The sequence below is a fragment of the Callospermophilus lateralis genome, unplaced genomic scaffold (assembly GCF_048772815.1).
Source record: "Callospermophilus lateralis isolate mCalLat2 unplaced genomic scaffold, mCalLat2.hap1 Scaffold_138, whole genome shotgun sequence".
In the NCBI taxonomy this organism is placed as follows: domain Eukaryota; kingdom Metazoa; phylum Chordata; class Mammalia; order Rodentia; family Sciuridae; genus Callospermophilus; species Callospermophilus lateralis.
Genome location: NW_027512535.1, coordinates 1,504,522 through 1,576,610, shown reverse-complemented (window position 1 = coordinate 1,576,610; position 72,089 = coordinate 1,504,522).

The window sequence follows — 72,089 nt, the reverse complement described above, 5'->3', positions numbered from 1 at the left end:
AAGCTTACTTTGTCATTCCCGTCTCATGTAGTACATTATGTTGAATTATCTTCTTGAACATTAAGAGTTTCCATTGTAATTACAACTATTGAATCAAAACATGTTTTTCCAGTTTATCAAAAATATTAAAATTAATTTGAGGGAAGAATAACTGAATGATATGAATAATTTTAGTTGACTCTAATTGAAGAATGAAGAACATCAAAAAACTAATAATGTGTCATACTATTACTTGGCACATCGGTTATTGACATGTGCCCAGAAATCAAAAAATGTGTCATTAAAGGAACTAAATGTTTTATTTTTTCCATATCTTCAACAAAAAACACACGCTATACTAAGCAATTTCAATTAGTAACATATTTGCATTTTACAATGTATAATTGATGACAATTATACCAACATAATGGAATCTTTTATACTGATGGCATAATAGAATATTATTGTATAACAGCATCATTAAACAAGAAGCATCTTCAATAATATTAAATGTAATTTTGTTTGTACCATGACATGGAATACAAAAACTGTATTTTAAATCAGGAATTTAAAATAGCCTCTGGGATGAATTTGAAATATATCACTGCTTATTTCCATATTTGTAAGTAAAATCAACTTAGTATGTAGGTCTGAAAATTAGTTAAGCTACACTTTAACCTACCATATAATTTTGTTAAATAATTTATTTTAATACAGAATCGATAAAGATAAAAATATTTATCATTTCATAATATAGAACAAATTTCAGCACTAAAAGAAATATTTCTTTGTGAATAAAATAAGTCCTTTAAACTACAATGAAATTTCAAACACAGTTACTTTATTTTCATGAATATATATATATATATATATATATATATATATATATATATATATATATATATATAATTTATTTATGATTACAACTCTTTGATTTAAAGAGTTTTTTTGTACTTCAAAATATCAGCATCAATTATACCTAGAATGATTCTTACCCTTTTTTTTTCTTTTATTACTATCAGAAATATATGTACACACATATTTAAATTACACATAACAGTAATATGCATGTAATCTGTATACATATAATTTTAATATATCTCCCACAACCTGGTCCTTTTCCTTTACTCTATTGATTTCCATTTAAATTTCATGATATGCTCCCCAAACTTCCCACATATATGCACACTTCTCTTTTTCCTCTCTAGCTTCCACATATGAGAGAAAACATACAACCCAGATTTTCTGAGTTTGGCTTATTTTGCTTAACATTCTTGACTTCCATCCATTGTCCTGCAAATGATATTATTTAATTCTTCTTTATAGCTGAATTAATCTTTTCTTCATTCATTTATCTGTTGATATCATCCATTCATCTACTGATGGACAGCTAGGTTGGTGCCATGGTTTGGCTATTAGAAATTGTGCTGCTATAAACATGGGTATGCTTGTATTATTACAGTTATGCTGACTTTAATTCCTTAGGATAAATACCAAGGAGTGGTATAGCTGGATAATGTGGTGGTTCCTTTCCTCATATTCTGAGGAATTTCCATACTGATTTCCATAGTAGTTGTACTAATTGACCATTCCTCCTACACTGTAAATGTGTTCCTCTTTCTCATATCCTTTTAAGCATTTATTATTGTTTATATTCTCAATGTCTGGCATTGAAACTCAAATGAGAAGAAATATAAATGGCCAAGAAATATATAAGAAAATGTTCCACATCATTAGCAATTAGGGAAAAGCAAATTAAAACTACACTGAGTATGGGTTCTAAGTTCAGAAGTGTTAAATACAAGGAATCACACTTTTTTTTGGAATCTCTAATATGATGTTTTCATGTGAAGATTTTGAAAAGCCTGCTAAACTACTTCCTGTTCTTTCTCTATGTAGTTGTAAACCTCATTGAACAAACTTGTACTACTTCTCTGTAAGTTAATTGTTCCATTGGCATTTTCTGTAAATGCAATTTTATATAAACTCCTCAAATAACACTCTGAATATAGACACACATATTTATAGGGCTTACCTGAAAGGATTTCAGTCCAGAAAATCAGATGTAGATTATCCTCATAGTTTAAATAAATCATTTATCTATAAATTATTGTAAAATTACTGTTGTCTGTTACTAACACTTGGAAAATTTTATGTTAGAGTACGATATTTATTTTGCCTTTTACATTATACTGAAAAATCTATGAGTCTATTTTAGTTATTCATTTCCCCTCAAAAAAATTAAACAGAGTTTTGGAAGAATGCAGGATTTCCCTTATGGCAAACTTTTCCTTTCTATTTTGTTTTTAACTCTGATATTCTTTAAAAATTGTTTAAATAGATATGTTTTTGAGAAATTTACTATGTATCAAGCAATAGCCTGGAAATAAAATTTATTAAACACTTACTTGTCACTAAGATCACATTTTTCAGTGTTTGCATGTTTTATTGTCTCTACACATGAAGTCTTTAAAATTTTTACAATATAATTTTAATAACAACATTAAATTCATTTATTAGGAAGAGTGGTAAATGTCAAAATTTTTCTCTTTATTTCTAAGCCCCTAAAACTTATTTTTTTGGCAGTGATTTGGTATGTTTACATGATAAATGTATCAAAAAACAAGTGAAAAAACTAAGTTGTGAAATGAGATCATGAATATAAAAACAACAATAATAAATACAACAACATATACATTTGTGAAAAACAAAACTAGAAGAATATACGACGCAAATTCATTACTTGTGGTTAGGGAACAGGTGAATTTTACTGAAATTATGGGTAAGAAAGAAATTAAACTCTAACTTTCCTATAAATTTTTATTCCTTTCTTATGTTTAAAAAAGTATATAGTCTAATACCAATATTTATTTGTACTTACTTGTAGGAACATAGTATTATGCTTCATTGTACTTTGGGTTTCTGATGTATTTGAAAATAAAAATTAGAGTCTATATTAAATATTTATATATCTCATTGAAGAAGTCAAGTTAATTATTTTTACTATCTGAGGTTTAATTTTATAATCATCAGGGCATGCTTTCAGTATAGGAGATACATATTATCAAATGAGAAATCACAATGTTAAATGTTTTGATATGAACAACATTTTTAGCAACTACTAATGCTACATAAGGGATTGCTTGGAAAATTGAAAGTTATGTTTAGTTCCTTTCTGAACCATACTTTAATCAGAGAAAGAAAATGGTTTAGAGCATACTGTCTTGTACTGGGCACTGGAGAGAAAATTGCTATGTGTACCACACATTTAAGGGATGTGGTTTTCCATAATTTTTGGATATCTACTGATTCTTTGAATAGATAATATAAAATGCTTTAAAAACATGTGAGTACCTCTGTCAGAGAGCTATTGCTTAGTGCAAAGAACAGTCCCATATTGCCAGTTGTCCAACTACCAACTCTGTAAATGGCTGAGAGAATAAGGGAGCTACAGCCAAAATGTAATCATTATATTTTCTGAGAATTTTGAGTGGTATAAAGAGGCATCATGGCATGTGAAACCAGGCTCATAAAATGTAACTGCAGGATTTTACTAATGCAAATTAATTCTAAGTTACACTAGGAGGAGGAAGAAAAAACATGATTTAGAAAGAAATAACAGAAAAATCTTAACCGTAAAATATATTTTCAAATTATATATATATCATAAGAACACCTCAGACTCAAGAGATCTCTCTTCCAGTAAAGGTGAATTAGGTAGTTCATCTTCTCATTGAAGATAATGAAAATGCCACAAGAATTTCATGTTAAAAATACCAAAACCATAAATTATTTTTTCAACATTCCAGAAATTTTCTAGAGACATTTGCCAATGCATAAGAGGTGGCTGAAAGCTGAGCTGGGTTTTTTGAAAACTTCCAGAAAACTTCCCTAGCTCTGTTGACCAAATCTTAAAATGAAGCTACAGAGGGCCTTACACTTAAAGGCAAAGCACCCACCCCCAAAAGTATTGCTTTCTAGCTTTATGCCATGTTGGTAATTTGAAAATTCTCAAGAACTTACAAAAATTATAAGAATTCTGGGTTTCTGGTTTTCCCAAACATCTTGCAAAAGCAAGAAAACAAATAGAAACAATCACCTTTGGATAAAGGTAACACATTAATTAATCTCAAAATATCTCTTCAGGTCATTTTCTTTTTAAATTTAGCAAACTAGGATGTGATCACAGGGAGCAAAAACCAGGAAGATTCAAGAGTCCATGAGACAAAACCAAGACTATTGTGATTCTTTTGATTACCCACTAAAAGAAAATAGTAAGAGTATACTTGTTCTAAAATATCAAAGCAAAAAATTGAAGAACATTTTTTCTTTGTATCTTTTGGTGATCACAAAAAAGGTAAGTAGCCAAAGATAAAAGGAGAAGAATAGGCAAGAAAAATAGAATGTAACATGTAACTCAACATAAATAAAATATCAATAATTCCATAAGTTAAATAGATTATCCAACTTAAAACAGTCAAACTAGAAGGAAAAAAATCTATTCATATCCTTTCTAAAATTCATCAAATATATTAATAGACATAATAAGTCATTTATAAATGAACAAAATAAGAGATGACAAAAATTTTAGAAATGAAATGGAAAACATTCCTATAGGTACGCTAGGACAGTCATTAACAATGTATAAGTTATAAGCACACTTATGCTAAAATGAGAATTTGAGTGAAAACTATTTCACAATTTATAGAAATAAACACCTTTCCAGAATTCTCAAAAATAGAAATAAAATACCTTAATGTTATTATACTTATTACAGAAATTAAATGTTTTTTCCAATTTTCACACATAAAAGGTTCAAACCTAATTTTGATGATTACCCATTTCTAAATAGGTGCCAAGAAACCAGTGGTGCTTCACAAACTGTTCCATATAAAAGAAATAATGATGGAGCACTTAATTCCCCCAAACTTTGACTAAACACTACAACCTAGCAAGGAGAGGTAAGAGATGACTATTGTCCCTTTGGCCCATGCTGACCAGTTTTAATTAGAACTTGTTCTTACAAATTTTATTGATAGTGTGCTTTGCTTTTAATTTTTCCGTCTCTCTTTTTTTTAAGAAGTGTTATTTAAGATCACATTTTCTTTTTTTAAATTTATTTGTTCTTTTTATATAAACATAACAAAGAATGTACTTTGGCATATTATACATACAGGAACTATAACTTATTCTAATTAGGATTCTATTCTTGAGGTTGAACATGATGTGTAGTTACTGTGTTTGTGTATTCAAGTAAAAGGCTAAGAAAGTAAAAAAGAGAAAAAAAAAAAGAAATGACTATTGTTACGTCATTTTCAATCAAATTCCTGCATTCAAAACTATTAAGTGAAATAGAGAAAGTCTTATCTGTAAAAAATAAAATATACTCATTTCAGGCATTTGTGCCCACTTGGAGAATTCATGATTCATTTATCTTTGGACAAAATGGTAATATCTCATGATAAAGAAGGAACTTCACATTAGCTCAAAAGATTAAAAAAGAAACACTGGTTAAATATAAACTGTTCACAATAAAAAGGGAAGAAAACAGTAAAATATAAAAAAGGATATTTCCTTAATCATTTGAAAATAAAAAAAAATACCTACAAACAAATCGCAGAACACACCATTCTCAATATTTCAGTATGGAATAATATTAATATATATATATATATATATATATATATATATATATATATATATATATATATATATATATTATATACTGAAATATTATATACTGAAATATTATATACTTAATATATAAATATTAAATGTATGTGTGTGTGTGTGTGTGTGTGTGTGTATATATATATATATATATATATATATATATATATATATACCATTTTCTTCAAGATAAAGATAAAAGAGGGACTGGCATTAATTCCTGCCACTTAATTGTTTTCTGAAAGTTCTGGAGAGTTCAGTCAAGCAAAAAAAAAAATTAAAATAAAAGTTACAATTTGTGAAGAAGCATTACGGAAAATATAGCAACCTTCATTTCTTCAGGAATATATGTGTGTTCTAAGAAACTAAAAAGTTTACAAGTATTCTTATTAGAATTAATAAAATTTTTCAGCAACCTTTCTGATTGAAATATTACATGCTATATACATAGAATACCCTATTGTAGCAAATATTGATGAATTATATCTCCATGTGACATACATAGGAGTCCAATAAAACTGTTCTAGAGTTCAGAACAAAAATAATATCATTTAATGCATGTATATTTTTAGATTCAGCTAGCAGAATTATAAAAGGGGGATCAAGAAAATTAAATTCAAAGCAGTATATTGTTTAAGAAGATATACTGTCAGGCTTGAGAAGAGATGGAGTAGGAAAGAGGAGGGGATTCTCTGAACAGCAGGTATCTTGGCTGGGATCATATCATGTTGATCTCTTTATAATGTGTCATGTTAATAATTTCTGATTTATGAAACTTCTTTTACCTATGTGATTGTATAATATAAAGTTTAAAAAATAGCTTGAACTTCAGGAAGTTTGGAAAGGCAGTGGTATGAAGGTAGGCAGAAAAGCAAACCAAAAAAAAAAAAAAAAAAACTCCATCATTTCCAAGGGCTTGGTAATTAATTGTATGAAAGGTGTCCTACAAAAAGTTGCTTTCTTTGATTCCTTTTTAAAATTGTGTTTTTCTGCTGTAAGGTGCCAACAGAAAATGATCAAGTAGCATACAAGTATTATTTTGAGACTTTAAGATTCATGGTAAAATGATTTTTTTTTAAACAAACACTTTTGTACCTTAAGGAAAGAGAGCTTGAGTTAAATTTGTGTTGTCTGGGGGGGGGGAAACAAAAACAAATCTCAAACTTGATTATACTTAATTTATATATTTTCACAATGTCTGTATTTAGTTACAAGCACCTGTATTGTCTTTCAAGGAATTTTTATGACTAAACAGCGTTTGGTTTTAAAAATCAGCAAGTTTAAGCCACTGACTGTGGCTCAGTGGCAGAGCACTTGCCTACAAAGTGTTAGGCACTGGGTTTAATCCTTAGCACTACATACAAAAATAAATAAAGGCATGCTGTCCATCTGCAACTACAAAAAATGGGGGGTAAATTTAAAATATGTAGCTGTACCTATCACTTTAAAAGTAAATTTATGGTTTTTAAATCAATTTGGAAACAGTGACAACAATGCTTAATTGATTATGTATTTTGCAATTCACAATATTCTTTCAGCTCCTATACCATCATGAAAATTCCACTGGTGGATTATTAATAAAAGCATAGTTTTGCTTAAAAATAGCAAATACAGGTTTAGTTTTGCCTGGATTTGAGAGGTATGTGTGCTATAACTATACTTTAGCTTCATAAGAGTCATTAGTCTGTATTGAAAGAAGGATCAATATCCAATTCCTAGATAAAGTATCATTTTTCAAGATGTGGTAGAGGATGCCACATCCAGTTAACTTGATCTATTATAAGTTAATAAAAAATTTAATGGATGGTAACTTCAAAACATTTTTTATGATTACCACTCTCAGGTGGCTCAAGTTCCATTAACAGAATCATTTAGTTATTTGAAGTGCAGTGAACAAAGCTATTGAAATTCATGATATTTCAGTCACCCAGAAAGAAAAAGTAGGGAGTTTTCTAAACTGTGAGGATCCATGCAAAATATTATTTTCTTCCTTTAAAGTCATTTGGTAACAGTTATTTTAAATTGTACATGTTAACCAACACAGGAAGAATCTCAAAGGAAAGAGATTGCTGTATAAATAGGTCTGCAATATCCTGAATATTAGTGGTTGGCACTGACATAAAATAAGCATATTCCATATTGAGAAAGGAGTGTTATATAATGAGAACATGATGTACAGAGGTAATTTTTAAATTCTTAACCAGGAGCTAAATATTTAACATAAAAATATATCATTCATTGGCAATGCCATACAATGAGGGTTTGCTAGATCACCATGGGCATGACCTTTTATAGGAATCCAGCAAGTTCACTTGTCCTATTGCCATACAATTGATAAAACCACTATATATATTCATATTCACACATATATATATATATGTGTGAGTGTATATATACATATATATGTAATATAAACATAATATAACATACATGTACACATATATATGTTTCTGTTACACATATGAATAGTAATATATGTATTCCAACAACACAAATTTTGATTTCCAAATCATAATTCTAATTTAAAAATTGCATTCTTCATTAATTATATTGCATTCCATTAGTAGGAAACAATACTTGCAAATAAAACTGATTAAGAAACAAATTGGATTTTTATTAGAACCATCAAATTATATAAACTTCTATTGGAAATATTTATGTAACTTAAAGAATACAATTGTTCTTTGGAGTTAACTGGTATTGCAATTAATAAAAATAAAATTGCTATAGATTTCTGTATGATTACATGCATTCCAGGAGATTTTAAATTAGTCCAGATTTGTTTCATCATGTATAAATTGATTGTTTATTCATTTTCAAAGTACTTTTTGAGTATATTTTATGGGCCAGATGCTTTCCTCGATATTAGAGGTAATGTTGCAAAAAGGGCCGAGTCATCTCTCATACAGTTTATACTCTAGTGGAAAGAGGAAAAGTGAATAACTAAGATTATTCTTACAATTCCAAATACTGTGATAAATTCTTATATAATTATATGTCTACAGGTAAACTTTTTTGGATGCTGTGGTTAAGAGGTTCCTTTTCTAGATGAGACAGTTGCATGAGCAGAACCCTGTCCTTAAAGAAGCTAGTTACACCAAGGTCTGGAGAAGAGCTTTCCTGGAACAGGATAAGAGGTGTGCAAACCCTAAGCCAGGTGTTTCTGAAGACGCATCATGAGGCCAGTGTTTCTGAATCTAAAAACACTAAGAGAAGACTGTTAGAATACAAAACCTAAGAAGTTAGTATGGACCAGTTTGCAAAGAATTCTTTAGGACATGTAGCAATTTTGAATTGTATTCACAAAATAATATGAAAGCATTCAGATGATATAAGTTAAAATGCACTCATGTTTTGTATAAAGAGAATCATAGACATCAATTACAGATTATTACAGTGGTTTGGACAGAATGTATTTGCAATAACTCCAAATGCTATGATTTTTTTGTTAAAGAGCCTCTGGCAAAGTTATTTTTTTTTAATTTGGTGGGGGGAAAAATCCTCAGGAGAGAGATCAATTTGAATATTTTTTTTCTTTTAGTTCAAATAGTTAGAATAATATGTTTAATCTGTGTCATATCCATTGTTTTGACATTAGTTTTTCAGGTTGATAAAATAAAGTAAGAGATAAATCGGTGACAAGTATAGATTTGTTAAGCTTTTTTTAGAAAAAGTGATTTATGGGCTCGAGATGTAGCTCAGTGGTAGAAGAATCCATGTATATTTATGGATTCAATCCCCAGAGAAAGCACACACACACATTCAGACATACATATAACCACTAAGAACTAGTGATTTATGAAATAAATTTAAATATAAGCATAGTAGGGTTTTTTTTTTACTTATTTTAGAAACTTTCAAACATATTGAAAAATATTAAAGTTTCCCCTTTTTTTCTCTTGGTGACAGAAAAATACCAATTCTAAGTCTGAACCGATACACCTTCTGTACTGTAATTGATTAGAAAGAGCTCTTCAGATTTGTTTGAGGAAATACTGTTTCAAAAAGTATTAATAGTATGGGCCCCATGTTCTCTCATTTTAAATCAGTTGAGTCTTTAGTGAGGTAACATAGTTCATTGTACATTTATAAAAGCAAGCAAAACTTCCCATTTTTACCCTGCATTTGGCATCTTTTTTGCTTTTCAAACATCAGCTATCCAAACATATACAGTGGAATACATTTTGAGAAGGCTTATGATTTCAGTAATTAATTTAGGTATGGTTACCTTTATGATCACTGAGCTTTTGTTCTTAAAATTATACACGTATTGTGCTATACTTGTAATCTTGTTTGTAAAATATATATATATATTAGTGTCCATTTTGTACATGTGGCTTTATGTGAACTGTTTGCCACTGATTGAAGAGCATGCTTTCTGTTTATGCTCAGTAGGAGATGCAAACTACAAATTTTTCCTATTCTGTAGCAGGCATGCTATCAGCATGCTTCTATTAGTTCTTCCCAATCTAAAATGTGAAACCTGGTATGCTAAATAAATAATCAAAATACTTCTATATGGATATTCCCTGCGTGTGGTGAGCATAATGGTGTTCTGGGGCCTCCTTGATTATCTGGCTGCTGGGAAGGTTCTCCCTGTGGGCTTTGTGGACTGCCTCCTATTGGTTCAGAAAAGTTTAGATTCAGTCTTGTGTCACAACAGGGGGCTGGTTAAGGGCACCTTACTGCTTTCAAGGAAGCCATGATTACTTTTCAGAGCATTTTCTTTACTGTTTACTATGCAAATTTATACTTGCATTATCTTACTCATACCACGATTTTGTGCAATTTTATATTATCTTGAAAGACCAAACATAACAAAAATAAAACAACTACCAAAAAACCACAGCCATAATGCATAAGCAGCTCCATTTCTCCTTGGCCAAGAAATGTCATCTTGTATATTAATTAGAAACTACATGATAGGCCAAATGAAAAATCAACAAGATGATCAGCAAATAGATGAGCATTTATGAATTGTGAACTGATTGGCATTGATATTATTCTTAGGGTTCACTGAGGGAAGATGTGTGTAAGACTATCTGGCAAACATGAGATTATGTAAAAGAAAATGTTGAAAAAAGTGCTGAATTCAATTGTCACGATTTTTATGTAAGATTTTTTTTTTTTAAATAACTTGATTTTCCCCTCAAGAATATTTTCCTCTTCTTGGAAATTTATTCTTTTTTGGGATCTCCTCTATTGGATCTCAAAAAGACTTCAAACGATTTACTTCTGAAACTTTTTTTCCATCCAGTTACGTATGGAAAAATAGTATTTCATTTCATTTCATTTATTTTATTTTTATTCAGTTGTAGTTGGACCCAACACCTTTTTTAAATTTATTTTCATTTTGTGCTGAGGATTGAACTCAGTACCTCAAACTTGCTAGGCAAGTGCTCTACCACTTAGCTACACCAGCCCCGGTTTTCTTAATGTTATGTCTAGAAAAGCAGATAACAAACAGGAACAGTTATTCTAGGAATTAAGTTAGGTATTAATTGAGAACCTAGTGAGGAGCTTTTTTGGGTGTTTTGTTTTCAATTCTCCAACCATAAAAACCTTTCCTGGGCATACTGGCACTTTCTAAATGTGTTTATCCTGCTTTATTTTCTTGCATATTCAGACTTTCAGTTTTATACTAAAACACTCTTTAATTTACCCAATATAAAAAAAATCACTGATGAAAACAAAGTAACCCTTATGAACATCATTTTTTAACAAGCCCCAGATGTTCTTGAGAAGGTCTAACCATATGCTTTACCTGACTTTATTACCTCAGTCACGGGTACTGGATGCCCCTCCTCTGTGCCATGCCTTGTCTCTTTGTATTACTGCTCTTCCTGAGTGCACCTTTCAAAATTATGACATATTAATCACAGACATTAGGGATGGAAACGATCTATTCCTGTAGGTCATCTAATACCCTCCAGAGTCATGTCCTTCTTGCTGTGTTATCCAGGGCTTTCCATGGGTTATTTTAAATAACTCAAGAAACCGAGATTTCCTTTTTTATTTTTTTTAATCACACAACCAGCATTCCCTATGGAATTCATTCTGCTTTGATACTATAACCAGTTGCTAACAAGCAAACCATTTCTTGACACATGTAAAATTGCACAGGCTTGTAATACCTCTGGCACATTGTGCTCTTTAACACTGCTATTAATATGTTAACAGGTGGAAACTTATTATCATCTGACTGCTTGGAGTGTGAAATGTCTTATACTCATTTCATTTTCAATTCTTTGTAGTTTATGGTTACACTTGATTAAAAGTGGTACTGTGAACACGTCAAGTTGTTTTAATTCAAGATAAAAATGCTGAGGGCTGCATTCAGAAATATATTAGATATTGATTCTCACGTGGCCTTAGCACTCAACTAATCTGAATTCAAATGCAAAATAATTTGAAACAGTATGTGAAAAGTAGATTGAAGCATAACCAAACTGCAATAAAAATTAGTCAAAGAAATGCAGTGGAAGAGCCATAGACTAGTAACAGGAAATACTAGGAAGCAACTTAACATATTGATAGAAAATGTCTCATATACAGAATTTGAATGGATTAATGATGGGTATTGTTCTCTTTAACTTATAGCAGTGCTTGCCTGCTTTACTCTGATTTTTTTTAACTAAATGCATACTAAAGAATGAGTTTAGGGATTCTCATATAAAATAAATATCAATACAATAGATGTGCAGGATCTAAGTTTTTAGAATCACTTTTCTGGTGTCTGTTTCCACACCCAGAGATGAGAATGTAACACACAAATACCAATGGCAACAATACTTGAGAATAAATACGCTCTTTTTATTCTAAACAATTTAAAAGGGAAGATATTGGATCATAAACATTCCCTATTTTGAATACAAAGGGAAATTTGATACAGTATATAACTGTTTAAACCATGAATCTATGATGGTTTGGAATTCGGAAAAATTGTACTTCTATCCTCTTAGGTTATTCATCTGGATCTAAAAATTAAATTGACATAAGCCAGGCTATGAGGAAAAAGGCATACAAATATGTTGAACACAAGTTTTACATGGCTCAAGGGCCCTGATAAGAAAATGAAAACACAAAGAAAAGTAGTTGAACACATAAATGCTGAGTATACAAATGGCAGTAAATTGTGAAAAAAAAATACAAGACAAATGTAATGAGTACGAAAGGTTTCCAATCCTGTCTCCGGATGGGAAAGTTGCTTTCCTTTTTTCTGCTGGGATGGAAGGACACTTCCATATTGGGTTGGGAGCAGGGAGTGGTCTGCTTTCAAAGAGAAGAGAAGTGGTCAGCTTGCCCTACTTGTATCTGCTGATTTTTAAATGCCTTTAACTCACAAGTATCCTTTGACTAAAGGGCTTCTTTATGGGGTAGCATATTCTATTACCCTTCATATTATCAGTTAATCCATGTCTCCTTTCTTAGATACAAAAGATGTATTCCCAGGATCAGCTAGATTTAATCTGAATTACTTATCTTCAAATTGGAGCCTAGACCATTGGCCGAGGCAGAAGGAAACAGGTCACAGTTCACACCTGAGAGGTTCTTGTCCTCTGGAAGCTGTTATTGTTGCTACAGTGAGTGACTTCATGTCCTCTCCTAGGTCAGGCTTTCAATCTTTTTCTATGAAGATTATCTTATGCTCTCCATAGTTTCTAGCAACAGTGTGTGTGATAGAACTAGAGGCATATGTGTTGTCTTAGTGAAATGAGAAGGAAAATCTAATTTTGTTGGTTTCATTTTTGGTACCAGGGATTGAACTCAGGGGCACTCGCTCACTAAGCCACATCCCCAGCCCTATTTTGTATTTAGAGACAGGGTCTCACTGAGTTGCTTAGTGCCTTGCTTTTGCTGAGGCTGGCTTTGAACCCATGATCCTCTAGCCTTGGCCTCCTGAGCTGGATTACAGGTGTGGGCCACTGTGTGTGGCTTTGTTGGTTTCTTTACTGGTAGAAATTGAACTGCTGCCCACCAAGTCTATGCATGATTGGAAATCCCCAAATGAGAGATGTGATGACAGAAAATGGGTGGAGCTGAATGTGGAAGCAGACTGAAAGCCCAAAGTAAAAAATGACTCTTGCAATGAGTCCCTGAGTATGTCAGGACTTATGCTGTTTATTAAATGGAATTAAAGAGAAAAATATACTATCTTTTCCTATGTAGGATTAATAATCTGTCAGGATGTATTATAAAAAACTAATACATGAATAAAATGTGGGCACAACCTGAAAATATTTAATGATTTATTTTCCATGGGTGGCCATTATTAATTATTCATAGTATGGAAAAAATAAGGAAAGTGAGAAATTCACCTCACAAATTTTATTCATAACTATAAATTATAAAATTTAATTTGTTTTCTCCATTTTGTTATTTTCTTACTCTTTCTTTCTTTCTTTCTTTCTTTTTTAGTTTTCTTCACTCTAATATATAAAGAATAATAATGTTACATAATTGGTGAGGCTTTCTTGAAAATTCAAGAAGATAATAGATTTATAGTGCATAATACACATCTAGCACTTTCAGTGCCATATGAGTTACCTTATCCTTTAGACCCTATGCACACTCGAGAGTCTCCTTGTAGCTACCAAAACTATTATTGTTATTGTGGGTAATGATGATATTCATGTTGTACGCAGTGCAGTAGTTACATGAGGTTGCCCAGACTGAGTTTCAAATAAAATGTGATATTTACTGCTAATATATTGTAAACAAGTATTAAATATCTCTTTATACATGGTGATATAGAGCACATTTGCAATCCACATGCAAAGTCCCTATTCACAACTGTCAATCAATGTACTTATCCAAATATTTAATGCTCATACCTAAAAGTATATTATGTTTTACAGATTTTTCATCCCTATCAACCCAGAAGTATATAGATACAATGAATTCAGGCATATATAGTGTCTTGATTTCTGTTGCTTATCTATTATTAGTAGTACCTGGAATATAATTAGTACCTAAAACATTATTATTGGCAGTAATATGTATTCACCAGTAATGGAATTCATTTTTTTCCTCACTCTTGTAACACTTCATGTATAAATTAAGTATACAAAAATATACATTTTGGTAATCCTTTTTTCTTCATCATTACTAATACACATGTCCATACACATACTTACATACATACACGCACACAAACACACACATACACACAAGGCACATGTCTCCAGTGTTTAAAACCAGTGTATATAAAAGATATATGTATATATATTGCTTGTTTATGAAATTTACATATTATTTTTTATAACTTTATTTATTTTTTATTATTATGTGGTGCTGAGGATCGAACCCAAGGCCTTGCATGTGCGAGGTGAGCACTCCTCTGCTGAGACATAACCCCAGTCCCGAAACTTAAATATTCTTATCCAACTCATGTTTAAATTGATTGAAAATTTCAACTAAGTAAATGTGACTGGCTCTCAATTTTATTTATTCCTTATTAGAAATATCTCACAAACCCTTTATCTTTCCACTTTGATTACCATGAACTTAGCCCAAGCCCTCTACGCCTTTGATTTGAACATGTTTCCACAATAGCTTCTTTACCTCTTATCTGTTACAATCTCTAAGTTATGCTCGGTCCTATCCTATATGAACCCATACAAGTCTTTCCAAGGACAGTATGGTCCATGGAGTGTTCTGTTAATTCCCTTTATTTTTCTTAAACTAATATTTAAAAGTGATAGGAAGACATTACAGACTGAGAAACAACATAAACAAATAGTGGAGCAAAAATATTGAGAATTCTTTTGGGAGAGGAATAACTAGTTTATAATGAAGAGTGAATATTATATTCAGTTAGATTGCAGTTATTCTAACAGATATCAGACTTGGCTATTGATTACATGGCAGATTTAAACTACAGAAAGTAGTAGCACTAGATACTGTGATACAAGCCATAACATTTATTAAAAGCTCATTCTTTGCCAGTCACATTCCAAAGTACTTTTTTTCTTTTTGAAAACTTTCTTTTTTTAAAAAAATTGTTCTAATTAGTTATACATGACAATTGGATGCATTTTGACACATCATACATAAATGAAGTATCATCTCTCATTCTTCTGGTTGTACATAATGTATAATCACACCAGTTGTATAGTCATATATGTACACAGGGTGATAATGTCAGATTCATTCTACTATCCTTCCTGCCCACTTATCTCTCCCCTTACTTCATTCCCCTCAGCAGCTCTTTTTAACAAGCCTCTCTTTTTAATTTTTTTTAATAACTCATTAAAGGACCTCCATAACCTAGGTAAAAATGGATAGAGTTGGGTTTGTATTTATAGTACTGTTAAGAATTGGCTTTTGTTTATCCCCATTTAGAGGAAGAAAAACTGGTATTAAGACAAGTGAAAATGCCTAGTGGAAAATGATTCAAGAGAAGCAGGACTGTGCCCATCTGATGACAAACCTTATGTTCTTCACTGTACTGCATTCCTTCCCCAGTATAGTAAGCACATGGAATATAATTGTTACAATGATAACAGATACATAAATGAAAGCATAGTGTAGAAAAACTAAGTTTTAGGAAAAGGGAAAAGAGATAAATTGGATGACCTAAAGGAATATAATATTTGCACTGCAGCATAAAATATTAAAGTCCTATGTGCAGAAAGTTGAATAAAACCCACTAGCATCTGGAAAGGATCTCCTCATGTGGCAGTGGAGAGCAGTTACATGGATGAAGGAAATGGAGCAGGGGCCTTGGGTTCTGGTGGGTTCTAGCCTGTAGCATATTTTATGTCAGTAAAATTAAAATTGTATAGCAACATTACTGGGAATGAGATCAGAAGAGGACCAGGACCAGAATGGAATTCCATTCACTTAGTAGGTCAAGTTCATGGGGAAAAAATCTTGTATCCAGAGTCACAAAATGCTATTACAGTCTTCCTTTCTCAGCCTAACCTATCAGAAAAAATTCTATTTTATGTATCTTATCAAGATGAGTAAAGATTATATTAAAAATGTAGACTCAGGTGAGAAGTTCTCTATGAAAATGTTCATGATAAACAGTTCAGTTTCAGCTTTGAATAAATGCTAAATTATAGAGAAATGGGAACTCTTTATGTAGGGGATAGTGACATGTTAAGAAGTGTTGTATAGTTTAGACTGGTGAATGATGTTATGAGAAACCTAATCTTTATACTTAGTAGTAAATGATTTAATAATGATTATAAACCAAGAAATAAAGTTGTCCACATTCATTTCTAATACTATTATTAAAAAGCCAGGTGACCCATTCACAAAAGACAGAAGGGAATTGACCTGTCACATGAAAAGCAGTACAGTTTAATTAAAAGTGGCTTGAATATTTTCAGAAGAAATAAGTTGAATATGTGAATGGCTTTTCAAGTGGGATTTGAAAAGAAAAGTAAAATAGCCCTTAATATGAACTTGCTTATCTTATTCTTAAAGTCTTAGTGTATTTAATTCTATATGATCCAAGATGATTGCAAAGACTCAGACAACATATAAAATAACATTTAATTAATCTGCATGTTTAAAATTTATCTGAAAACTAAGTATTTGTTATTTGTTGTGTTAAAATAAACATTCTCAGTAGAGGAAAAGTCTCCTGAGAAGTTGTAAGTCCTTAAGGAAGATTTTTTCTTCTTTTCCTTTTGTTGTATATCTCTATTTGCCATTTTTGGGAATTTGTACTGGAATTGTTGGATTGATAGATTGCTGGTAAAAGCATATCTCTTATTAGATTATAAAAGAACACTTTATGAACTATGCTTTTTCCATTAGGATGTTACCACTAAATTCAATTCCTATATAATGAACACACATATATATTTGTAATCTGCCTTACATTTAAACAAAAGGTAAGAATTGGCTTATATTGAGTTTTTATTTTGCTAGGAAATGAACAAAGCAACTTGCTTCCACTATTTTATTTGATTAATTCATAAGTATTCAATTATTAGATAAGGAAATTAAGACTTAAAGAATGTAAATTGTACAAAATTAAATAAATAAAAGAGCTTCAAGATCTGAGTTTTGTGTAAACTTCCTGTTTAGAATAATACCCATATATCTTTGTTTCTTGAATCTCTAATGCTTTAAGTTTCTCACATGCAAAGCACATACATATTCCTCAGTTTTTTAATGTAGATCTTTGTAAATGCATGAATGCTAATCAATAATTCTTGCACTGATTAATTTTAAACTATCATATGTATAAAATGTACATGGAGGCCATGTAAATTTTAGAGATCAGTCAGAATTTGCACTGATCGGTGACTCTTAAAAATGATTTTCAAGGCTATTTTGACTGATGGTATCATTTTAAAATGGTCTCCGAATTCTGTGATAAAACAACTACAATGAAATGATACATCTGAACATTAAGCCTTAAATTGTTTCACTTTTATATTTACTCAGGTGGTAATAGTATACATATTAACCATGTCCTTAAAAGTTTCTTCATAACTTAAAAATATTCTTATAGTTAAATAAAGCTGCCAAATTTACATTATAATGCACAGTTGCAGAGTAAATTAGAACTATCTCCGGTCAGATAGGAATTGAAAAAAAAAATTATTCTGATATCAATTTTATACTTCCATCTAAATATTTATACCCAGGGCTTGTTAGATTAATTATTTTAAACATATTAGAAATTGTGCACACCAATTGGTTTTACCAAATGGAAAATATATGATTATAATTATATTGGAATCTATAACAATAGTAGTATAATAGCTATCATTTTTTAAACTCTTATTAATGCTACACAGTGTACTGAGCTTCTTGCATATTGAGTAATGATTATTTGTTGATTGCATACCATTTAATAGATAAAGTTCTTGATGCTTGCAATATAGGAGTGAAAGTGACAACAAAACTTGCCTTCATGGAATGAAGATGTTGATGAGCTAGAGAAAATGCTGAAAGTGGGTAGCATTTTATCCCCATTTTATTGCTGAGAATAATAGGGTTTTCTTAGGAAGTCAGCCACTGCCCAGATAACTTTGAAAAGCCAGAATTCAAGTGATGTTTGCCTGACTTCTGATTCCAAGCACTTCTGCATCATATTGCACTGAAAATAAGTTGGTTGAGTAGGTTAAGCCACTGCATTAAGACTAAAAGGTTATCAAAATATTTCATGTGTTACTTATTTGTCTTTTGAACAAAGCTTTAAATATCTCCTTGTTCAGTTCTATTTTCCTTATTTACCTTTGTCTATGAATAATATGAACACTCCTTGTGCATGTTGCTCTAAATGATTAGTAATTAGAGAGCAGCAGAATTAGGAGGTACAACTAGGAGCCTGGTTTACGGATGGATCATTTGAATAAAATTTGCTTTATAATGTAAATTTTAGTTTTGGAAACAAAATTATTCAAATGTTTCAATTTGTCAATACATCATTTGATGAGCATTAGTCAAAGGAGTAATAAAAATTAAATAAACATGTATCATCCTAAAATAATATAATGAATTTGATTTTTCTCATGAAATTTTGATTTTTAAAGTTATAGTAAGCACTTTATATTTTTTAAGTTTAAACATTTAATTATAGAATGTGAAAGCTTGGGAGTTTATAAGAAATCTTCTTTGTATTGCTATTTTTGATATTTGTATGTTTTGGCTGAGAGACTAGTAGTCTGATTCAAATGAGGATAATAGTCTCAACTGAGAAATTTCACTTTCCCACACCAACGTTCTTTGCAGTTTTTGTAACACCTACATTTTCTTATTGCCTGCCTTATGGTTCTCTTTGGAACCCTGCCAGTGTCATAGACTAGAAGACAAAAAAATGTGCAGTAGAGCTTCAAGTAATGTTGGAATAAATAATCCTAATCAAGCTTTCCTGTTGAGGACAACTAGAAAAATTAGACTGGAGAAATGTTATCAAAAGCAACAAACAATTACCAAGGGTAAGATTCATGACAAAATATTTTCTCCTGTGAGTATTTTCCAGTTCCTAAATGGATTGGTAGGTGAGCTGAGTGTTTCTTCTGACAGTCATGTAGGGCTAAGGACAAGGGACAAGTAGATGTCCAGGGATGACATCACAGAAATAAGGATAAACTGAAAAGATTATGCTGCAGGTCTATTTTGTGTTCTCTCAATACCTGAAATTAGATTAAAGTCATCTTAGTTGCCTTTTGACCCTAGGCATTTGGGGGAGACAAATATTATTACACTCTATGGTAAGATTTCATCATTCAAAGAGTCAAATAATTTCTTCAAACAAGCATTTTTTTTAAAAAAAAATCATCTATCAATAAGAAAGACTAGAAGTCTAAAATACAACATGGGAAAAGCAGTAATAAAAACCATAGAGGATAGAAATATATCCACTTAGTTCTAAATGATTGGGAACAGATTTTGAAATAATGATATTCATTTTTTTCAAAAAAAAGTCAAAGATTATTTGTAAAAGGCTGGAAATTTTAAAATTCTAAATAGAAATAGTAGGGTTAAATGACTAAAATTAAGAAATCAATCAATGTGCTTAACACATACTCGACACAGTTGAAAAGAGAATTGATCAAATATGAAATAGATTACAAATAAATATCTAGAATAAAAGAGTCAAAGAATAAAAATTTCAGAATAATGGTTCGAGACAAAGATGATATATAACACAAAGATATGTCGAAAGTTGCTTGAGATTAGATATATGCTGTCTTTCAAAAAGCAAGATTATCAATTGGGTTTCAACAAAATGATAAAAACTAAGATATAATGAACTGACATCTTTAATGTAAAAAATGAATATCAAGTTATAGTTTTAGACTCAGTAGAACTATAATTCAAAAATTAAATGAAAATAAAGATGTTTTCGGCAAAATAAGAATAGGGAGGATTTATCACAGGGAGATTCACAATAAAAGAAATATGGTATTTCAGTAGAAGAAAAATAAATACACAAGAAAGTAATTGGAATGAAATTGGAAAACAAGGAGATTAATATTGGGAAATATCAGATAAATGTTAATTTCATCAAGCAATGATAACAACATTGTACAAAATAACATGTATAACAACATGTATAACCCAATTACATTATATAAGGGATTCAGTAAATTTTTAAAAATGTAGAATATAAAACTTAAAAACTGTAAGAGAAAAATAGTAAATTGTTCAACTAAAATATAAAAAGGAGACTTAAGATAAAAAGAAAATAAAAAACATAACAAATTACAAAATTACAGAAGACTGAAGAATGTGGCATATTTAAACTCACATATATCTAAATATAAACAAAAATGTGTTAAATATTTCAGTTGAAAGGCAAAGATTTTCAGGTTGGATAAAATAACAAAATGATATCTAAGGTAAAATACTGCAAAGGAAAAAATACAATTTGAATTGGTGTATTGAACATTATATGCAACAGATCAAGTGTCTATGTTAAAAACATCCAACTGCCTTCTGAAATTCACGTTGAAATGTGAACCACCAAAATGAAGTATTAGGATTTGAAGTATTTGAGAGGAGATTAGGTCATGAAGGGAACACCCTTACAAATTGAAGTGGGCCCTCATAAAAGGACCCCCAGAGAGGTTCTTTGCCACCTCCTCCATCAGATAAGCATAGCATGAAAGATGTTAAACTATGAACTAGGAAGCAGATGCTGAATCTGCCAATGCTGTGGCCTTATACTGTGGGAAGTTGTTATATATATTATATATATATATATATATATATATATATATATATATATATATATATATACATGTATATGTATGTATACATATATAACATATATATTTTTATTATATATATATATATATATATATATATATATATATATATATATATATATATTGTTTATAAGCCACTCAGCCTATGTTATTTTTTGTTTTAGTAGTCATGCTACCAAGATGTAATATAAATTATCTTAGTATATTTGTTTAAAAAGATAAGGACAAACATATCAAAGGAAAGAAAAGAAAACCTAGGCCATATAAATACTAACTCTATAAAAAGTTTATAGATCTTATATGAATGATAGGAACAGGAATTTATATTTTTATTTTTTTATTTTTTTATTTATTTTTTGGTGGTGCTAGGGATTGAACCCAGGGCCTTATGTATAAAAGGCAAGCACTGTACCCACTGAGCTACATCCCCAGTACAGGAACAGAAATTTAATATATGAAAAAGAATAAAGGTAAGCATGAGAATTGTATAAAAGTTCTTATTCATCAGAAAGATGTAACACTTCTAAAATATCGCAAAGCTCAAAAGAAAAAAATCACAATATAGAATATAACGTGTTTGTACTCTTTGTGATTCAAGAGAAACATTCAGCTTGAGGAAGATAGACATGTAAACAGACAGACAATAGAGTTCTAAGGCCCAAGAACTAGGAGCTGCAATATCTAAGAACAGAAGATGGAGGTCCTAGCTTAGGCAGACAGAATGAGTTGAGTTCTTGCTCTTTCCTAGATTTGGGCGCTCTGTGGATTGGATGATGTCCACGCAGGTTGGTGAGACTACCATTTTTACTCATTCTTCTGATTCAAATGCTAAACTCTTCTAGAAACACCCTTAAAGGCACAATCAGAAAAGTTTTACCAGCTATACCTGCAATCAGAAATGTTATACCATCAGCCCAGTCAAGTTGGCACAGAAATTAACCATCACCATGCAGTTGTGCAAGATGGTTAGCCATTGCTTACATATGTAGAAATATTCACCAATGATGATATCTAAGCCTATAGGTTTGTTTTGTGTTGATTTGTGATGTTTTCTTTAAATTTTTAGAAATTTGAGTATAGAAAGGCTTCTAACTAGGGAATAAATTTAATTGATACCCATAGGATTGTTCAAATTTCTATTACTCTAAATATGTTATGTTTTCATATCATTATTTTCAAAAGTATTTAACTTTTGATATTGGCTGATTAGAAGCTCTTTCTATTAGAAGCTCTTTCTATTTCTCCTCAGGGTTTGTCTGTTTTATTGATCTCTCTCTCTCTCTCTCTCTCTCTCTCTCTCTCTCTCTCTCTCTCATATATATATAATCAGCCAATATCAAAAGTTAAAATCAATGACTCTAAATATCTTTAAAGACATAAAAATGATAAGGATATAATAAATACTTTTGCACAAATGCTTGTGAAAAAAAGAAATTAAGTAAGTAAAAGTATAAATCTTGCTAATTATATTATGTGGATAGGACATTTCAAGAAAGGATATTCTATACTGATATTAAATAATGAATATAGAGTTCACAATTCTAATTCAAATATTAGCAAACTGAAGTGATAAGTATAGAAGTGTTAATACTTTTTGTATGTCAGAAAACAAACAAAAGGAGTGGCCTCAGTCTGGTAAGTACTCCCCCAAACCAGTCCTATAACAAAAATAATGTTTAATCTTGACATTTTAAAAGTTTTCCATTTAAAATTAGGACATGGATGGCAGCTACCACCACTCTTCAACGTTTTACTGGAGTTCTTAAAAGTGCAGTAAAAAATAACAAGAAACAAAAGAAATGATTATTTGCTGATAGAATATATAGATAAAAACTAAGGGAGCACAAATGAAGTGTTAAAAAAATAAAGGATCTTAGCAACTAATTTGGATGCAAATAAAAAAAATAAAAATCAACTTAAGTAATTTACGGTTACAAAAAAAATTAAATTCTAAAACAGTGTCATTTAAATTAGTATCAAAATTACCAAATGGTAAATCTAACAAGGTTCAAGTTAACAAGATAATGCAGATATTTTTTTCAGCAAAATTTCTAAAATGTAATAATATTGATATGTATATCATGTTTATGAAGTGAATGACTGAGTGCAAAAAAAAAAAAGATTCTAACAACCTGAACTTACCAGTTCACTGCAGTTTTCATGAAAATCCCAACTAAAATTGATATGAAATACCAAATGCTAATAATAGACCTTATACTCTGCCTTATGTGTTATCAAGTCTTTATATCACATTGCTATAAAGAGGTAATATAGGGGCTAGGGTTGTGGCTCAGTGGTAGAGTGCTTGCCTAGCATGTGTGAGGTGGATTTGATCCCCATTTCCACATAAAAATAAAACAATAAAATACAGGTATTGTGCCATCTACAACTAAAAAAACAATTAAAAAAGAGGTAATTTCAAGAATAGATAGAAGAACACAGAAATAAGTAGATCCATGCATGTATGGACACAGTCCAACATCAGGGGCAGTGTAGGGTATTAGGGACAATGTTACCTACTACCCTTAGCAAAGGATGCTAGAACAACTGATCATCCTTAATGAAAAGAGTGTCATGAGAAAGAACTATAGGTGAGAAATATCACATTTTAGATGATAAGATCTTATCTTTATAATGAAGTGAGTAGTATTTCTTAAGAGGACACACAAATCCTTAGCCATAAGAGAAAATGCTGCTAACACGATTTTAAGAACCTAGTTTCAAAAGATTTCATTAGAAGAATGTTAAAAATATATCATGGAGAGAGGGAATATATTTTCAGTGCATCAGTAAATGATTGATGTTCAGAACAGATAAAGAACTCCTATTAATCAATAAGAAAAAGATAAAGAGACCCAAGAGAAAAATGGGCAAGAGGCTTGAATAAAAGATGCACATAAGAAATATACATAAAAAAATTAGGAACCATATTGCTATTCATGGAAATGCAAACATGAGGAAGCACCACTGTGTGCCCATCAGACTGTTAAAATTAAAAGGATTTATAATCCCAAGTGTTGGCAAAGCTGTGCAACACTGACTTATGTTACATTGCAGCAGAGAGAGTAAGTTTGAGAGTCAGATTTGACATAATTCCTAAAAATAAAATATACAGATTACATATCTTAACAATTATATTCCAAGTTACATAGCAAATAGGAATGTATGTAAGAGACCAGTACAAAAATATGTATATGACTCTTATGTAGGATATTTAGATAAATTGAATTATTACATATGTAAATAATGGAATGTCATATATCAATGAAAATGAAAGAAATATAACTACAAGGAAAAAAACCACTCATCTTGCAAATATAACAATGAGTGAATGGTATTTGACAGAGTAGACTATTGTTATATACTAATACTTATAAATATTTCAAGAATAGAATAATTTTTACAAAATTATTCTCAATCTATAAATAATATAAAGAAAATCAAGACGATGATTACTGTGAAATTCAGATACTTTTTAAAAATTGACAGTAAGTAGGTATTGAGAGGAAGGATAAGGATTGGTTTCCAACGGTGCTAGCAATGATCTGAATCTTAGCTTGTGCGGTGATTAGACCAGTATTCATGATAAACTGTGCTGTATGTTTTTTTCTTACCCTTGTATGTGAGCTATTTCCCAATACAAAGGGTTAAAGAAAATAATTCCGTTTCAACTTTTTTTTTTTCAGAAACACCCAAGAGATTGTGTGTGGGTAGGGGCAGGTGTGGGTTGGAGACTGAACCTGTAAACGTGTACCTACCAGGATTCCGGAGCTCTGGTCAAGGTTACCTCCATGAGTGGCAATGTAGCACACAGAGGCAAATTACTAGAATCAAGAGATGTCATTCAGGTGTGCAATTCTGCAGAAACAAACATTCACAGCAGCAGCTCTTCCAGAACTGCTTCTCTGGACAGAACTACTTTAAAAAAAGAGAGAAGTAAGTTTGTGAGGCATATTGAAGCTTTACATTTCATCAGGAGATGTCCTTACAGGGCTGAAAGCCTCTTTCCATGACCTGGTCCCTCCAAGTGACCAACTCTAATGCCTCATTTTGTAGCAGCAAACAGAGCTTTCAGAAGTGGAATTAATTGACTTCAGTGGCCAATACTTGATTGCTAAGACTGTGCCACAAGTGGGGTAGCTGCGAATAAATTACTTTCTAAACTAATTGGGAAAGTTTCCCTGCTTGCTAGCACCACTTAAAATAAAAGTACTGTTGGCAAAAGAAATGCATAGATATTTTTAAGGTCAAATAAAATCTTCTGTTTCTTGTTGTTCAGAATCCTTCAAAACTTGTGGTCTTAGCTCAATATCTGGTACAAATTTCAGCTATTAAGGAAGATTATATTTAAATTTTCTATAATGAGCATATTTGAAATATTTGGTCAAGTCCAATAAGTTCATTAGAAAGCATGTTGCACTTAATGGTGAAATTTATCCAAAAGTTCAGCTCTGCAATGCCAGGCTTTTCAATATTACATCAGCCTTTAATTCAGGCCCTGCTTCTGTACCTGCAAGGCTTTCCTGCTGCTATGGAGATGCATTTTCTCTATTTTGTCTTTTAAGTTTCTAAAATCCTAAAATGATCTCCTGCATAAAAATAAATTATTTTGACAATTGTTCTTTAGCGTCTGCACAGCGTTTTGCTCTTTTCTGTTTTCAAATCCCTCTTCCTGTTATCTTTAATTTTGGCAACTCTAATTTTCTCAGCCTTTTACTTTCTTATGCTTTTGTTAAAGTAATAGAGCTAGAATTTATGCAATATGTCAATAATCCTTAATGTAATTTTTTTGTATCACAATACTCTTCTGATTTTCTAATTTTGTTTTCCATTTTCCAGATATATGAACCCCAAGATGTAGTTTTAGACTTAAACTTCTATTCTGGAGTCTCAATCACATCATGGATTTTAATTACCATTTATTAATCCTAGTTACCTAGTCAGTATGTAAATCCCAGAGGGCTCTCAGACCACTAGAGTTGCAGTAACACAGTCTCAATTTGACCTTTTGGGGGCAACCTCTTTCACTTATTTATTCTAACATTTGTTGTGCACAATCTGTCATGGGAGGAGACCTTCACAGGGAATCTAGGATATGGTAAAGCACCTTCAGGTGGGAAGAAATAATTCCGACTATGTCAGATAAGAATAGAGACTCTCACCAAAACCCACATCTGCCTTTCTCCTGGCCTTCCCACCTCTAGAATTCTCAGAAGTAATGCCTATTGTTTAAGCCACCCAGTGTATTTTGTCCACAACAATATGAGCTGACTAATAGAGATTGGTTCCAAGCCATTTCCCCCCATGAAAACAAATGGTCTTTTCAGTAGAAAAATTAGAGCAAAAATTTATTTAGTATATTGTATTGTGTATTTATCTTGCAAATATTTCACAGATTGAATTGTTTATTGACATCATGAAATTCTACCTTTTCTGAAAATCTATGAGACCAACCAGAGATTGGTATGAGAGGAACTTTTTTTATGATTAGGATGAAAAAAAAAACTATATGCTGTTCTAAACAAAATTTTATATATTATTTTCAAGGAAAATTAGTGAAAGAATAGAAAATTAACTTATGTCCAAACAAGGTACTCTATAATGAAACCATTTCTCTTGAAATGTTGTACTTATTGGAAGAGCCATCCTGTAGGACCACCATATTTTATCAGGTTTTTAGTATGCATAATCATAGTTGAAGAAATCTGATTTTGATATGTCCATATCTTTATAATTGTTAATGAAGTCTAGGCATTTTTACCCTCAAGTAAGAAGAAATCATTGTTCAAAACATATTCTCTTTATGTGAAATATTCAATTTTTGTCAACAAATGTCCAAATTTTAAATTTCATCCTTTTTTTTTTAATATTGAAATTTTGTGGGCAACTAAAAAGAACAAAACTAGAAATGCACATCTTCTTGTCAGGTTTATGCTCACTGTTACCTTTCTTTATCATCAGTATTTATTAGAAGTATTTAAACTGAATGAAACACAATCTTTCAAACCCAAGACTGTTTTGCAAAACACTGCATTTCTCACTGTACCACTTAGCTAACTCTTCAGCCCAGTAATTTTAAAACTTTGAAAATTTACACTGAAAATAGGTGGATCAGTCAGAATTTTCTAAAAAATGTATTATTAAAGAATAAAGAGAAATGGGTGATGAAGCCTATGAAAGAAAAGCAAGGTTCCACTTAATGAGAGCTTTCAGATTATTAAGGGATATTTTTTAATCTCAATAGTCTCTATCTTTACTGCAGAGATGTATTTAAATTCTAGCCTATGGTATTGAAATAAGAAAATAAGATAGCTTTTCATTTTTTATTTTTTGTAGGTAGGAGTAATTCTATTTTATCATGTTACTAAAAATACTGTTTAATTTATTCCACAACAGTCAACTCTTTCATCAATTTTTAATTAAAGGTGGGGAAATAAGAATTTATCTTACAATATACAATTCTGTGTTAAAATATTGCCTCACCAAGGACTTGGACTCTAAAGCCAAAGAGACCTAGTCTAAATTCCTAGCCACAATTCCTAAGTTGCTAAGTTGATTACATCATCTTGTTGAACCAATTTTCGTGCTGTAAAGCAAGGATGTAATATTTGCCATAGAAGAAGAATTCTTTTTTTAAAATCTCAAGTGTCTTAGTACAGGGATTATTGCTGGAATACTCCCAATGGTTCTTTAGTACCTCTCATCAGGGTCCTCCTACAACTAACACACCAGTCTCTGTTATACATTTTAATTTTAGTTCTTTCCAGGCTGTTTGTTTATATTGACCTTTGATTATTTTTTTTGTATTCCCAATGCTTTTGAGATGTTAACAAATTCATCTTTTCTTCTTAATATTATCTATATAAATACTTCTTGAATAAAAAAAAATAAATAAAAATATGAACCATATAAAAGGTGTTGGAACTTTCTAACTATACATTCTTTGCCTATAGACTTTATCTGAGTAGCCTAACCAATTTGAAAGGTTGTGAAGAAAATAAGACTCAGCTATTTTCTCTCAAGTAAATTAGTTGTCCTGGTGTCAAAATAAGTGAGGAAGAACTTCTTACTTTGTAATTCACTACCGGGCAGGATGCTTTAAAGGCATAAGATCCAACTGTGGTACTAATGCAGATTTTGGGGGGATTTAAAGTTCTGATAAAGAGTAAACTTAAAAACAGAATCTAAAGAAGTCTGACTTAGATCGTACGTGTAAGAAATTATGATATATACTAGTTCTGCATAGACCAACCATCTACCAGACAGCAGTAAGGTATTTGAACAAGATAATAATATTTGTTTCACAAGTTAATTTGGATGTTGATATAAGTCATGATCTCTTTGGAATTATCGTTTTCTTCAATGTCCTCACTAACAATATACCAGTGTCGGTTATACTACATTCAGAGGAGAGATAAAACTAGTGTAAATGAATAAAATACAATTTAAAGAAAAAATATATTTTCTTATCCCATCAAGACTAGCCACTATGAAACTATAAGGAGGTATTTCAATCTTTAGTTACTGGTAAAGGAATGATAATTAATTAATGTCTGTTTTATAAGGAACAAAAAGGAAACGAATGTTAGGTTAAGGATAAGGAGGGTGTTCTTCATTTCACCAAGACAGACTTTAAGTGAGGAGATAAAGAAATCAATTCTGAGGAGACCCTTCTGGATGCCACACATTAGGAGGAAATGTGGGCTTCTTGTATCAGTTGGCATTCTGGTAATTAAGTAATACAAATGTCCCTCCGTTTATATAGCAGATCAAAAATGGCATCTGTGTAATTTTCTGGTTGTTCCGTTGTGACTTGTATGTGGTTATGGCAGAGAGGGCTGGAGACTGGAGGCATTGCTCTAACAGGAAACACCTCTGTAACTGTCATTTGATGGCTGCCACCTGAGAGAATACAATTAGAGTAAATTGGGACATTTTCCAAAGCTGTAAAAACTGACAAGATGTGCTGTTAAGTCATCTAAATGGAGTCTGACACTTGATCAGCAATTTTGCTTAGGAGAGGGGAAGAAAAGTCACCAAAATGAAAGGAAAAGCTCTCTGCTTGAAGACATCAGAAATTTTGTTCTCTCTTGTCAGTGACAGGAGACAAAAGCAGGACCACAGGTTAGCTACTCAATGTTACAAACACATTTCAAACACTAAAATTTCTTCTTTCTAAAACAAAACAAAACAAAACAAAAGCAAACATATAAAAGTAAAATAGAGAAGGGTAAACAGGAAGCCCATAATATTAAATAGTCTGAATCAAAACCACTCAATTGATAATAACAAATAATGAAAAAAAGTTACACTCCTTCTTTTCTAAAGCAGATGCACAAAACTTTCTATGTGATATGTAAAAAAACTGTTCAAATATATAAAATATTCTTTAAAGGCATATTCTCTACCCAGTTTTATTATTTATTCTCTCATTGAGTGCTTTGTGCATGCATACAAAATGTTTTTTTTAATTCATTGAGTTGTTTTTATTATGATGAGGAAAGACTTTTACATTGATTTTCACATTGATTTCTAGAATTAGAAAATTTCAGGATGACATCAAATACAGGCTAAAAGGGGATATAGAAAACACCAAACTGGTCCTCATTCCAGAGGATCCATTTATTAAAAAGATATTCATAGAATTTATGCAGTTTTCCATGAACAAATAAAATCATCAGATTATATTATCTTGATTTGATTTTTAATCCAAATATTTATTGGCCTTGTTTTATCTTAGAAAATGAAAGGATTTCTTACAATACTAAGAACTTCCATCAATCTGACTATATGAAAACTATATGAAGAAGACTATATGAAATTTGAAATGGCATAGGGCTGGCCTGGATTATTGTTTTTAACCGAGTTAAAAAAAAAATACACACACACACACACACACACACACACACACACACACATATATATATATAAATTTGATATTAGTTTTAGGTAAATTCAATGATTATAAATACAATGTAACATCCAAACCTATAGAAGTATCCAGAAAATATTTTTTAAAAGAAAAGAGGGAAGCTCTAAAGTCTGTGTTTAAAACAAAAGTCAATTTTTGTTGTTCTCTTTTTCTGCCTTGGTTTCTTGTGTTCCCACATTGATAAACATTAAATATATATATATATATATATATATATATATATATATATATATATATATGGCATTGAATGCACAATATTAAAAATCTGAGAATGAATCATAAAAGTTGAAAAAACCAAATAAATAAATATTTGCTCTAAATATCACTATTAAATATTCAAAGTGACTAAGCATCCAGCAAACATAATAAAAACTACTTAAGCTACAGTTTGTCATAGTTAAGGAAGCAAAGTGAAACATTAATGGAAAATGCAGAATCAAGATGTTAAGAAAAACTTATAAAAATTTGAAAAAATAAGTACACATATATACAAGCATACATGTACACATATGCAACATTTATTTGATTACATTTAATTCATATATGGGTATATGCAAATATTTAGTTATTTGCTCTTATTTATAACTTTGTGTTTTGTCTGAGAATATTTCATTTAGTATTTTATTTTACATGATCTATATTTACATTAAAATGCCAAAATTTCAGTGAGTTCTAATTATCCTACATTTTGTGTATATGCTTATGTACTTTATCTATGTATAGAGTATACTGGCCATTCTAGGAAACCAGGGAAATGTCAGATCCTCTTTTTTTTTTTAATCTTGTATGACTTCAAATAGATGTCACTAAGATAATGTTACAGTCTAAAAGGCAATCAGGAGTAAGGATTTCCAGATGATCCAGATTCTCTGTTGGCTGGACACCACATATTATGATGGTAATTTTCCTATAAAAATGTATTTTTATGTGTATTCAGTATATATGGGTATTTTTTCTTTAAAATATAGCCAAAAATCTTAATGAAGTCTGCCAAAAGGTGACAGAAATAATTTTGATGATGTCTTTACAAACATAAAAGAAAAGAGGACTTAAACAAAATTTTAAAACATATATAAGTTAGCATTTTCCCAGGTGCAAGTAACTAAGTCACTGCAAATTAGCTTAGTGAAAGGCATTTATTTGCTTATATTTCTGAAAGGTCAGTGGGTTGTGCTGGATTCAGATATGGATACATTCATGGTCTCCATATAAGTTCACAGGTTCTCTCCATAGTTGTGTTTATTTATCTTCTGTAATGGTCAATTTTTTACAGAAGTTTTCTTTATAGTACCATAAGTTGGGTGATTTATAGACTCAAAACTTTCACCAAGAATTCAGAATGGAATTTCAGGAGTCCAGAAGTCTCTCCGTATACTTGAGTATATACTCCTTAGAATATGTTCATATCCTATAAACATAGAATGTCTGAAACCACAGAGAGTACCAAACCTTACATATACTGTTTTTTATCCAATTCATGCAGACCCATAATAAAATTGAATTTATAAATTAGACATGGTAAATTATTAATAATAATAATAACAACTAATAACAACACCATATAATAAATTGCCAGTATTACCATTCTTGGAACCATTTCCAAGTAAAATTAAAAAAAAAACACTTGAATACAACAAGCACCATACAAACACAACAGTTGATTTACCATTCAGGAAAGCTACTAAGTGACTAAGGGCCAGGTAGCATATACAGCTTGTATAAACTAGACAAAGATTCCATGTGAAATGGAGTAGGACAGTGCTAAGATTTTATCCCCTTACTCAGGGTGGTGTACAATTTAAAACTTCTGAATTGATTTTTTTCTAGAATTTTCCATTATTTTGGATCACAGTTAACTGAAACTGCAGGATATGAAACTCACAGATAAGTGGGCAGGTTAGGAGCCTGGCGAAGTCATTTGCACATCTGTGAGTGAGTAAAGACAGTGATTGACTTAGGCCCAGGTTACATCTCCTCCTAGTTCTGGAAGTTGATTCATCTCTACCTAATTATGTGAGTAATTATTCAAAAGGAGTTGTTTCTTAGGCAAATTTTAATGTTAGAACAATTTGCAAATGAATTATGGGGAAAATGATAAGCAATAATAGTTATATATGATCATTATGTATAGTGAGTATGTGTAAATATTCAAGGAGAAATGAAAGAATCAAAAATTAGTGGGATGCCACAATTCTTTTTATCAGTGCACATACACTTGTTTTACAAAAAAAAATGGTTATAAAATTCACAGATTTGTTTTTGCGATCTTAAGTACACCTGCGCGTACTTGTCTTTGCAGAATATGCAGCTTCTTCATAGCAGCTTTGGGAATATGCAGCCTCTTGTGGGAGGTGTTGTGCTTCAGTCTCTTCATTAAAAGCTTCAGACCACTGTACTCTTAGTCAGTCTCATGCTTTTCAGACTAATTTCTTTCTTTAGAAATGGCACTCTCCTCTTTCTCCTAACAGTGATCTAATTCTGACATTTCTTATGGTTGGGTTTACTACATGAGTATTGACTTTACAAGAGAATGCATTGTTAGAAGAAAAATCCTTTGGTTTAACATATAGTAGTGTTCTGAGAGAGAACACTTACACTAAAATATGGAGAAATATATTTAAGAGGCCATGATAGTTCTGTAGATGATTGCAACACTCATGTGCTCTAGCCATGTTGCTCCTGTTTGGCTCAGTGTCCAGCTCTATTCATTAGAATGGTGATTTACTGGATTTGGATGGACAAGGAACACATGGATGGCAATGCTCTTTGCACCAACCCCATCATCATATACAAGATTATCCCAGTGTACACAGCATTTTGACAGAATCAAAAATGGCATTATGGTGCTGTATCTATTAAATAAGTAAATAAAAAGTTGAATTTACTTTCACTTAGAAAATATGTTGTTCCAAAGAATTTGGTACATTAACTGTACTGGTAACAATTTACATAATGCACACATCACAACCCTGTAATAAAAACCAGTTACCTAGTGTGACCATTGCATGCTCAATTTTGTTTTAATACAGATGTTAACCCAGAAACATCTCTGCTGAAATTTCTGATAGACTGTAAGTAAGTAAAGGGAAACCAAGGTGGTTTTATGAAAAAATTCTCTGTGCTAACATGTTACTCATGGAATAATCACCTGGTGGGGATGACAGTTCTCACACCAGCTTTTTGACATCTGAACAGCTGCCGGTGCCCTAGGAAATGTCACACCGTCAGATATAGGCTCTGAGTGTATGTGTAGCAAAAATGTGTGCAGAAGAGGCCAGCACCCCAGGCCATGATGAACACCCTAGGCCCCATCATCCCATAGGCCCGAAGCTTGGGTTGAGCTGTCAGTTTAATAAATGAATAGCCTCTTTGTTTTGATCAGCATTGTCAAGGTTTATTTGAAAAAGGGACTCTGATTCCTCTCACAGTCTAGCCCAGCCAAAGTCAATTGGTACAATTTCAAGGTGAATTTATGCATTCTTTATAAAGTTCTGTGTGTGAATATATCAAGACAGATGAATAAATTGAAATAAATAGAGTTGGAGTTACATATTCTTCCAGTAATTGAAATAGTTTCCCCCAATATATTTATAGTAATAATTCTACCTTTATGAAACCTAGTCTAGCTGCAGAAAGGAGAGCATAGAATTACCATTTTGATAACATATTTGGAAAATGCAATTGGGGCTAATATGTTGATAAGGGCATCTGCAAGTTGTCCTTGCCTTTAACCATTCCATGTTAAACTCTGAGTAAAATGCAGTTTTACCATTTGATAAAGATGCCTGATTAGCCTGCATTGATGTGCGGATATTTACCCAGAAACATTTACTTTTCTAGATAGCGGTGACCAAACACTATCTCTTTCTGTCTGCTTCACAGTACTTGGAGTTACATATTATAGGATGCCAGATTGGAAAAGTTATATGTGTTGATGTTCATCTGAAATGAGAAAAATCTAGATAATTTAATGTAGAATTAATTTAAGGAGTCACCTCAGATACCACAATTACCATTTTAATAATGCACAATAGATTTGACTTGTAGCACTGAAGTTCATTTTTTCCCCCTAATTTTAAAATAGTCAGACTTCTAGATCACAGAAAGGGTTACTGTCAGAGAAAGCTGTCCTGGTGAGAGTAGAAAAGTATTTCCAAAGTTTATCTGCATGTGATGGAGAGAGAGTTCTTCTCAAACACTTACCGCATGCTGTTCTCAAAAGGATTTTCAAAGTATAAAATATCTTATCTGGAAAGTTTGGTTCCCCTCAAAACTATCAATAAGCCTTGGGAAATGCTGCAATCTGAGGTTTGGAAAGAAAAATGCTTTGACTTGATAATGAACAACTCCTGGGAGTGATAGGCATTTGTGAGCAGAAAAGTCTAATAATGGAGGTAGAATGGTGAGGGGTTTAGGGAACCACTTAGTCCAAAATTAATTCTTTGAAAACTTGAAGTAATGTCTATGATATTTTCCCCATTGAGAAGCAATCTATAAAAGTGATCAAATTGATCAACTGAGAATGCCATTCGCTTTCCTTTCTCTTTTTATCATATTCTTTTAAAGCAAATTGAAGCTTACTCTCCTACCCATCAGTATGTATGTAACCTCTGATGTGTGACCCAGGGGCAAATAAGCATTTCTGAGCCACTGCCTGGAATATTATTATTTCATAAAACAGAGACAAGAAGTGTATGAGTTACAATCAGGCTGAGGGATGTATGGTATGAATAAAATAAATTTCAAAATAATATTTTACCTTTGAGTCATTTTTATAAAAAAACAGCCAAGTTGTAATTGATTAAAATTCTTTTTTTTTTCACAGCTCTCCCAGAGCAAACCAAATGAATGAGCTGTAAACCTGAGTTGTGATTTTAGTAGATGGGAGCTACACACTCAACACACTAGAAAAGTGGAACCTTCATTTATAGTTAGAGTGGTTATATCAGTATCACAGTCTGAGTTTACCTTGATTTGTAGGGAGTCTATGGGACCTGAAAAACATATTATGTTGCTTTGGCTGTAGAAGCATCAATGTATGTTGTGTACCACGTAATGGCATTTAGGTCAATGGTACCACAAAAACAGTTTCCATCTCATGAGGTTATATAGCCCAGTTATACCATAGTTTGTATAGATGTAATCTCATTGATGTCTTACCAGTGTATCTCTCAAAATTATGGCTCCATCATTAAGTGAGGCATATGACAGTTCTGGTTGATAATCAGTACTTAATAGGAGATATTCTGCTAAGGAGGATCTGACTATTAAGCTTTAATAACTTAAAGATAACCAAGAACAGGCAAATTGCAATCTCCTTCTATTTTTAGAGTCTGAATTGTGTCCCATTGGAAAATGACTTCTTGAATAAATAAGATATTATCACAAGTGATTGTCTCTGAGAAGGAATAGATGTTTCTTAATCCAGGTGTTGTGCCTTAACTTAACCTTAGAGTAAGTAGTTACTCTTTCGAGGAATATATTTTCAGATAAAAATTGTATTTCTTTCCTGACAAAAGACTTATAGTAATTTGTTGTCCTGATACTGAAAGTTATCCAACTCCTCTGTATTGCTCACAGAAACATCCTGTTTTTTTTTTTCATTCTTTATAGCTTCACAAAGAATCTCTAGAACATGTGTCAGCCAACTTTTTCTGTAGAAAGTTAGATTCTAAATACTTTAGACTATTAAAGCCACAGATAATATGTAAGTGAAGATTGTGGTCATGTTCTGATAAAAAATTATAAAATAAGCCTCTGGATTATAGTCAACTTTTGTTCTGGAATATAAAACATTTAGGCAATTAGATTCTGTGGTTCTAATTTACAAGAATAAACCAATACAAACTATTATTATGATCCTTTTGTATTTGGATCATTCTCTTAAGAGACTTAAACTAACCCGTTAAGCTATTTGACTTTCTTGTTAATCTATCCATCTACTCTCTCAAGAGAGAGACTACAAAATAGAAGTCAAATATTAGATCTTAAGCACATAGTTAAGGTTTTTCAGCCACCAAAGCTGAAGACAGAGATGGTGTCCCCTTTTAGAAAGAAAGCTGATTTATTTACTAGCAAGTGGAAAAGATAACCAATTTCCTGGGCTCAGGGTTGCCCAGTTGTGAAGAAAACTCATTACATGTGCATCCCTCCATGTTGCCCATGTGGAACTTGATGAGATAAGAGAAACTAAGGAACACATGAATCTCAGGCTGCTTGATATCTCATGAGCAATAGTATTCTGTATCTCTTGCCCTTGGAGTCTCTAATATTCTGCTTGTATAAAGACAGGATAATTACTACACCAAAAGTAGTAAAAAATTTCAGATATTTCATAGTCTAAGGAAAAATTTCTAGAGATGGAGACAAATATGCATTTTAAATGAATTTTAATATTAAAGTTATCTGTATTTACACACACATATATAAATTATATATATGTATATATATATGTATATATATATATATATATATATTTCTCTTCCTCCAATTGTGTTATCTAATGTTTGATATTTGCCAACTTGGTAAGTGAAAATGATATTGGATTTTAGTTTTAATTTGTATTTTCACAGTGAGTGAGTCTAAATATTAACTCAAGGACTAAAGAGCTTTTGATATATAATTTTCTCTTTAGTCATAATCTGTCTTTCCCCATTTTTCTATTTGTTTCTTTGATTATTTTGAGTTCTTTCAGTACTAACAAAGTAGGCTGTTGTCTATTATACATTACACATACTTCTAAATTTCAGTTGTCTTTTTCATTTATTCAAGGTTTTTCTTGTAAATGAGACTTTTTAAAATTTTAAGTAGACAAATTTATCAGGATTCTCTTTTATGGCTCTGAATTTATGTTTAAGTTCCTTCCTATTCAAAGATAATTTAAGACAATGTGTTCTGCTGCTTTTTATACTTTTCTGATTTTATTTCTCTTACTTGAATCTTTTATCTATCTGAAGTGCATTTTTTAGCAAGGATTAAGATACAGATCCATCTTTGGTTTTTTTTTGGGGGGGGGATTTAAGTTATTTTTGAATTAACCCATGTTGGAAATCTTAATTGAGATTTAGAACAAAAAAGAATTTCCTTGAGAATAACTTAATCACACACTTGAGATAAACTATTAGCTGAATTTACTAAACCGTTAAATTAAACATTTCAACTAATTACCAACATTCCATTGAATAATAAGGTTTGCTTTGGCCACTCAGCCTCCTTCACAGAGGGAGGGTATGGGGACAGATTATTTAGTGAGGTCATTTTCAGGACTCTTGTTTTGATTATTCTTCATCCATGTGTTCTCTACTCTCCTCTATCCCTCCATACCTCCTTGCATTCATCCTTTCCCTCCTTGTCTCCCTCATTGTATTCCTCCTTTTTTTTATTCTTTCTTCCTTCCTTTCATGAATCTAAAACTCCTCTCAAAGACCAATTGTTACTTCTTATTTGGGTGCTCGGATTTTCTGTATATAGTTTAATGAGCTTCCCCTTTTCAGTCTCTGGATTCCATCCTCTGTGTCTTTTCCTCATCAATATTTCAGTATATTTTCTTCTACTTTGTCTCTTCTCTTCCCTTTGTTTTAGACAGGTTTCTCTCTAGTGGGGCCCTTGATTGCTGGTGCTTTTCTGAAAATCTCTGTCCTCTTCTGCTTCCTGTGCTCTTCACAGTCTCATTGTTTTCCCCCAAAGCAAGAATTTATTTTTTACAGAATCTTTCTGGATTATATACCTTGGTCATGAGTAATCTCAAACATCTCCATTACTTTTTAGGGCTTCTGTTTATTTATTTTGTTTTGGTCTTTATTGCTGATTTCTTTCCTTTTTTTCCCCATTTGTACTTACCTGTTTTCACCAGTTACCTTTGCATTTATTTTGCAATCATAGAAAAGGCTGTGACATTATTGACTAAAATGTGGACCTGGCCGTTTCTTCTGTTAAACATTATCATTTTCTCACCCATCTCCACAGTGAATAGACTAAGTAATTTATTTACATTTTTGCTCCAATTACAGTTACTCTCTTTCAGAAAAGCACAATGCCTTGAAGTGCAGGTATTGCTGTGTCTGCTACATTTCCAGTGTTCTACTCACTGGTTCCTGAACTGTACATCCATGATGGTTCTTTTTCATGATAGCTCTTCAACTGCTAGTGTTCGAATGCATAGCCTTTAGCTCAGGACAGTTGTGCACTTTCTGTTTCCTTCCTAGCAGTCCAACCACTCAGTTTTCAAGTATCCCATTCTTTCGCTTAAGCCCAAAAAGCCCGTGTGCCTCATCAGTGATTCTCATGGCAGTTCACCCCAAAATGAAATCTAGCCCTGTTGAAGGTTATTGTTGTGTATCTTGAAGTTGTTTTATTCTGTGAAAATCTATAGAGATATTATGGAACACAAATTAAGTAAAGATCCAGAGTATGTGCCTTCCCAGTGCAGTCCTATCAAGGAAGTGACACTTATATCTGTGGAACTGAACTGTCTCCATCATAAAAAAATATGCAAGCTTAACCAGGTCTGCAGCTCTTGACATACAACCAAGAACCCCATTGATCCCCAAACCTAGTAGCAGGCTTCACAGTGAACATCAGGGCCACTATTTATCATACATTGCCTATATTTGAGATAATATTAGGTAATTTTATAACAAAAGCAGCATCTTACACAAGTTTCCCACCAATAGAATAGTTGTTTCCAAGGAAGGGCATGTTTTTCAAAAATGTACAATGGTTCTGTAAGGGAATTCTTGCTCAGCCTAGGATGGGGAAGCGAGGGTCCTACAAGATCCCATTTACCTATTTCTACTACTTTCTCAGCTATTATGTTAGTATATAAAGGACTTCCTGTAAGACTTAATTTTAATAAAAGGCTTTGTTAACCAAAAACACAGAGAGGAAACCAGAAATTATGAAAATTTATGAAATTTTTAATGCTCTTTTTTGTTCTAAACTAATTTATTTTATGACTCAATGAATATGTATATATAGTCCAAATTTATAAACATACATGCATAATTTATATAAATTTATATAAACACACATGTATAGTATAAAATCTACACATATATTTACAATTTTATAGATTATATATATATGCTTGCTATATATAGTGTGTGTGTGTGTGTGTATATATATATATATATATATATATATATATATATATATATATATATATATGAATACACATATAAGCTTACTATATATAAGGTAAGAGTCAGCAATTTAGTCACAAAAATAGGGAGAATTATCTCAGGGCAGCCTCTCTCTTAGGCAGTAAGCCTCCAACAATCTCTAAAAAGTTTTAGGAGAGATTATAGCTGGAAATAGACATAGTGAGATTTTGAGTTACCTAAATGATTAAGATTTTCTCCAGGTATATTGATTCTCCTTTTTAATATGCTCATGTCAAGATTAAAATATAGTCCTCTACAATGAAAATTCATACTTTCATTGTGTTCTCAGTGTAAACTAGTGCTTAGGTAACATTGGCCCATGTATGCATTAGTTTAATGTTCCTGTGACCTTTTCTGGTATGAATCAAAGGTGCCCTATTTTATAGTTAAATGTATACCCTGCTTTTTGTTGTAGAAAAGTTATAATATCCATTGTTCTGTTTTTCAAACTTTGAAATCTACTAAAATCCTTTTTTCTAATGACATCAAAATATGTGTCTAATGATATGTTTGGACTTAGATCTTGTAATCAAGAAAAATAATGCTTTCATGCTCTAAAAATATTAAGCATTTGTAAAAATTTATTGGAAATAATTTGGATGAAATTGACAAGGAACAAAATAAAATAACAATTAGTATTTTTATAGAACCAGCATGAAAGCACTTAATTCACTGTGGTGAGTGTCTGAATTGTAACATTTCTTTTTTTTAAATATTTTTTTTCTTGGTTGTTCAAAACATTACAAAGCTCATGGCATATCATCTTCCATACATTTGATTCAAATGGGTTATCAGCTCCCATTTTTACCCCAATTACAAGTTGCAGAATGACATCGGTTACACATCCACATTTTTACATAATACCATATTAATGACTGTTGTATTCTGCTACCTTTCCTATCCCCTACTATACCCCCTCCCCTTCCCTCTCCTCTTCCCTCTCTACCCCATCTGCTGTGGTTTAATTCTCTCCCTTTTTTTCCCCTTTCCCCTCACAAACTCTTATATGTAGTTTTATGTAACAATGAGGGTCTCCTTCCATTTCCATACAGTTTCCCTTCTCTCTCCCTCTCTCCCACCCCACTCGTCTCTGTTAAATGTTAATCTTTTCCTCATGCTCTTCTTCCCTGTTCTGATCTTGGTTGCTTTCTTTATATCAAAGGAGACATTTGGCATTTGTTTTTTAAGGATTGGCTAGCTTCACTTAGCATTATCTGCTCTAATGCCATCCATTTCCCTGCAAAATCCATGATTTTGTCATTTTTTAGTGCTGCGTAATACTCCATTGTGTATAGATGCCACAGTTTTTAATCCATTCATCTATTGAAGGGCATCTAGGTTGATTCCAAAGTCTAGCTATTGTGAATTGTGCTGCTATGATCATTGAAATGGCAGTATCCCTATAGTATGCTCTTTTGAGGTCCTCAGGGAATAGACCGAGAAGGGCAATAGCTGGGTCAAATGGTGGTTCCATTCCCAGCTTTCCTAGGTATCTCCATACTGCTTTCCATATTGGCCGCACCATTTTGCAGTCCCACCAGCAATGTACAAGTGTACCCTTTTCCCCACTAGACAAACTGGGGATAACAGGAACTTACCTCAACATTGTAAAAGCTATATATGCTAAGCCTCAGGCTAGCATCATTCTAAATGGAGAAAAACTGAAGGCATTCCCTCTAAAATCTGGAACTAGACAGGGATGCCCTCTCTCACCACTTCTATTTAATTTAGTCCTTGAAATACTAGCCAGAGCAATTAGACAGACAAAAGAAATTAAAGGCATAAAAATAGGAAAAGAAGAACTTAAAATATCACTATTTGCGGACGATATGATTCTATACCTAGAAGACCCAAAAGGGTCTACAAAGAAACTACTAGAACTAATAAATGAATTCAGCAAAGTGGCAGGATATAAAATTAACACGCATAAATCAAACGCATTCCTGTACATCAACAACAAAACTTCTGAAATGGAAATGAGGAAAACTACCCCATTCACAATATCCTCAAAAAAAATAAAATACTAGGGGATCAACCTAACAAAAGAGGTGAAAGATTTATACAAAGAAAACTACAGAACCCTAAAGAGAGAGATAGAAGAAGATCTTAGAAGATGGAAAAATGTACCCTGTTCATGGATAGGCAGAACTAATATCATCAAAATGGCAATATTACCCAAAGTTCTCTACAGGTTCAATGCAATGCCAATCAAAATCCCAAGGGCATTTCTTGTAGAAATAGATACAGCTATCATGAAATTCATATGGAAAAACAAAAGACCCAGAATAGCAAAAGCTATTCTAAGCAGGAAGTGTGAATCAGGCGGTATAGCGATACCAGATTTCAAACTATATTACAGAGCAATAGTAACAAAAACAGCATGGTACTGGTACCAAAACAGGCAGGTGGACCAATGGTACAGAATAGAGGACACAGAGACCAATCCTCAAAATTACAACTTTCTTATATTTGATAAAGGCGCTAAAAGCATGCAATGGAGAAAGGATAGCATCTTCAACAAATGGTGCTGGGAAAACTGGAAATCCATATGCAACAAAATGAAGCTGAATCCCTTTCTCTCGCCATGCACAAAAGTTAATTCAAACTGGATCAAGGAGCTAGATATCAAACCAGAGACTCTGCACCTGATAGAAGAAAAAGTTGGCTCCGATCTACATATTGTGGGGTCGGGCTCCAAATTCCTTAATAGGACGCCCATAGCCCAAGAATTAAATACAAGAATAAACAAATGGGACTTACTGAAACTAAAAAGTTTTTTCTCAGCAAGAGAAACAATAAGAGAGGTAAACAGGGAACCTACATCCTGGGAACAAATTTTTACTCCTCACACTTCAGATAGAGCCCTAATATCCAGAATATACAAAGAACTTAAAAAATTAAACAATAAGATAACAAACAACCCTATCAACAAATGGGCCAAGGACCTGAACAGACACTTCTCAGAGGAAGACATACAGTCAATCAATAAGTATATGAAAAAATGCTCACCATCTCTAGCAGTCAGAGAAATGCAAATCAAAACCACCCTAAGATACCATCTCACTCCAGTAAGATTGGCAGCCATTAGGAAGTCAAGTAACAATAAGTGTAACATTTCTCAGTTAAGAATTTGTCAGTATTCATCAAAACTCTTAAAAATGCCCCCTATTTATGGATTCTTATCCTTAGTAAGTATTTAGAGATTAGAAGAAGTATGTTTGGAAAGTACTTATTATACTAGAATGTAGTATAAGTATTTTCTTTTTAATTTTTTGTGATACTGAGACTGAAGCTAAAAGGGTGATCTGACTGAACTATATTACCAGCCCTTTTAATTTATTTTTTATTCTGAGACAGGGTCTGGTTAAATTGCTGAGCTTGGCCTTGAACTCGGCATCTTCTTATTTCAGCCTCCCAAGTAGTTGGTATTAAAGATGTGGCCACCAACCCAGCTGAAAAAATACATAATTTAATGTTGGAGAACAGACATATGTGGAATATATGAAAGATATGATTTCTTATAGTCATCAAAATAATATTAATATATTTAAAGCCATGTTAAATGTTCATTTTAATAATATAAGAAAAATTAGCATTACAATACATATGTATAATATGACCGTGATCTTTAAAAATGTTGTATATAAACCTAAAACCTAGAGAAAAAAACACTAAAATATTTTGAAATTTTAAAATATCATCATAGTGTTATGGATTATTCTTTCAGGTATAAAATTTTATTTTTCAAAATTTAGAACTTATTCTCATTATAAAATTAAATAATACATCTTAATATTTTAAATGAAGATTCTAAATTTAAAACCTATATGAAAATGCTCAGGCTGTTATTTTGAAGAAATTATTGTTTTTCTAATTTCATTATTAATGTAGTTCAAGGTGACTTTTTTGTTTATAAAGCTATGTTTACTCTGCATCTTCAGATAACTGGACCTGCAGGTCTAGTAGTAAGTAGCAGATAAATGCAGGTTTATTGGCTTCAATTTGAGAAATAATGCGCTAGGATCTCTCTTAGATGTGGACAAAGAACAAAGCACATATGTCCACATGCAAGATAGCTACAGTCCTTCTTCCTCTTCTTTTTCTCCTCTTTCTTTTTATATTTCTCTTTTTCATAGGTTTTCTTTCTTGTGTTTTTCTTTTCTTCTCTTCCTTAATTAGAAGCAACATCAACTAAATGAATCATTCTGCTGCTGTTATATCATGTCTGTCTCTTGGTCTTCATGACATGCATGCATAACAGTGCCTCCCAGGGAATAGGGAACCCAACACTCTTCATTAGCATGCACTTCTTGCATTTGAAGCTGTAGAATCCTATTTGGCTTTCGTGCTTCTAACATTGACCCACCCCACTCCCTGTCATCTGATTTCCAGGAAGGAATCAGGACATTTTCATTTAATAATGCTAGTTATACTACAGCATTCTCCTCCTCAGAAGTATCCATTGACTTTTCTCACAGTTAGAAAAAATATCTAGGACCAAGGAATCTTTGTCTTAGAGTGAGGATTACATGATATGACTGTGTCTACCTCTCTATCATTGTATTTTACCACCATGCTCACTCTGTCAGCTTGGCTGGCGTTTCTTCCTGCGCATTACAAACAAGTTACAGATCAGGGACTTTGCACTTCTTCTTGTCCTTTTGTGGAAATGTTCTTGCTCTAAATAGTTGCATGATCCATTTCCCCTCTTCATCTAAGCTTTGTTTAAAATTAAGCAATTGCTTTCTAGATGTATTAATTCTTTATCCAGATTGTACCTTGTCATTCTTAAATCCCCCTTTTCTATGTTCTTTTTTTATAGCTCTTGCCACTACTTGATTTATTTAATAATATGCATGATTGCTTATTTTCTATTATCCTTCATCGGTCAGCTCTATGGATGTGATGATTTCTTGTATTTATCATTACACTGCTTTATACATGGTGTTAAATAGTCAATGAAAAGAACAGCATTTCTCAGCTTTAACAGTATTGATATTTGCATTGAATATCATTATTATTATTATTATTATTATTATTATTATTATTACTTGGGAGAAGAGGACAGGATGTTCTGTGTGTCTCAACATATTTAGTAGCATCTCTAGATACTAGCAGACCCTCTAGTCATTATTTGTATATATATAAAAAAATTCCTTTCATTGCCAAATATCTTCTCGCAAGCAAAATCTACCTCCAGGTAAATACTGAAGTAGAAAAAAAAAAGTCATTGTGTAATTTATATTACTGCTTTATGGTCTTTATAACATTTCTTTTAACTCAGATAGACACATCCCCTCCACATAAAAAGATGTGAAGTATACCTAATGGTAAAACTACAATGAAAATTTCCAAAGCTCAACCAAAATACTTCTGTGATATTTTCATAGCAGAAGTCAACTAAAAGAACATCTGTTGAAAAAAAAAAAAAGAAAGAAAGAGAAGGAGGGAGGGAAAGGAAAGAAAGAAGGAAGGAAGGAAGGAAGGGAGAAAGAAAAATTGTCAAGATCTCACCACAAGTCTTAACAATTTACTGAAGAAAATACCATCAGAGTTATTAATTTTCTACACATGTTTTAAATATTTGACCCATTTCTACTACTCTAAGGCTCTAGGCTTGCAGAACTTGGCATGAATAGTTACTGACTTGGATAAGTGCCGCAGTCTCTGGCTGGGCACAAATCACGAGCCTCCACACAGCTTGTAGATTCAAACAGCAATTCTTTATTCCCGAACTCACACCGGCCGTCTACAAACACATTCTGGGGAAATCCAAGTTCTCTGCCCAAATCCACTTCTCTGCCCAAATCCTCACTCTGCCCAAATCCACTCCACATGGGCTTCTGTCTCCCAAAATATACTGTCTGACCCTAAGAACTCAAGAGGAACTCAGCAGCAGGATATGCCCTATTCTAAAGGGGGAGCACCCTAATCTCCTATTATGCTAAACCGCCCTATTCTAAAGGGGGAACACCCTAAACACGGATCCACCGTGGTCCTTGAGCAAGGTCACCTTACATGCAATGTTCTGCAAAATGTCCTATTTCCATGAGTCCTTCTAATAAAGAAACATGGGGGTAGCTGGGAAGGAAATTGTCATACCTACTTGGCTGATGGCTCCCAGCAGCTTGGGACTGGGGTTGTGGTTCAGTGGTAGAGAGCTTGCTTAGCATGTGTGAGGGACTAAGTTTGATCACCAGAACCACATTTAAAAACAAGAAAACAAACAAAAGAAACAAACAAACAAATAAACAAAAAACATTATTTTTAATATTAGCTAGAAATTGTTCTTAGTTTTTCTTGACAGTAGAATCCATTTTTTAAGAGAGAGAGAGAGAGAAAGAGAGAGAGAATTTTTAAATATTTATTTTTTAGTTTTCGGTGGACACAACAGCTTTTTTTATTTGTATGTGGTGCTGAGGATCAAACCCAGCATCCTGCACATGCCAGGTGAGCGTGCTATCGCTTGAGCCACATCCCCAGCCCCAAAATCCATTCTGACATAGTTTTAAAAGCATCAAATATATGTTATTCTAATTTATATATATATATATATATATATTGCATATATGTGTGTGTGTGTGTGTGTGTGTGTGTGTGTGTGTGTGTGTGTGTGGCAGTTGGACCCAATACCATTATTTTCTTTGCTTATTATTATTTTTTTAATGTGGTGCTGAGGATTAACCCCAGTGCCTCACAGGTGCCAGACAAGTCTCTACCACCGAGCCACAAGTCAGCCCTTGTTCTAATTCTTATACTAGGTTTCCAGTACCTCCCCTATCCTTCTCCTCCACAATGGCTTTCTATCTTCCCTCAGCTGATATTTCTGCCATTTATCCAGTTAATTTTTTTAAAAAAAATTAATTTCTTGTGGATGTACAAAATTTTGTGAGTCCCTGTGGTATATTCATATATATACATACGAAATTTATGTCAGATTCATTCCACTGTCTTTTCCTTTCCCATCCACCCTCCCTCCCCTTCACTTCACTTTGTCTAATCCATTGAAATTCTATTCTTTTTTTTTGTATCTCCTACCTTACTTTAGATTATTTTTCACATATCTGAGAAAATATTCAATCTTTGGCTTTTGGGGCCTGGCTTATTTCACTTAGTATGATAGTTTTCAGATGCATCCATTTGTTGATAAATGTTATGAAGTACTCTTATTTATGACTTCTTTATACATTCATCTGTTTAAGGATACTTTGATTTGTTCCATGGTTTTGCTATCATGATTTTGCTGCTATAAATATTGATGTGGCTGCATCACTGTAGTATGTTGACTTAAAATCCCTTCCATATATAACAAGGAGGGGGATAACTGGGTCAAATTGTTTTTCCATTTCAAGTTTTCTGAGGAATTTCCATATTGCTTTCAATTATAAAGGCACCAATTTGCAGTCCCACCAACAATGTGGGATGTTTTCGCCACATCCTGACCAACATTTATCATTATTTGTATTATTCATAATTGCCATTCTGATGGGGTAAGAAGAAATCTCAGGTTGGCTTTAATTTGCATTTCTCTAACTGCTGGAAAGATTGAACATTTTTCATCATATTTCTGCTTTTGTGAAGTGTCTGTTTAGTTCTCTTGTTCATTTATTATTTAGATTATTTGTGGGATTTACTTTTTTATGTTTTGGTGTGTGTTTGTGTATGTTAATTTTTTGAGTTTTTTTATATTCTGCATAATATTGTTGTATCGAAGGTTCTGCTGGCAAAATTTTTCTCCCATTCTTTCTTCATACCTCCTGTTTCTTTTTCTATGAAGAAGCATTTTAATTTTATACAATTACATTTATGGATTTTTTAATTTTACATCTGGTGCTTTAGGAATCTTACTAAGAAAGTCATTTCCTCAGTCAACATGTTGGAGTGTTGGGCCTCTCTTTACTTCTAGAAGGTGCAGGGTTTCTAGTATAATTCCTAGGTCTTGGGATCTACTTGGGATTGAGTTTTTTGCAGGGTGAGAATGGTTAAGTTTGATTCTATTACATATGGATTTCTAGTATTCCCAGCACTATTTGTTGAAGAGGCTAGCCTTTCTCCAATGTTTTATGTTTATGACACCTTTGTCAAATATAAGATAACCATATTTATTTAGGTTTGTTTCTGTATCTTCTATTCTATTTTATTTGTCTTCATGCTTATTTTGATGCCAATACCATGCTAATTTTCTTACTACAGCTCTGCGGTGCAATTTGAAGTCTGTTATTGTGATGAATCCTGCTTCATTTTTCTTGCTAAGTATTGTTTTGGATATCTGGGGATTCTTATTTTTTTTCAAATAAATTTCAGAACTGTTTTTTCCATTTTCATGAAGAACATCATTGGAATTTTGATGGGAATTGCATTGGATCTATATAGTTCTTTTGGTAATATGGGTATTTTTACAGTATTAATTCTGCCTCTGTTACTTTGTTGTCTGCATGCAGTGGTCAGGCATCATGTGCCTGTATCATTCTGTGTGGGTTTTTTTGTTTGTTTGTTTGTTTTACACAAGGCTGTATGTAATTATCCTTGTGTATAAGTATAGATGTGTGTTTGTATATATTTGCAAATTTAGATTTTATTTTACCTCTCTATTTCCTATTATACTAGTCACTTTTCCTCATCCCTGTCTTTCACTTAGCTTTATAGCTTGATAAACCATGTTTTTCTCAATCAACTGGATATAATATCAATTGAAATTAGCCTTCATAGCTGATCCAGTTATTAAAGAAAAAATGAGCCATAAGTTTTTGTATTTCTCTGTGATATGTTTTCATTTTACAAATATTAATCTTTATTTTTAAAGGTTCACTATTCCTCTGTACAAAATAGCAACTATATCATGAAAAAATTGCTATTACAAAGAATGAAAAATAGTAACATTTTATTTTAAAATATCCACAGAATTTTCAAATATTGAACATTGTTTCTAAAATTAATCTTTATATGTCAGTATTGTATAGCAATAGTATGATAGATTTTATTTAATTTTTTGTTTAACCTATTCATGGAGTCATAAATAGCATAAAAAAGACAACATGTTTTAAAAGTACACAATTTGATAATATCTGGCATAGGTAAACTTCCTTGATCTCATAATGATAATCAAGAAAATAAACATTACTACATCACCCAAAATATTTTTAGTAGAACTTGGTGATCCCTCTAACTCACACTTAAGAGAATTTCCTAAATTTTATATAAATATTAACTTACAGTATGCACCATTTTTGCCTGACTACTTCATTCAATATATTATGTTGAGGTAAATACATAATACAACATGTGTCAGTAGTCCATTGCTTTGCATTATTGAGTGGTGGCATTTGTATAGATATTCCAAAATTTGATCGATCTTTTCATTTTCCTTCTGATGACCACTATTGTTATTTCCTGTTTCAAGCATTACAAATAAAAGCTCCTATAACCATTTATATATGAGTTTTTATAGACATACACTTTCATTTCTCTTGAGTAAACATGCTTTCATTTTTGAAGGATTTTTTTTTGTATATAGAAATTTATTTGCTCCTGCTTGTAATATTGTGATTGGATAACACGACATTCTTATCCATCTAAATTTGTTAATATGTATCTAAAAACAAATACAATTCAAAGACTAAAGTTACCACTACTGTTAAAATTTTAGCACATTTAATTAACTATTTAATTTGATCTAAAAATATATTCATGACTTGTGAAGATGTAAGACGAGATTCTTGACTGAAAATATTAAAAGACAAGAGACCCAAAAAGATATAAAATAATAAATATACTAAAATATTTTTAAAATAAACATGTGAACAATGCCCAAAGAATTATATATATATACATATATATATGAAATATTAGTATGTTTAAAAACAAAAAATTAAAACCAAAAGAAATAATAAACCCACTGTAAGTCAAAAACAGAAAACATCATCAATACAACTAGAGGAAAATAAGTACAGATCTCTTTCACAGGAACAAAATGATTATCTTTTAAGCCGAACAATTACTGTGACTTTTACTCCCATATGCTCCTTATGTTAAATAAATGTAAGTCAAAAACTTGAAATATGTAAATAGTTGAATAATTGTTCCTATTTAACTGGGTTTTGTGATTTTGAAAAAGTTCTCTATGAGGGCTCAAGAGGGCATGACACAATAACATACACTAATTATTTAGCTTGATTGAGGAGAAAAAAAAGTTAAGTGTTAATTTATGAGTTTAAGATGGGAAAATGTGTGAGTGTGTGTGTTTCTGAAAGATTATTCTTTTGTTTCTTAATACATTGAAAGTGCTTATAAAATATTGTACACATTTTTTTTAGCCATAGTTTGGGTAATAGGGTTATGCATACATTTCTAAAATGTTCCTGTCCCAATTTCTAGGAAAAGTTATTTGACAAAAATAAAAATCTACATTTACATGTACTCTTCATTACAAAGTTACTATTCCTACAATTTATCATTAAAATATACTAAACATATATCACATGATTCACTTGTCATATTTTCACAGAAAACACATAATAAACCAAACTTTCCATTAATGTGAGTTCAGGTAAATAAGTTTACACATGGTACAGAGCCTATTAAGGTGGAAACAAACTAAAATTAGGGAAATTTACGATGACATGTAATGACGTACAATATGTAGCTATAAAGGAATTATGATTACAAAATATATTTGAGAAAATAATCCTTTATTAACATTTATATTTGAGTTTTATATATTTTTATTTTCTTTTAATATTTTCTGTCAAGAATCTAGTCTTACAACTTCACGTCATGAATATATTCTTAGATCAAATTAAATAGTTAATTAAATATGCTAAAATTTAACCATACTTTTCCAAAATGCACAGTACATCAATGATATTTACAGTCAATTACATATTATAATGTGTATAATACAATATAGTGTATTGTATTTTGGAAATAGTAGTATACAAAAAAATATGTCTGCTTTGCTTATATTCACTTTAATCCATTCTGGAGATCATCATATTCATATGTATAATTCCAAAGATATGCCCTTTCTCACATGAGCTCTCTCTGAAGAAAATTTTCTACATAATTACTTCAATATAGTTCTTCTCTAACAAATTCCACATTTCTGTTTACTTGTAAAAATCTTTTTTCTAATTCATTCTTAGAAATATTTTCATTGTGTATAAAGTTTCTCATTAATAACTTGAAATATTATTTTAATTTTAATTTGTATAGTTTCCAATAGCAAGTGTATGATAATTCTGTTTTGTTATTTCCTTTCTGAATGTAATATTTCATATAATCTGGCTGCCTTCAGGATATAGTCTTGGTCTTTGATATTTAGCATTTTGAATGTTTCATATCTACATGTGTTTGTAAAGCATATTTATATTTATTGGAAATCTCAGAATTTTTGAAATTTATAATTTGATCTCTTATTTAATTCTCAACATTATCTCTTCAAATATTTCTTTTACTATTCTTTCTAATTTTTCCTTCATTGTTTTTGATTACATGTACAATAGCAATTGATTGTCCTTCTGTTTTCTGTTCTGTATGTACTCTCACACCAGAAACTGGCTCTCTATATTCTTGCTACTCTACAACTTGTAAACTTCTATTAGTTAGCAATAGATGCTTTCTAGCTTTGTGGGAGAGGTAGGAGTTTCTTTGTTATTTTATTATCACGTGAATCCTAGACAGGATTTTTGCCATTGGGTTTCCAGTGTGGGGCCTTCTTGGTGATTTTGCTTTGTGAGCATTGGAAAACCTCTAGTGGTGGAGCATTTGTATGTCCTGTTTTTGAGTTATGTCATTGATTTTTTGTTTGGATCTCCTAGACCTATTATAGTCTTTTTGTTGCCCTCACAGCAAGATGCTGGATGACTTTTTCCCAGTTGCTCAATAATTATTTCATATAGGAGAACAATCCAAGGAGGACTCTTGGCCTTTCCTACTGTGGCAACACACATTTACATTCCTGAACCACAAAGGTTGCTTCACATTCCTGAACCACAAAAGTTGCTCCACATTCCTGAACCACAAAGGTTGTTTTCTCTGGTTCTTAGAATGTCCTCAAACTTTCTTGTGATAACCTGGTAGAGACTAACAGAGAAAACATGTACATGGATGCAAACTTTTCTGATGCCTGTTATTCCCAAATCATTGCCCTCAAGAAAGCTCACCCCTGATGTTTAGGTTTATTGAGGTGAATCAATCTTATTCACAGGCAGGTGGACCCTATCTTCCTCATACACCCTATGGCAGGTGAGATGGTGTTTGTGTCCCTGTCTATCTGTAGGCATTTTTTATGCCATTTATTAGATTTGGATCAAGTTAGTAAACTTGTGTTCCCAGGTGTAAGACAAGTGTAAGACATGATTTGATTTTCTTTTTTTGACTACTAAGATTTTTCTTATTATTGACACTGGAGTTTTTTTTTTTTTTAAGATATCTGCACTTTAAGCAGAATATAAAAGAATTTTTGTAGGTGATTTTTTTAATCAAGATATATAACTAGTAGAGATTGGGAATATGTATGTGGCAGGAGAGAAAGATGTGATTGTACTTTATCATGTATGGAAATATCACACTAAACCAATCAATATATATTATTGCATATAATATATTATTACATAATTATCAATGTGTTGCATATTGATATACAATTATTAGTATGTATAATTAGTAATAATTAGTTAAATATTCTAACTATGTATGATTAATATATGTAAAATTTGTAAAATAAAGTGTGGTTTAATTTCACCTGAAAATGCTTAATTATGAGTAAAATAGGCTCAAGAGAACAATGCAAATAAATGGGTCTCTACTTACAATAATAATTAAGTTTTTATTTAAATAATCATGTCCTAAATATTTGAGGGAGCTTAAATATAGGCCTTTTTTAAAAGGGCAATATAGCCAGGTACTATGACATGCACATGTAGTTCTGACTTCTTGGGAGACTAATGCAGAAGAATTATTTGAGGACTTGTCTGCGTAATAAAGCAAGACTCCATCCTATCCAACCAAAAAGAATAATTAAGTAATAACATTTATATTTTAATTAATTTTATTACTTCCCAAATGCTCTAAAACCACCTTACCATGATACTTTGTGTAAGCAAACTGCTATCAATATCAAGAACTCTTTTATAATGTTACAAAATTTACTTCTATATTATATGAACCTAAATAGAAATAAAAAATATACTAAGGACAAAATATCCTAAGCAAATATGCACAGAAAATAATTTTCAAAAATATATAACCACTACCAGATTTACCTCTATATTTCTCTCTATATATGTTACTTCATAAATAACTGAATAATTCTATATATATATATATATATATATATATATATATATATATATATATATATAATAAAAATGTCTCATGAATTTTTATTTACCAATACATAATATGTGTTATATCTTAAAATACTATTCATCCATTTGGGACACAATGCGTAAATTAAGTCATTCTTTAGGGCTGAGGTTGTGACTCAGTGGTAGAGTGCTTGCCTAGCATGGGTAAGATGCTAGATTTGATTCTCAGCACCCCATTAAAATAAATAAATAAAATTTAAAAATGTGTTATGTTTATCTATAACCAAAAAACATTTTAAAAAGTTATCCCTTAAAGTGCAAGGCTGTTTGTAATTAAAATTGAAGAATCGTGTCTTGAATTAGAAATAAAGAAGGTACTCAAAGAAAACACGATCTCAGCAGGTTGGAGACAGAAAACATTCTTCCAGCATTTGATAATATCAAATATGTGAATATGAGTGGATCTTTATTCATAAATCAGTATAGAAGAAGGAATTTGAAAGAGCCCTTAAAAATGTGAGAAATGTAGGGCAGCTCACATGCTTTAAGTGATTTGTTACACATTCAGCTATGTAGATAATATAATTGGACAAATTTATACAGTAAACATTAAACATTTGCAAAGTATGGAATACAATTTTGAGTGGCTGCATGTAATTTGGAAGCAATAACATGCTTTTTTTTTGAATGCCTCTGTTTCTTCCATTCAAGTGAATTCTATAGAATACTGCCAAGCTCATTATCAAAAGATTGTAATGGCTTTCTGTTACTTAGAACATGCTTTTAAACTCAATTTCTAATATCTTGATACATTCCAGTTAAAGTTGAATGTATCTAAAATTTGTTTCATGTGGAGGGTCTTAAACACCTCATTCTTAAAATCCTGAATCTATCCCAGAAAAAAAAAAGTCACCAGCCCTCCTAAATGGCTTGGTGTCCTCACACCTGAGAAAATTAGGGGCACTGTTTCCTGGAAAAGTCATCATATCTGTTGGTGTCTCTTTGCAAATTCTCATATACTAAAATTCCTCTTTGTGTTCAATTTGAAAAATTTTAGTGATAAAAAAGACTCATTGAATTTAAAGAGCAATTTTATTAATAGTATAAGCTAAGGTGGATGAGTTTGATATGAAGTACAAACGTATCTGCTAATGCAATCACAGAATTAGGCTGATTTGCTGTCCACCTAAGGTAGGAGATCTGCCTGCACATGTAAGGTAGTAATGATGGAGAGCTAACTAGTACTTCCTGAACAAAACAACCACTAAGAGGGGTAAATGAAAAGAGCAGGCATACCCAAATACCCAGTTTTTCATTCCAGATTTATAAATTAGATAAATTATTCCACTTGTATAGAAGAGAAATAATGGAGAAAAAGACCTACAGTGACTTGGAGAAAGAATTTTAATGACAATGAAAAGTTTTGGAAAAAGTTATTCTTTATTTGCATAGATTTGTCACCTCTTAGAATATATTTTGTGGAAATCTACTCTCCACTCAAACCCCCTTCACTTTCCTGTTTAAGGAACCTCTATGATATTGGTCATCATTTCTTCTTGAAAGCTACCAATATTGGCAACAAATGGTAACAACCAGCCAATTCTCACATTCACGTCTCAAAACAAATTGAAATATTTCCATTTCCTGTTAATACCATCCTAATGCTCTTTACTACATATTCAATGTCTGTTAATATTGATGGTTTTCTTCACTGGCTTTCAATACTCTATTGATTCTTGAAAGCTTAGATTTTGTAGTTCACTCTAGAAGAATAGTTACCTGATTACCCATCATATTATTATTTTTTTTTTGCTTTGTTTTAAGGCAGTATTTGAATAATTGTGTGGTCCAGAATGTATGGTTTAATGTTAGGTGCCCATAAGAGGATTTGCATGGAATGTAGCAGATTTTCACAAATTACATTCAAAGAGGTGTGTATGTCTATATGCCTGAGTAACATGCTCTGTCATTATGTTGTTGGTGTTGAAGTATAATTTTTGATTTAATTTTTAAGAACAAACTATCACTCAAATTAGAATATGTCATTTCCTTAATGTATTTTATTTTTATTAAATTACTATTTAATATTTATCATGGATGCTGCTGAGTAATCCAAACAATACAAATAAAACTGTTTAAAATACAAGTTAGAAACATAATTAATGTATTGGTTTTCTACACATCTACAGTCATCAAAATTTTCTGTAGACTGTAACTTATTTCTACCTTCTGGTTTTAACTTTGATCATACCAATGATATATTAATAGAAACCAAAATTAAGGATTTTAATTTCAGTGCAAGTAATGCTGTGTACACTATGGTTAACAGAGTTAATTCAAGAAAGAATGATATTTTATGAGGAAGGTTATTGATCAGGCATGCATACACACATTCATGTGTTTACATGCATATCATTACAACTTTACTTTTTGATACACATAAAGGAAAATATGTTTATTACAAAATGAAAAAAAAAATAATGCATACAATTTCAGTAGAAACCATAATGGAATAATTGCAAAAAAAATAATTAATACAGGAATTTTTAAAAAAATTTCTCATAATTTAAAATTTTTATAATAATTTTTTTTAATAAAATTGCTCATTTCACTTTAATAAAATTAGCATTGGTACTCTGAATTTATTATGTTAGTTTTAAAGTCTCTACACAAGTGAACTGTATTATGAATAAATAAATTTTTCTGTACCATTTTTCTCATTAGCCAAAGTATGGAAATAATGTCAATTTTTCATCATCAATGAGCAAAAGGATAAAAAGAAAACATTGACATGTATATACAATGAAATATAATTCAGTCTTTTAAAAGTTATTCCAGACCAGGCACAGTGGTGCACATCTGGAATCCCAGCAGATCCAGAGGCTGAGATAGGAGGATCTTAAATTCAAAGCCAACCTCAGCTACTTACTAAAGCTCTAAGCAACTCGATGAGACCCTCTCTCTAAATAAAATGTAAAAAAGGACTGAGGATGTGGCATACTGTTTAATTGCCTCTGGGTTCCATTCCCATTACCTAATCAAACAAACAGATGAAAAAAAAAAAAAAACAAATAAATAGATATCTCACCATTTGCCACCACATGGATTAATGTGGAACACATTCTGCTAATTAAAACTAGATGCAGAAAGAAAGCACTGAATGACCTCACCTTGTATTCTGATTCTAAAAAACAAAGCAACAAGGAAAAATCCCTCAAATACACAGTGATAGAAAATAACAATGTCTTCCAGGGTAGGGGAGTGAGGGGGGGGAAACTAGGGGAATTTAGGTTAAAGGATACAAAGTAGCACTTATGTAGTATAAACAATTCTACAGATCTATTGTACAGCATGAGTAGTATAGTTATTAATGTTGTATTTTTCCTAAAAATATATATTGTATGTGTTATCATCACTCTCTCTCTCTCTCTCTCTCTCTCTCTCTCTCTCTCTCTCTCTCACACACACACACACACACACACACACACACACACAACCTGAGTAATTAAATGGAGTAATGTTTATGACACTTTGTTCGGCTAAACCAAGCATTTTCCTAACTATATGTATAAGAAAAAAACATGTTGTCGAGTTCAAATATATAAAATGAAGTTTTTATAAACTGGACATTAAGTGTTTGTATCATTTTATTATTTATGCATTCATTACTTTAGAAAAGAACTCCAGTGGTTCTACATCTTCTTTAGATGTGTCAGGCTTCTCTATTAAACTTGAGACATTTACATTGGGAGAGCAAACAGTATCATTATTGTAGTACTTGGCAACAGTATGATAGGATTGTACAGGTTTTTTTTTCTTATTTTGATAACAATAAATCCTGTATTACTATTTCATAGGAAAGAAGTAAATATTGTTTTAAATTAGCAGGTAATGCAAATATCAATATTTTAAATACTTCAGTTATTCAATGTGATTTTCAATTCAAAGAAAATGAATAGAATTCATTATTTTGCCCTTAAAGCTTAAGAGCACATCCCAAAATGAATAGAAAACTTAGAGCACGTTTGTTTTATATAGGAAAAAAAACACTCATATTCCTAAATAAATCAATATATAATCATAGATTATAACAATGCACACCAAATATTCTAATATTATTCTTTCTAAAGTTTAAGGAATGTGAGAGAAAAATTAAGTTATTTGTAAATTTTAGCTTGTAGAATCCTGTAATTCAAGAAAGTAGACTCTGTCTTAATTCAACATGAAGAAATTGATATTTTTTCAGAGTTTAAATATTCTGTATTCTGTGGTCCATTGTAAATCTTATTTGTATGAGGAATTAAACTCAGAGGAAAGGAGTTTTAGATAATAATTTCCCAAAACAGAAATTTTATTTAGATATTTAGGAAACTGCATTAGTATTTCTGCATAAGTATAGTTTTAAATGGTTAATAAATATTAAGCTTATTCATACATATATTAAAAGTTTAAATTTTAGTTATGAATTTAAATTGACCAAAGTGATTAAAGAAAGTTTGTATCTATATGTGTATAGATATTTTGTTGTTTTCATATTGAATGATGTTGATTTTCAGCTAAAAATCAGACTTACACTGTAGTTTTTGATTTTAGGAACTCATTTTTTAAAATATATTAAGAAGTTATTGTATCAATATCATCAAATATCTAATCTTCCTCTCTGTCTTGTTCTTTTTCATTTATTTTCAACTTAAATTATTTCTGAAAAACAATTCAGGTGATGGGATTTCGATTTCCAACAATTGTCTCATGAAAATTGCCACGGTTTTGCTTCTAAATGATTGTAAATCATATTGTTTCATGGCAATTTATTAAATATCAACTTTTGGTTATGTAGATTGTATTGGTCATAATGACTAAAAGTGATTGTATCAGTAGTTTTTCAACTTTTAATGTAAAGTACAAGTGAAAATTTTATCAATCTTTAATAGGTTCTCTGTGGCTAAATATGATAGTTTAGTTTTAAAAGTTAGCAGATAATGAAACAGTTTATACCCAGGAATAATCTTGTCATAATCTTTGCTACTAGAGACAAAATTATTGTGACTATGTACAGCTGATGTACAATTTGTTTGGGATGATCATTTTTTGTTTGTTTTTGGATGTATTATTGATTTCTGTGATCCATTTGAGCAATTTCTACCTTTTGAAAATGGTCCTGTCCAGCTTTTGTGTCTGCGGCCTTGCCTTCCTTCCCATCTGCTAACCGACATCATGGAATCTCAAGGCTTCCTGGTTGCCTACTCAAGACAGTTTATAATTGAGAGATGGTAATTGTCTCATTCTGGGATGTTTCTACCATGTTTATCAATATGCTTACCCCAAATACATGTTTGCATGGGCATATCCCAGACTTCTTGAAAATTCTTGGTTAATTGCTTATAAAACCTGTTTTAAAAATTCTAAGTTGTATCAGATACAAGTGTGCCTCTGAATTTTTACAAATGATGATAGTAGTTTTGATAAATAATGATAATTATAATATTGATAATAATCACTGTTTGAGTTTCCCATGATGTGTCAGGCATATTTGATGTAATAAAACTGGAAAAGGAGAGAATCTGGTTTCAAATACAGGAAAAAATTACTCAAGATTCAGTTTTTGTAAGTACATTTTAGTATGGTAGTTAATAAAAGATGCATTCTCAATAAATGAATTAAGTTTAAATTTGTATGTGTTTTCTAAGATACAATATGTGAAGTATTCAAAATTTATAAAGCCAAAATTGTAGAATGATTAATGTAAATGATTCTAAATTCATGATTTTTATTTTTTGCTGTCAGCATTTAAACCTCATTATTGTAATATATCTAAGTGTTCACAGTACATTTCCTAGTATAAAAAATACCATAATTATTTCCTAATGTTGAAAGTCCTATTTGGTATCAATTTCTTTTATCTATGCACATGCAATTAAATTTATAGGACAATAAATATTGACTATTAATAATCTATTCTCATTCAAAATTGTATGTAATTATTTATATATAATTTCTCAAAACATTTATTTTAATTAAGAAGTATTTTACACATTTTACTATTAATTGTAAGTTTTTAATACATATCTCCAATTTATCAGTTTCATTGAAAGTACTGTTATCTCACAATTTTTTTTTCTTTTTTTTCACACATGACATAAATCATTGTATTGGTGTTAAGGAAACATTAGAATACTTAGCTTTATACATTGTATTTGAATTACTATAATCTAATGTAGAAGATCTCTAAAGAGGAATTAGAATGGAAAAGTAAATATAAACATGTTTCTAAGTAGACATCTTCTCTGCCTATCCCAGTAAGGTATGCTAACACACAACAAGGAGATGTTAGTGTTTGTGACCCTTCGTCATACCAGTTAAAAAATATGACTTCCTATTCACTGTTGCAGAACACAGATATGCTGAACTGATCAAATCCACTTTAAGTAGCAGTTGACAATCTAGCTTCTTGTGATTCAATAGCTAGTATGACATCTTTACCAAGCATGTGCAGATATTTTTTTCTACAAATAGTACTAAAAAGAGAACAGTGATAGTGGTTCTTTATACCTTTGTATAAATTCATAATAGATAGCTTCAATGTGCCATTTCAAAATTTAATCATAAATGATTATTCTTAGAGAAAGTCTCAACATATTTTGGATGTAAAATGTTAATATTAGTCTTCAATTCATCTCCAAATTTTGCATATATATAATGGCACACTCGTTTTAGTAGATTTTTGAGAATAGTTTAGAATTTAAAGATTTATAGATATTTACCATATACCATAACAATGCATATATGTGTGTATATATATATATATATATATATATATATATATATATATATATAAATTAGTGAATCAATATTAATACATTATAATTACCTGACATCTATACTTTAATCAGAGTTTTTTTTATCTAACATTCTTTTTATTACAATTATTATTTAATTATTACATCCTTTTTTATTGCAATTATTATACAACTATTATTCCTTATGCAATTCTTTATGGGAATCTTTCTAAATTTTTCTTAATTTTAGTGACCTTGAGTTTTTCAAGTATAGCTACTCAGGTATGTTTTAGGACATTCCACTCTTTGAATTTATCTATTTTCTCCTTGATTAGATGGAGTCACAATTTTAAGGAAAGAAATTGGTAGATGTGAAGTATAATTTTCATCATGTCATACCAAAAGTACACAAAATCAATATGCTTTATGATTTTTTTTGTACCAGGGATTGAACTCATTGGCACTTGACCACTGAGCCACACCCACAGCCCTATTTTGTATTTTATTTAGAGACAGTGTCTCATTAAGTTGTTAAGCACCTTGTGGTTGCTGAAGCTGGCTTTGAACTCATTATCTTTCTGCCTCAGCTTTCCTAGCCACTGGGATTACAGGCATGCACTTCAACCCCCGGTCCCTTATCATTATTAAGACCACAATCATGTTGCTGAAACAGGGTTAACAAAACTTCCCCATAGAGTCTTTTGCCCATTCTCCATAATACACAGTGGAAAGAAGTTTTTCTGGGGCAGCCCAAACAAAACACAGAGTTATGTTCTCCATCCCTCCCTGAGGTCAGAGTACCATATCAATATAAATTAATTTCTTCCAAATAGAAGATCTTTTTTTCATTTTATATGTGAGCATGAACTGATGAATATTTATCTTAACTGTAGGTTACAAGTTGGTGTTACTTAATTTTTTTTCATTTTTGGCCATTAGAGGTTCTTTCAGCTTTTTCCTATAACTCCTTGAAATCGTCACACCATTGTGCACAATTCATGAATGTTGAGGGGGCAGATGTTGTTCATTTTTTTTACTTTATGAATTTTCAGGATGTTTTGGGTGTGTGTGTAGTTTTAAATTCATCATAAAGATACATCTTTCCATTTATTTATGTTTTATGTAATTTCTTATTTATGTTTTATATAATTTCTTTCGTAGATTTAAATGTTTCTATGTACAGGTCCTGTACATGTTTAGGCAATTTTGTACCATAATGTACTTTAGTGTTATTGCAAATCATGTGGTGTTTTTAATTTTAAATTACCAATTCTCATGGCTGATATATAGAAAACTATTTATTTGTGTATAAATATTTATTTGTTCTTACCAAATTTTTATATTTTATTCACATATTTTTTCTTGTTTATTGAATTACTTTTGACTTTCAGTATGATTCTTAGTAAAAGTATGTCTCCAGTCTTTATCATTAAACATTCAATTTTTTATCATTAGTTGTGATGATAGAAGCAAGTTACTTTATAGACATTCTTCATTAGATGGAGAAAACTTCCTTGCAGTCTTATTTTTTTTTCCCGCAGTATTTATTGTGTCTGTGTTGAATTTTGCAAGATATTTTTTTCTGTATTACATGATTTTCTTCTTTAGATTTTGGTATGTCAAATTAATTGATTTTTGAATGTTAAACCAACAGCTACATTGGTGAAATAAATAGCACTTAATTGTAGTAATCCCTGTCATGCACTGTTGGAATACATTCACATACATTTTACTAAGTGTTTTTACAACTATATACATGTGGAATATTGATCTTTAGCCCTTCTTCATTTTGTTATCTTTATATGGTTTTGAAATTCAGATATTAGTGCCCTCACAGAATGATAGTTAAGGTTCGTTTTGCTTCAATTTTCAGGAAAAGTTTGGAGAGAGAGTTAATTATGTCATTCTTAAATATCTACCAGACTTTACCAGTGAAATGCTCTGGTGCTGAAAGTCATAGCTGAGTCCAAATGATGCATGGCATTTTTGCCAGAACAGAGTGGTTGAGAGGTGACGCCAACAAGCCATTGAGATGATAATGGTTACGTTAAGCTGTGATTATTAGACCCCTGCCCTCCACCTCAGCCTGCTACTTTGGAGTTCTCACAGGGATTCCCGGAGAGTTCCCATTGGTTGGGGAAGTGCCGGAGGAGGGATTTCCGGTTGCTGGTTCCAGGAGGAGCCACGTGGCATTCGAGAGAGTTCCCGGGAGGGTGTGTGGAGTGTGCTGGTGGAGTTCAGAAATAAAGTTTGTTCCTGCTTCAGTGGCTTGTGATTTGTGCCCAGCCAGACTGCGGCATTTGGCGGCCCATGCAGGGAATGCCTGAAGCTCGGAGGTAAGTGAAATTGCTCGCTGCTGAGGGAAGGCAAGAGAATGGGTGACCATTTCAAAAAAACAATGTGTTCTTGTTTTGATTTGTTTTGTTTTTGTTTCAAGCTGCCTATCCCTAGAACTTTCTCAGGCAAACTGGGAAAAATGGTTGGCTCAAGGTTTGAAGTTGTTCACCCCTGAGGAAGAGATAGAAATAGACCACAAATGCACATGTCAAGAAAATAGGAAAATTGATACAACAATTTTTTGTTCCATTTTTGTTTCATTCTGTTTCGATTTTGTTTTGTGTTATCTTGTTGAGTTGCATTATCTTTATAGTAGATTTTAAATTAGAAAAAATCGAACTGAAAGAGTGTTAAGTAAATTGTTAGAGGTTCAGACCATGGAGAAAGACATTTTAGATCAAGCAAAAGAGAAGGTCTCTTGAGCTAGTCAGACATTTAAAGGAAAAGGGGTTATTGGGAAAAAAGCTACAATAGGAGGCTGCTACTAACACCGTTCTATCACCAGAGGGCGTAATTCAACCAACAGCTCCACCTATGGAGATAGCTGATTGGCCCTCAACCCCCGTAGTTGATAGATGGGATCCTGAGACAGGACCTCAAAGATTAGCATGCCCTGTACTTGAGCAGGCAGGAGGGCAGCAAATTCGCCGTGCTTTAGATTTCAAAACAATGAAGCAGTTAAAGGAGGCTGTAAAAACCTATGGTCCTCAAGCACCCTTCACTGTAAGCATGGTCGAATCCATTACCAACTTGGACATGACGCCAGCAGATTGGGCTAGTATGTGTAAATCTGTGCTAAATGGAGGACAATATTTGTTATGGAAGGTTTCCAATGAGGAATTTTGCATGGAGACAGCGAGGCGAAATGCAGCAGCCGGTTACCCTCAAAGAAATCTAGATATGTTGTTAGGAAAAGGACCTTATGTGGGTCAACGGCAACAAATTGAATATGATCCTGGTGTATATGCACAAATTGCTGTAGATGCAGTTAAGGCATGGAAAACTTTACAGGGGCATGGAGATTTACAAGGACAATTATCTAAGGTAATACAAGGAACTAATGAACCTTACACTGAATTTGTATATAGGCTTATTCAAACAGCTTCCAGAATTTTGGGGGGTAGAGAACAAGCAATGCCATTTATAAAACAACTGGCTAATGACCAAGCAAATCGTTGCTGCAGAGAGGTCATTAGACCAAAGAGATATGAGAATTTAAACACATATATTAAATTATGTAGAGACATTGATGAACAAGGACAAATCTTGGCAGCAGTACAACAGGCTTTAGATGCTAGGCCAAAAACATGCTACAATTATGAACAAACAGGACATTTTAAAAGGAGTTGCCCCATAGGAGGAGGGTTTAACAAAGCTAGATATCAAAGGAATAGAATACTGGGTATTTGCCAACGATACCGTAGAGGGAGACATTGGGCTAATGAATGCCATTCTCAAACCACGACAGAGGTTACTCTGTTATCAAAAAATGGACAAGAACCAGGTGTTTACCCACAATATCTTGGAGAAAGGTATCGGGCTCCATTGCCAAAAAATGGACAGGGGGGCACAATGCTCCAGGACCCATGACCACAAATATACGGGGCACTGGAGGAATCCAGAAACACCATGGAGAAACCCAACAACACCATCAGGGTAGTGCCCAGGACACATTATCCATCAGATCTCTCATCAGATGAACCAGAGGGAGAGCAGTGTTGGACATCTGTGCCTCCGCGAGAGCAGTACTAACTCCAGAGATGGGAGTTCAAATCATTCCCACAGGAGTAAAAGGACCTCTTCCCCAAGGAACAGTAGGCTTATTGTTAGGATGCAGTTCTTCTATGCTAAAAGGACTTATGATAAGTCCTGGGGTAATTGATCCCGATTATGAAGGTGAAATAAAAATTATAGCTAGTTTTCCAAAGGGTATATCAGTAATTTCACCAGGAGATAGAATAGCACAGTTGTGTGTGTGTGTGTGTGTGTTTATAGCTAATCTTACTAAGGTTGTAATCCAGGTATCACTAGCTGTTTCATCATATTTCTCTGAAGCAGTTTGAACTAGAAAGAAAATTTATTTTGCTTGTATCTGTTACCTGTTTCTCATAGGTTGGCATGTTGTCTGAATTAGTGAATAAACAGACCAACACTTGGAATTTTATCTTAACAGCTCAAACTTCTCAAACTTCTCAAACTTCTTAATGTTCTTCTTTCATATTTGCTATTCATTAAACTTTTTATTCTTTTTTTTACAAAGACTTTATATTCTTCTTATAAACAAAGAAAAATTACCTACTTGGGAGCAAAAATGATATGAATCTTTATGCAAAATATTATATTGAAAAACACAAACATAATATTCAAGAACTATTCCTAACTCCATTGGCTGTGAACTATTAGAGCCTATTTAACTAAAGTTTTAGTTAAAATGTGTAATGATTAAGAATATTTCTTTTAATTTAATCCCCTTCCAAGGTTAATATGACAAACATTTTTAAATGAAAATGTTTAAAGCAATTGCTCACAGAAACATTATTCATAATCATAATGCAAGCTAATAATTCCATATTATACATCACAGCCAGTTCTTATATTGTTATCCTTCTTCCAGGTCTAAGATTATAGAGTTAGTATTTTGCTAATCCTTCTGTAGTTTCATCAAAATAAAACAATGCACAGATTTAAGAAGCATTAAATCCATGTCTCTGGTCTTGATGAATACAAGATCTATAACATTTCTCAAGTTTTTTTTTTTCAAATAACTTTTTATTTGACAATCTTTTCATTAGATTTGTTTTATCTTTTACTTGATTTTCAAAAAACAGAGGTAAGAAGATATTAACAGAGATCAAAGCCAAAATACCCTTCTAAGCACTTTTATCCCTTCTGACCTCATCTTTTCATTGGTTTGTTTACTTATGTATTTTATGGGTATCTGAGATTGAACTCAGAGGCACTCAACCACTGAGCCACATCACCAGCCCTATTTTGTATTTTATTTAGAGACAGAGTCTCACTGAGGTGCTTAGCACTTCACACTTGCTGAGACTGGGTTTGAACTTGTGATACTCCTGTCTCAGCTTTCCCAGCTGCTGGGATTACAGGCATGGGCCACAGCAGCGGGCTCCATATCTTTAGTTAAATCAGGTTGCATGTGCAGGATGGTCCTACATTTTAGAGAGGGGTGTTAAGGACTTGAAATTTGACCTAAAGCATTAAAAATGAATCTGGATTGTAAAAATGGGTATCTCTGAAAGCCATTTGTTGTCTTCTTATTTCTTTCAAACTGTCAAAAATATTTCTCAGAGAAATTATAAGACCGAGATACTTTGTTGTTTTTCTGGAACACATAGGATAATATCAACTGTATAGTTAAAGAGTCAATAAATAAATAAAAATAATAATTAATTATTTTTTTAGAAAGTCAACAAACTGAAACAGGCATGTGCTGACAGAAAAAGCTTCAATGATGATGGGGCACAACTGTAATCCCAGCTACATGGGAGGATGAGACCGGAGTTGCACAAATTTGAGACTAGCCTCAGGAACCTGTCTGAAAGTAATTTTTTTAAGGAAGCTTTTATTTTTGTTGTTGTTTATTTTTATGTGGTGCTGGAGATCAAAACATGCCTCACACATGTCAGGAAGTGCTCTATCACTGAGCCACAAACCTGGACCCTCAAAGTAATTTTTGTAATAGGGGATAGGGGTAACTCAGTGGTAGTGTCCCTAGGAGAAGAACCACTGATACATAAGTTTTATTCATCAAAATGAAGAGTGGTAAGTTGAGAAAGTGGTAAGAAATCCAGATGGAACTTCAGAAAATGACACATAGAAACAACTAAAGTAGGGGGAATGGAGTATGAGACAAAATGAAGGAGAAAACAGTAAGAAAGAAAAAACTTCCCATTATTTATATTAGTATTTCTTGTGGTGTTATTCTTCTCGATTCTTCTTCTTCTTCTGAATTATTTAATTTTTACTATCCATGGATTAACTAAATCTGATGCTCTTCCTTATAGGCACCAACTAAAGCAGACATCTATCTTTCACTAGTCTGGCATAATTTCTAATAACCATTGATGTTACACCAAAAATACTGCCACTTTTTTTCAAGTATTATCTGTATATGCATATATCACTGAATGTGGACATTTCAGAAACTGTAAATCTTAGAAATTATTGCTTTACTTTTTGGATAAAGAATAAGCACAAAATTTTATTATTTTTACCCATTTGTTCATATATTGAACTAAAATGTTGAGTTTATCATCACACAATGAGTATACAAAATCATTTAAATTATAAGTAATAGTAATTTTTTCTTTCTTTTTTTTTTGATAAAGAGTGAGTGGAAGACGGTGGCCATATTACAAGACTGGGGGAAGTCTCTCTGAAGTGATGGCACTTGAACTGAGGAGACCAATGGTATTTAAAGAAGGAAATGATGTAAGCAACATTGCAAAATAATACAAATGTAAAACAAAGGTGGGGAAAGAATTTGGCATGTTCCAGAAGTCAAACCAAAAGAGAGAAAGGGGCTGAATGAATACAAATTGTCTGGTCACAATCAGATGTTAAAATGCATCCTATGTGAAATAGGAAGCCTTTGGAGGTTCACAGTGAAATAGTAACTGTATCTGATTATCATATTTCAAAGGTTTTAAGGTAGACTCTGTTTTACAAGTTAAAGTATTAAAGCCAAACATTATGGTGCATACCTGTCATCTCAGTGACTCAGGAGTCTGAGGCAGGAGTACAGCACATTCAAGACCAGTCTCAGATACTGAGTCAGCTTCTGTCTCAAAACAAAATCTAAAAAGAACTTAGGGTGTAGTGCACTGTAAGAGTGTCCCTGGGTTTGATTACTAATACTATCTTAAAAAAAATATTTTAAGAGACCAACTAATGGTGATAGTAATGGAAATGGGGAGAAAACTTAGAGATATAATAGCAATAAAAATCATGGATAAATATTGGCAATGGTAAGAAATCTGTATAAAAGCATCCATGTTAGGTGAATTGTCTATGAATAATCCAAACTGCATATCCCATTTATTTTTATTGCATAATACATTGATGAATAAATGTCATAAAGATTGCATCTACTATAGAGGTTCTGGAACACATGAATATTTTTTCTACCTCTTAAAAATCTTTAAATACAAATACCAGTACAAATTTCACGATTCAGGAGCCTACAGAAAAGAAATACTAATGACATATTTTCTGTATGCTTAACCAAGCAAATATTTTGTTATAGTAAATAAACTTTTCTCAAGATCTGATCAATATTCTAAGATTAAATATATTATCTTCCTGTTTACAGAAATTCAAAATAATTGTGTTTTATTCACATAGTATTATATAACTGAATAATAATGGGGAACTTAACTACAATCCTTCGAAAAATAGTACATGCTTCTTGTCCCTCACCAAGAGTCTGATTCAGACACAGCTTTTACAATGCACTTTAACTCAAAGGCACAGATTAGGCCTCTTCATTTCCATTTGAAACAGTTTTCTTGAGGATTCCCAAAGGAATGCCCCAAGGCAAACTCCTCCCTGACATTCAGGGGAACAGAACAATAGGGAAGAAAGAAGCCTGGAGAAAAACTTGGCTTTAATTGAACACTGTGGCACTGACAGCTCCTAATCATGCAACTTGGGTTGCCATCTATCCAAGCAGGGATTCTCCAGAGAGATCCTTACCAGTCATGCTAATTTTTGGGTTTTCTGAGATGCTTGGCATTCCCTTCAGCAATCCAGTCCATGGGCATGTCACACAGCTTGAAGGTGGTACACATGTTGAACACAAAACCACAAACCCCTTCAGAGAGTGGTCAAAATTCAGGAAGAATACAGGAACTTAGGATCTTGGTAGGTGTTGCCCATCTGCAAGGCAAGCAGCAGTCCATTCAGTAATTGGCCATTAGAAGTCCTGCAAAGATTTCCACTAGAAAGGACACATTCATGGCTGCATTCTTCTCTCTACTCTCTGTAAACACAAACCCAGTGGGATCCACTGACATAGAAAGACTCACTAGTCTACAGCCCATTTCAAACCAACAAGAACAACAACAGAAAAACTTTTTTTCCTTCATGTTCTCAGAACATGAGACAAAATGACAAATTGCAACACACACCCACTAAGACACACAAACTGCCCCTGTATTTGGTCTGCATCTATCCACTCTGTCCTCTGAGTGGTGGGTGAAAATATGTTCCCCAGATGTGGCCTGTCCTGTCTCAGCTCTGGTCTCCTTGGCCATCTCTGTGTAGTTGTCAGGAGCCAGCAATGAGCCAAAACTTCTTTCTCAGGAAAGGTCCCTGTTCAGACCATTTAAGGCATTTGGCTCTCCACACATCACTAGGTGCCAAGAAAGGATGACTCTGGCCTTGGTACAGACAAACAAGTGAGCCCACTGAGACTGGAACTGCCTCTGGGTGCCTTGCCTTCTGGATCCCAAGTTCAGAGAGTTCCATCACCAAGGAAGTGACATGAGGTCACTTCCTTCAGGGAAGTGAATGAGGTCACTGCCTTAGCAACCACTTTGTCCTAACAATTGTTTCCAAGGGTCCCATGAGATGGAGGCTGCCCCACCTTCCTGTGACATTTTCACAAGACATAAAGCTCTATATACCCTAAGAGCCTGGGATCAGCAATCCACAAAGGCCTGATTGTGTCCATCTTCATGCATTGAGAAGAGAGAGGCTGATTCAGCCACATCCCTTCATCCTGACTGGGTTGTTGGCCATGGAAGAGACCTCACAGGTCCTACCTAGCTTCCTACATTTGCTCCAGGAATCATTTCGGCATCTACCTTTGAGCTTCTCAGCAGCTGTAGGATTCCCTACATACCTGTGTGGCAAGATCAACTCAGGACCTGCTGTTAAGTGAAAATAGATTGAGGGAACAGAGTATGGTTAAGGGTCATATCATGTTCGATTTGGGTTAGGAGTCATTCTGCTGGATGAATATGGGTATTGGGCAACTGGGATATTTGTAAGAATGTAAGGTGAAATGTAAGTATGAAAATAGAAAAGTAGGTAAGATCTGAAGCACAAAAGGGTGTTGGGCCCTTGATTTGGATACATAGTTTTTAATTATGTTCTGCAGAGATGAGTCCTGTAAATCCATATACAATGGCATAAGATCTTGTACCTGGGACTACTGAATATAAAAGAGAACTTCCAGTGAAATAGAGAGAGTAGGCAGGATTCCAGACTAGGGTAAGGAAGAAGAGTGAGTTTAGGATTTGGACTAAAGGCCCTTTTTGCAATCCAATGAATTTCCATTGGAGTGTAAATGGGAATGTCAGCACACAAGAAGAGTCAGTAACAACAAGGCACTTGGGGAAATAGATATCCATAGGGATGTTAGGAGATCGGGCAAAGTATAAAATGAGTGATAAGATCAGGGATATTTTCAACAGGGGGATGGGTGAATACACTATTCTAGGAAGAAACAAGTGTATACTCACCGTAGGATTGAAATTTGAAAACAATAGCCAATGCAGATGTAGATGATTTTAGTAATTCATGCCGTCATTAAAATTAGGCTTTAGTAGAAATATAAGATAAGTGTGAGTTTTGCATTTTTGTCCAGAAGATGATGTGATGAAAAGAATACATGGAGCAGGTGACATGCATATTTCTTCCACCATTTCTGGGAGCATGTTTTGAAACCCTATCATTCAGAGTTTGGGGATAAAAATAGATGTACCCTGGGTCTACGTATATAGAGATGATGCATGAATAGACCATACGGTGAATAAAAAGTATAATAGTTTACTATTTTAAATAATGGATTGAAATGATATTTTCAAAAATACATGAAATCTGGTGTTCACATACAAACATTCAATCCAAGTAGTCATACATCTACTGGTAATATTAGGGTTACTAATTACAACAAACTGTGTTTGATTTTTGCTTTGAAAAGTATGATGGAATTCAAATGTAATGTGTTATAAAAGAAAACTCATGAAAAAATAAGTAAAGCAACATGGAGATATACATGGGTTCCAATACAGAGAGTGAATGAAAATGAATCATATGCATATCAATTTGTGAATTGTGGATAAAAAGATACATCCTTTGATGTATCATTACTGAAGAAAGAGGAATATAACAATTATGAATAAAAATTTACTACAAAATACACATTATTTCCCATATGAATATACTTTCATAGATGTTAAACTGGGTCACTTACTGTAGAAATATTAGGGTTAGTACTCAATATTCTCTGAAGTTCATTTTGAGTATTTAGAAATGAATATGTATTGTCCCGACCAGCAGGACACATCAACGTGGGCAGCGAACCTAGATGGGGAGGAATGAAGGGACAAGAGACACAGAGAGATGACAGCAAGACAGTAGTTCTGATCAAGCTGCAAACTTTTATTGTTCACACAGGGGTATTTATGGGCTGGGGATGGGGAAGCTGTCTTATCGGCAGTTGCTAGAAGTCTTCATACAGTGAGATAATGCAGGATGCTTCAGGAAGACAAATGGCCATAGGATGTCTCATGGAGATAGATGGCTGCAGGGGTGTCTCAGGCAAGATGTCTCCCAGGGGCTGCTTCTTGTAACTGTCAGGCTATTCTTTGAAGGAGAACTCCCTTTTGGTCCCTGGCACTGTCAGGCTATTCTTTGAAGGAGAACTCCCTTTTGGTCCCTGGCAATGTATGTCAAGACAATGAATATTTCTAAGAAATATCTTGTGAAAAGTTGATTATAAATCCACACAGATGGACATGAAAGAATCAAGGTAGTGTAAGTATATGACACTTATATTTCATGTTTGCAAATCCAAAATATATATATATATATATATATATATATATATATATATATATATATATAAATTAAAATGTAATAGTATGTATGCCAATCGAAATTCATAATGGGATATATATCCTTCTCATATGTACCCAAAGTATTCATTTTCATCTACATTGTTTCATGTATAAACTCGTTGAAGTATAAAGCACACCACAGGTTGAATTGTCAGTTACCTCAGTGTATTGAGGGGCAGTGAGCTCTTCATGAAATTCGTATTTTTCAAAGTGAGAGTACTCTCAAGAATATACCTGTGATGGCAGTAGGATTATATATATGTATATAGAAATATACATTGTGACCCAGGCGACAGAGACAGGGAGTCAGGAAGTTACATATTTGTTAATTTTGAAAATTCATGGAGAAGTAAAACGAGAAAAATGTGTGACAGGTTTTATAAATGTATCTCTGATGAAGAAAATGGCAAATCCAAGTATACACCATGCCTCCTATCAAACGTTTCTACTTCTATTCCTTCAGGATTATTTTTATCAATGTTAGGATAAGTAGTCAGAGTCTAGTAGGTTATGGGTTAGTGTCAGAGATTCAATATTTCAAATGGCAAAACGGAAAATGAGTCTAATATATATGCAAACATGTGGCACATAAAAATCTTCCATTGTCATCCACCACAATGCCTTGACATTACTATCATCCCAAATAAGACACAGTGAGAGGAGAAGAGGAAAAAAATCTGTGAATACATATCTGGAATTGGAAATTCTGAGGATCTCACAAACTTGGGTGTGGCAGAAGAGATCCCAAAAGTAGGGGACAGGGTAAACATTCCCCAAACATGGGAGCTTTGCTGGCCTAATGACTACTTGACTATCTGCCTCTGACATTTGTGCACTAGAAATATAGCTTTGTGCTTTAGCTTCCTTTGTAGTGAGACGATCAAAGCTTGGTCTGAGTCTATGTGAACAGGAGGACATGGGTTCATATTTTCCAATATGAACAGGAGGAAGCAGAGCTGAATCCTCTCTTTGTAGGTAACTGTGGCCATTGGGGTATGAATGTCTCTCTGGGTGGATTGTGAAGCCTTTGGCTCACCCTCCAGTTTTAATGGCATTTCTTGCAGCTTCCCTGAAAAATTGGTGTTTGTTTTTGAAATACAAAGAGGTCAACCGGGACACAGTGCTGGAGGGAGCTCTGTCACGTGGGGTGAGTCAGGGTCTGAAGGAAAACACACAAACTGGGCTGCTATCCCATATATCTTTCCCACTTGAGCGTAGAAACTTGATTCTGATATCACAACAAATCCTCTTCCCATAACAACATGACTTTATATTTTTGGGTCTGCTGGCTGCACCTTGTCAGTCACATGTCATTTGGAAACCAATGACAGAACCACAGGGGCCCACCACAGATTTTGGATCACACACCTACACTCC